This window comes from Stenella coeruleoalba (genome assembly GCF_951394435.1).
Source record: "Stenella coeruleoalba genome assembly, chromosome: 14".
Taxonomy (NCBI): Eukaryota; Metazoa; Chordata; class Mammalia; order Artiodactyla; family Delphinidae; genus Stenella; species Stenella coeruleoalba.
Window position 1 is genome coordinate 34,827,505 of NC_137160.1, and position 72,089 is coordinate 34,899,593.

Genomic DNA, 72,089 nt, shown 5'->3' on the forward strand with positions numbered 1-72,089 from the left:
GCTTCCTGCCTAGGTCCCCTTATGTGGGTCTGATTTACACACCTTCAATTAGTGAAACACACCCCACACCCCATTCAGTCCTGGGGATGCTGCACAATGTAGCAGGACAACAGAAGCAGGACTCTGGACCCGGAATAGAATTTAGTGACCTCAAAGTTGTCTCCCAGTTGAACTGATCACCTGATGGTTTTATAATTATGTACCACTCAATTACGGACCTTAGTCCTTCAGCCCTTTGAAATGTTTCCCAGATAATACAACTGGAAACTAAGAGAGACAATATAATACAGATCATAACGTTCATGTCCAGATGTCCAGGTTTGGATTCTGGCTCTGTCCCTATGTGGCATAAGGCAAGTAACTTAAACTCTGTACTTCGTTGTCCTTATCTGAAAAATGGTGATCATCATTTACCTATCACATAGAGTTGTTGGGACTTCTAAGTAGTTTTTTAAAAGCTCGGCTCCACACAGCCTATGGATAACCAAAACCTATCCTAAAATTGTATTGCATTTTCAAAACCATAACCTCCAGGACACTGTTTCTGTATTAGCTGTTCTCATCCTACAATATATTAAGCTCATTGCTAAATTCGAATTTGCCAGCACTGTATTCCTTGATGGAGTATGTGTTTGCAGTATAATGAAGAAAGGAGAGAGGAGGAATAGTTTGTGTCACGATGCAAATAACTTCAAATTAAATCATATGAGACATCTTTATTTGTGAAATGTTATTTGTCTGTCTCACCATCAGGAACTTCCTCCTCTTTCTATACTCTCCTTCTTAGACTTTTCTCTAAAAAATTCAGGATCATTGTATTATTTATTTGTATGTCTCTCTCTGGAATCAAGGTCTTATCAACATATTTTCTTTCAAAAATATAGTTTCTTTCCTAAGAAAATCCTAGTGCTAGCTGGTAAACTAAAATAGTTTCCTCTCCATTCCATATGTGTGATTATACACATTTCAAAGCAAAGCCAAAGACATTATTTCATTTTGCTCTCCCAGTGATGAATGTATGAAGGATATGATATGAACAAGGAAATAGAAGCCTAACATATCATTGACTTTCCCAGGGTCATACAACTAGTTTGTGATAAAAACCAGATCAAACCTGCAGTGTCTTTATTTCTCCTATTCAAAGTGGTCTCCCTGACATGTCTGGTCTTTGAAACTCAAATGCTATCTACAAACACAACTGATCTACTCATTTAAATCAAATCAGCTAGATGTTCTACTAACCAATTGCCTTCAGTAAACAAAACAGCCAAATTAACACCCAAAACTATTAATTGATTGAATTTGTTGATTCACTAAACACACCTGGCAATTTCATCTAAAGGGTCAGATGAGCAGAGTGTGTGTTAATGTTTATTTACTGAAGAACACTCTTATTCACTACCCCATTGAGTTATATATTTTTAAAATATGCTTCAGGCTCAGAAACAAATTGTTGGATGTTCACAGAAATCTTATTGCAAAATGAACGAATTTGTCATCAAACAAGAAACACATAATCAGACTGGCTGAATGTTCCCTAATTAGATCTCAGCCTTGGGTTGACACTGACACATGTGTTGAGCCACATTTTCAGCAAAATGAAGTATCATTATATGGGTGGTCATGGCTCTTGCTATTCTGCTATTATAAATTTACCACATTTTTTGACGTGTATTTCATGTTTCTTTTCTTTAATTTCAGCCCGAGTAAATGAGATGGAATTGTAAGTCATTCACAGAAAGTTTTAACATATAAAAACATCGAACTGCATTTCAGTGATGCAATGTCATTACATTAAAAAACAAACAAAAAAATCTAACTAATACCAAGAAAAATAAGACTGAAATTCTAAAATTGAAACAAAAGGCTCACATTAAATTGCCTCGCTTAGCTAAGCAGTTGATCATTTTGATTATTTTTAATACCCAAATATTTAAAGGTAATTCTCAATCTTGTGTTAGGTGTCATAGAGTTCAATGGATTCACCAGGTATAGAGGAGCCTCAATGGGTTTCAGGAAAATAAATATCTCAAGTCTCCAGGAGTGGGTATCCACATATATAGGACAAGAGTAAGTCAAGATGAAGGGACAATTAGACAATCTAGCAAGATCAGAAGTTCTAGAATTAACATACAATAAAGTGAGATGGAAGATGAGGGTGTGAGCAGTGGGCATAGGGAAGAAAGAGAGGAACAAATGGGAATGAAAGCAACAAGTCCTGAATCAGTGGACCTTGGGAAATGAACTTGTGCTAAACCCTGATTGGCTGAGAGTACCCACATCTGTGGCAACCTGCATCAAAGGATAACCACCTGGCTGATCAGGGACTCACAAACTGTCATGGATGGATAGTGTTAAATAGCTCCAATACCCTCTTACTCTTTGTTTCCAATAAAAGAAGACAATCCTAGCAAAGTCTTATATTCACCTGTATCCCTCTAAAATTTGGGCCAGCCCATTGCTATTATTCCATATTAACCATTAAAAAAAGTATATATATATATAAGATTACATCAAATTTGACTTGTATGTAAAACCCAACTTGTAAGTGAAACCCGAAGTTTCACTTCTTTGTCAATTTAAAGACCAAATGGTAGTTAGAGCATGTACTAAAAGGGGCAGATTCTGTGTATTTTTATAGTTTTTCAATGAAATTGAGTCAATAAATAGAGGTTATTAAGGGATGTGTTTATGTTGAGGAAACACTAAAGGTCACAGAAGAACTAGATCAACACTAGGGAAAAAAACAAGCAAGGACATATTAGGGAAAATATTATTTAAAAGATATATATTGCATCCAAATGCGAAATTTCATTCCACATTAGCGTAGTCAGTTTTGTGGATTGCCCATGTTACTATTGTACTCCATGGATGTAGATCATGTAGATACACATTTGTCCTGAAGGCACATTGCCTCACACAGGTCATACTGACATTTTTCCTTTGCAAGTCAGAATAAGAGAGGTGATAGACTGTAAAATAGATACTAGAGAAATCCAGATTATGGCTTGCAGTGTGGAGTCCTGAGTCATCTTCAGAATAGAATTTCCTGAGTTCTACATCCACCTGACAATTGGCTTCAGGGTAATAATTAAGAGGTTATTAAATTTTGTGTATCAATTACTAGTTCACAGAGAAGGAAAGTCAACAGCTACTCAGGAGCCACAATACAAGCCTCTTAAACCCACCAGGCTTACAGGTTGCAAAGGAGATCGCTAAATAGGGCAAACTACCTCCTGAATATAAAGTAGCCCTTGGCTAAATACATAAATGAGCAAAGGAAAAACTACAGTCTTATTCTATGTAATAGCAATTCTGCTGCAAATTACTCAGTTTATTTAAGGATTGAGTTAATAATAATGAACACAGTTGGGGCTACATATCTTTAATTCCTTCAGAGTAACTGCAGAGAGGAGGAAGAATATTCCCACTGCAGTTCTACTTGGTTGAGAGTAGAGGACCCTATCAAGAAGGCTGTTGACCCCTGAGAAATAAGAATTTCACTTTTAAGGTCATTGTTCATTTTCTTTGGTTAACCAACTCTTTGGAAGAGTGATGTTAAATAGAGATCATTCAGAACCATAGAAGCAAGCAAGGAAGACTCTGAGATGCCCTTGGTTCACGGAGGTTCCTGACTTCCCTACGTGCTTAAGGGCAATATGTCTCATATTCCAAACCTCTCAAAATCTTAGCAGACACAGATATATATCACTAAGTTCTCTTAAGTATTGTAGTACACATTTTCTCCTGACGTAAATTGGTGTTCCTTCTCATTTTGTGGTCCTTGAAGTGAAGCTTAGGTAATTGCTGCATGACAGCTGACAATCAACCAACACATTCAGTTTAACTAGAACCTATTCTGGGTTAGATGACATGTCACCCTGTGCAAGATGGCATCTCTGTGTCTTTGGGTAGGTACCCTGCATTCCTCTCAGAGCTCTTGACTCCTCATTTATGATATGAAATTGCCCATCAGTGGCTTTCAAATTCTGTTCTTCAGAGTTTTGAGGATTCTCTAGAGAAATGGGCAAATAAGGTAAAAAGAATAGGTTAGTATGGGCAGTTTACTCACATATGGTATGTTCTAACTGTAGGCTTCTATGTTTGAACCCAAAGACTGCAGTTTTAAAATACTGGGAAACCACTCAAATGATCTTTAAGGTCTCTCCTAGCTGGAGTTACTGGGCTGTAGGAACAGAGGATTTGTGCAACACAATCTCTGCTCTCAGATACTTCTCAGATGCAATTGGTTAAAACAAAAACTACTACACCACAAGAAATAGGAGAAGAGCACCATCCTTTTAAGAACAAGAAGTCAGTCTTTGAGATCAAGTGTCAAAGTTTCTAGGAGCTCAAGAGATGGAGTAAGGAGAGAAGACTTTAACAAAGATGGAGAGGAAGGACTAGCCCAGACAAAGGAGGCATGAGATTGTGTCACAGTGCAAACAGGAAAGAAGACACAGAATATCAGAGAGAGGAATGGAAATGGCCCATGTAGAAGCTGCATAGCCTGCTCAGAAATGGAAGTGAGAAGAAACGTTGCCCAACAATTTTCCAGCCAAACACTATGGATATTAAGATGAAAAAAATGAGGAAGACTCCTCAGGGCTTAGAGGAGAATCTTGAGGAAATTAGTCTGGCTGAGTTTATGAGACAGGGCAAAGGCAGGATAGAGGGAACTCAGCTGGGAGAACACGTGGCAATCTGGCTGGAGTTTGGTGTGTAGAAAACAAAATAACAAAACACTGTTTCACTGAAATGGCATAATTTTCACTGAAACCCACAGTATTATCATTTAAGCTTCTTTGGTTTCTTGTTTACTTTGGAGTAAGTGTTTTTCTCCACCCTTCTACTCAAAGCAATGGGTTATATATTATGGATTGTAATAAGTCCATAATACACAAGCTCTTGGGAATCTGGTGACCAATGGGTAACAAGTTTGGTTTAATTTGGTTTAAGATCTAACTTTTCCATCATGCTGTAATTCTAATTTTGTTTTCTGTCATAGGCAAATCATGTATTACCTTGTTTCTACTTCCTGATATTGAATTGTTTGAAAGTATGAACAAAAGGAATATGATTGGAACCCATATGGCTTTGTAAATGTTAATCAATCATTTGTGCCAGTCAATTCATGTGCCAGAATAATGAACAAGTCCATCTCTTTGTAAATGTGGTTCCTGTCCTGGAAACACTGTGTTGGCTCTTTGAGATGCCAGAGTATTGTTTGTCAGGATTCTATGAGGCTGGCTTCCATGAATGTGTCTGACATTGAAATTACAGTGCCTTCCAGAGATGGGGCAGCCTGGGAATGGCAAGGCTGTGAAGACAATCCCCTCACCCTGATGAACTTAATAGCTTAGAACAGCGGTCCCCAACCTTTTTGGCATCAGGGACCGGTTTTGCGGAAGACACTTTTTCCACAGACTGGGGGTGGGTGGGGGTGGACATGGTTTTGGGATGATTCAAGCACATTATATTTATTGTGCACTTTATTTCTATTATCATTACATTGTAATATATAATGAAATAATTATACAACTCACCATAATGCAGAATCAGTGGGAGACCTGAACTTTTTTTCACTTGCCACTCGCTGATAGGGTTTTGATATGAGTCTGCAAGCAGTTGATTTATTATGGTCTCTGTGCAGTCAAACCTCTCTGCTAATGATAATCTGTATTTGCAGCCGCTCCCCAGCACTATCATCACTGCCTCTGTTCCACTTCATATCATCAGGCATTAGATTCTCATAAGGAGCATGCAACCTAGATCACTCGCATGCGCAGTTCACAGTAGGGTTCATACCCCTGTGAGAATTTAATGCCACCACTGATCTGACAGGAGGCAGAGCTCAGGCGGTAATGTGAGTGATGGGGAGCAGCTGTAAATACAGATGAAACTTCGCTTGCTTGCCTGCTGCTCACCTCCTGCTGTGCTGCCCAGTGTCTAACAGGCCATGGACTGGTACCAGTGAGTGGCCTGGGGGTTGAGTACACCGGGCTTAGAATCATGTATTAGATTCTCAAGAGAAATGAAGTTCATGGAATAGACCATTCTACAAATTAGACTTCTCAGTAAGATAAAATAATTTTCCAAGTTTCTAAATTACCTGCATGTACATATATAAACACTACTCTAAAGCTGCATATTATTGCCACTAGCTACAGTGGATAGTTAAATATAAATAAAAATTAAATAAAATCTATAAATTTATTTTCTCAGCTGAAATAAGCATATTTCCTGTGCACAGGAGCCACATGTGACTAACTTCTACTAGTGTTGGACACCATAGATATAGAATGTTTCTAATTTTCACAAAATTCTACTGGGAAACACTGTTCTAGAAGAAAAAACAAATGAATTTAGCATTCTTAATGACTACCTAGTACTTACATCAAGCACATACCAGTATAAATAATAAGCAGTTGGTACATGTTCTGTCTAAACAAGGGACAGAAATCTAGCATTATTCACCAAACACAAACCATTTAAAAAATCATACACTTACCTCCATGGGACTATAGAATAAACAATATAATTCCCCAGATGAAATAAACCACTGTATATAACAGGGTCAAGGAACTGCCCATTCTTCAGCTCCATTCACAGAGCTAGAATTAGTGAATCCTCTCAGGGGGTGCATCTCATGGTACGATTCCAAGTTCACGTGCACCACAACATGACCAGAGTGTTTAATAATAAAATAATAAAATAAAAGTGGGGCTTTGGAAGTCTGCATTTAATAAACTTTCCGAGGTATTCTTTCTGACATTACAATTTGAGAATGTCTGCTGTGGAGTCAGAGAGAAATAACTTCTTGGTGTTCCTTATTCATTTCTCAAAAGAAGACAGTCAGACTTCCTGGGTTAGAATCTTGGCTTAGCCACTTACAACTGTGTTGCCTTGGGCAGGTTGCTTTCCCAGAAACTTCCCAGTAGATGTCTCCTCCAATATCACTGGCCAGGTTTGGCTGTGTCATATGCCCTTGAGTGAACTCAGAGCAGGCTCGCAGAATAAATTATCATGATTGCTCATAATAAGCTTTCATCCCAGGATAGTAGAAAGTGCCATGGTCATCCAAAACTTAAACAAAGTTTGAGAACTTTACAGAGGAAGGAGATGGAGTATGTGGCACAGAACCATCTCTGATGCTCACACATGGGTTATTATTTCTACTCCTAGGTGATAGATAAATATAGTGAACTACAGAACTGTTTAAAATATTCAAGTCTTCATAGCTTGTTGGTTAAGGATTTGTAACTAGAGGCACTGTCTGCTCAGTTAAGGATGCCTTTCTCCTAAAGTTATACATAGATGGCTTCTATTAGCTTGCTTTTCTCCTTCTGTCACAATGTTTTCCCTTTTATATGTCTTTCTCTTTTCCTTTTGTATTTTATGTCAGGATGTCCCCTCTGAACATCCTCCAGCTGGCCCCACCAACATACCTCCTTGCTACCAAACTTAGAAATACACCAAAATTTCCTTTCCTCCCCCCTTTTTAGCAGCAAATATTGTGGGATTTTTCATTTATCCACCTGATCTTGGTTATTAGCCATACAAAAGGATGCAAAAGGATCATTCTACAATGCATATATGTGTGTGTGTGTGTGTGTGTGTGTGTGTATATATATATATATATATTGCCAACAAGATAAAATGGATAGAGAACCAAGGCTTCCTTAATCAGGCTTAGGAGAGATACGAAAATATGAGAAAATCTGACATCTTTTTGTCCTCAAAAGGGAAACTGATTGCAGAATTTTGAAGATGTGGTAGGAGCACCAAATATGAAAACACATCTCCACAAAAGTAAAGGAAGCCAATACCCCAGGAGTTAGAAAACCTCAGTCCATTACAGTTTTTGCAACTGTCTGGCTGCATTTTGAAACCTCATATTTATGAGATTTTGCTCAGCATTCCAGCTGTCCCAGGCGATGTCCTAAAAGGAAGATGATAGTTTCAGGTGAGGAATGAGGAGTAGATGCAAATGGTCAATTAAGACATGGGGCCCTGGTATCATCACCATGAATTTGATTCCTTAATTATTAAGGAATGAGGGTAGAGAAATTAAGGGAATGTAACGAGCATTTTCAAATAGGCTGTGTTTTTGCAAAGTGCCCAAGAGGAAGCACCTGTTCTGGTTACACTCATTATGGCAAGAATGTTTTGATGTTTCTGTATGTTTGGCTTTTCCTATGTCAATTTATTTCTAGGAGGCAATTTTATCCTTGATCATTTAATTCTGGTAACAAGGATCACATTTATCCTCAAAGTGGCAATGTGTACACCAGAAGGAACACTTGCCTGACCATATAGCATTATAGGTAGTCTACAATAAAAGTGACACCTATGCCATTTGAGGTTAGTTCCCTGAAATTTCTTAGCTTTTATTTCTGTAACTGTAAGGTAGAGATGATATCAAGGCTAGTTATATATCTCAACTCACTCCCAGGAATATGGCAGATTAGCTGAAATGAATAGAACCTTGTATAATGAGATGGAAATTATAGTTTTTGGAACTCTATGTGAGTCAACTGGTGTAAAAAGTTGCAAACAGCACTGTAGCAAAAATTGCCAGTATCTTGAGCTCCAAACTTACTCTTATATTCTGTCCAGGCATCTCACAGATGTTCATTGTTACATGAAATACAATAGGTAGCAGGACTACTCTGCAGAATCCACCTTCCAGACAGGGGAAAAGATGAGTTAAAATGCTAATGCCTTCTCTCTGTACAAAACTCTACTTATGAAAATATGTAAAGACACTGATGTGCACCTTGAGACCATGGAAACAGGAGGCTGGAGCTAGATTTGAAGACAGGGGAGGGAAGATAACAATGGAATTGCCAGTTTAGGTAGCCAACTGTGCATTATGGGGAAATATGGGACATAGATTAGTCCTGAAATTTTAAAATGGATCTAGCAGAAAGAGGAAGGTACAGTCTAAGTAAGGAAGATTACCAAAGGACAGAAGCATGACATGAGCAAAAGCCATGAGAAAGCAGGGTACAACAAGAAAGAGAATTTTGTAGAGGTAGAGATTTGTGTTTGCTTGTAGCAGAGTAATCTCAGAAATGCATTACGGTGTCCAAATTTTTATCAACTGAAATGACACAGAATGCAAAAAATAAAAATAAAAAATGGGCTTTTTCCTTGAAGTTGTTAAAGATGTTTGTGATTTGCTCAGTAAAATTACATATTTGTTTGTTTTTTCATTACTCTGATGAGGCATTTTTATACTTAATTTCAGTTTTACTGTGAAAAATACTATATTTATTAAACTCCTTTAGTTTATTGTAACAGTTTTGAAAATGGAGACAAAAGAAAAGAAACAATGACCTATCTCCCCCTAACATATATTACCATACCTTTCAATACCCTGTGGACTCTATAGAACAGGAGATAGCAAACTGTAGTCCATGGGTCGCATGCAGCCTGCTGCAATTTTTTTTTGTAAACAAAGTTTTATTGGAACACAACCATATCCATACATTTACATAATTCCCAAGGCTGATTTTGTACTACAACAACAGAAATGAGTTAAGAATTGAGATAGCACACACGATCTGCAAAAACTATGATGTTTACTATCTGACTCTTTACAGAAAAAAGTTTTCCCATCCTGCTGTTGATGTCAGCACATGTCACTACTATTTAGAAAGACAATTTGGCAACTAACCATGAATTCATCAATTTTAAGATAGATAAAAGCAGGAAGGGACTGTTCTCTAGAATTTGATCTTTCTTCCTCCTTTTTTAATTTTTTTTTTTTTTTTAGAAGCCACTACTCTTTCCTAGCATCTTGTTCCTGATATTAAACAAGAGCAAAGAAACACAGGTAGATAATAGATGACAGTCCTACCACGAATTGTTCAAATAAAAAAATGTTTGGACACAATCCGATTGCAAAATGTCTTACACTGCTAAACTTTACCTTGTTAAATAATGCAAACTTGGTTATAAATTTCAAAATCTGGCTACATTACTATGAATTTTCAATGTCTTCAGTAATTTTATTTTTCTCATGATGTCCACCAGTGTGACTTAGGTAATAATTTTATGTTCCTTATGTGAACAAGGTTCTGTATCTTGGGGTGAGACAATCTTTCAAAATGAGTTTCCAGCCAACCACTTCTTTGGTTCTCAGAAAAATCTTAAGCTCTCTAGGGGTTAAATGAATGTGTAATTGTATAATTAGGCTATTGCAGCTCCTATTTCTCTAGTAATATTGTCTGGCTGTGCCACAGGACAAGGTCACTGAACAGCCATAGACTAAAAATGGAAATAGTTTGATTGGAGCAGCTGACAAGAATGACCTGCTGTGGACCTTTGTGTGGGTACGAGGCCTTGTGAGATCACCTCCTAAATTAGATTCCCCGGTAGTTGCACTCAACCTTTTTCTAACGCAGTTTTTTCTCCTCTTCCTCACTTTTAGGCAGAAGAGGAAGCCACCCAGGTAATTGGATTTGAAAAACAAAAGAAAGCTGCCTGCCCGGCCCAGGAGAAAATGCATCTCAGAGTCTGCTCCAGAAACAAAACTCCACTATTCATTCATTGTCTCTTAGCACTCACTAAGGAGCCAGTGCCCGGTTGGGAACTTAGGGAATTCAGTGATAGGTGACCAGGCTTGGGACACCCAATACCCCCAGTTTTCTCCTAAATTACTTTTTTTATCTATACAGAGTTATAGTTTTTCCACATGTAAAACTGAAGCATGAATAATAATTATCTTGAAAAATGTTTCAAGGATCAAATTACATAATGTATATGAATGGTTCATTATAAATTATGAAGTTATAATTAAGGCATTGTTTCTCTAATCATTCCATTTCAAATCCCACCTGCCTTACGGAGGCGGACATCATTCTCACTCTGGTGGTATAATTTTATGAGATCATTTTCCTCTTGACAGCTAAGGGCAGGCAGTGAGATATGGTCCTCTAAAGGTGGAAAAGTAGGAGACAAAACTGGGGGGTGGGGGGAGTGGGGGAGTGGATTTACATATGGGAATATTTTCTAAGTGATACCTCTGTATTTTGAGATAAAGTATAAAGAAGAGAACATAGGCATAGAATGTTGAGCCCACAATCACTGTATACAAACTTCATCTAGTTCAAAATGTTATCAAAGGGAAGTCCTGATTCTAACTACTGTTTTTTGTTGTAGCCAAGCAAAGGAGATTGAATCTAATTTGTTACAAATGTTTTACCAAACAGAAGATTTCAGTTAAAAAAATTAATTTCCTAGGGAATGAATGAGCCCCAGGAATATAACTCTGCCTTTGCATAAATTGAAAAGAAAAAGGAATAGAAGGGCAGACTTGCCAAATGCTTATAAATCAAATGTGCCCCCAAATAAACTGTATTCCTAATAAAGACATGCAAATAGCCCAGGAAAGACATGTGCAAATCATTCAGCATGTAAATCACAGTAAGTGGGTGCTAATAAATTTCAGCTTGGCTGAAATGGCAAAATTTCAGAGGAATTAGTGGAAGGTAGGGACATTTAGAAAGCAGATGGAATACCGTTAATCATTTGATCAAGTACAACTGGACCCGTTAAATTATTTTAACACATTTTCTGTCATTTCTGCATTATCAGGGAATCATTCCCATATGAGGTCCATTTTCTAGGTCTCAATTAAACTTTATTTTACATGAATTCCTTCCATATGAGAAAACTTCCCACTCTTTCATTGGCATCTCTAGTTTGAGATTAAGTCAGTTGTTCTTCAGGTGCCTGTACCTAGAACTTCCTTCCAGTTTTTTCCCTAAACTTATTGATTCTCAAGGGTACCATTCTAAGCATGGAAAACATTCCATTCCTTCACACCTCCCTCCTCATTTAATCTTCCCTGTTCCCTCCTCAGCTATAAGTGCATTCATTATTTAACTGAGTGATTGTATGATGCAACTCTGGGTCATGGATGTCCTGAAAAGACAAAACTGTCATTTCGTTAGGTTTGTTTTCACTCACTTTAGTATTGTTTCTGTTCCTGGTGCCTATCTAAATGTCTGTTGATTTCTTCATTCTTTAAGGTTCTAGGGAATAATAATATATGACATGCTCATTGGTATTTGACATGAAGAGCTGAGGAAAAGAGAGCTGTATTCCAAAAGGTTTTAATAGTGATTGATTTATATTAGCTTTGAGTCACACTTGAGTTTCTCTTTTAAACATGCTGCTCATAGTTGGAACACATTTCTGGTATTTGAATTGTTACCTGAGGGAAAAGGTGGCTTTGCAACCATCTCTGGTCACCAGAGTCATCCACTAATGAGTTCTATCAGCTCAGGTCCAGGCAGACTGAACTGCTTCATCTGCTATTAAACTGAAGCTGGAAGCAATGATTTGAAAAATAGAGAAGTTTCTTTGTCAATGGTTCCTAAAAGTTTGAGGCTCATTTACGTACAATCACCCCCTCTTTATAGGAATGTACAGTGCCCATCATATCTCTGCAAAGGGCAGTGGTTTTGTAAATGTTTGTTTGCATTTTACATACCACCTAAACTGCCCAAATGTATGCAACTCACTTTATTCTGACAGGGGAGAAGGACATCTGAGATATGTTTTACTCCTACTGTGGAAAAGTCTCTATTTGGGGAGAATCAAGTAGATTAGGCAGGCTTGATGGGAAACCTCCTCTGTAGCCTCCACTAACTCCTGTGTGGACCTATAAAAACACATTGGATGCCCCAATGAGGTCAGCACCCCTCCAGCCACTGAGACTAAGGGTTTCACAGGAAACTGATTCCAGCTCCTATGTCCAAAAGTCTACCCTTTTCAAATAACACACACTTAGGTAAATAATGGCTCATCTAATGATCTGCAGTCATTCACATACATGGTACACGTGCAATCAAATCAGTCACATGTACTTAATGCCTGTGCCGCTACACACAAGGGTGTGGAAATGAGAAGAAATCAACAATGTCTAGAAAAACCTCTGAGCTCTGTCTGGGTCAGGAGGGATAGCTTTGGGCAGATCAAAGAGAAGAACAAAAGGCCTTACCTGCTGGATGGAGCATTTGAGCCAAAGGCTAAGGTAGAAAAAATACAAAGTGAGTGAGGAAAATAATTAATGAAGTTAACATAATGGACAACTGAGCAATGGCATTGCAGTTTGGAGAGATAGGGAGGAATCTTGTTATAGAGGCTCAAAGGACCATTCGTTCATAAGTAATGGGAAGCTATAGGCATTTTGGATAGAGTGGGACTAAGGTGCACTGTTTCTGTGATCAGGTGTTGGTAGAATACTGACAAATCAAGAAATTTGGTGAAATGAACAATAGAACCTCTACCCTGCTTAGACTTGAGTGTACATCTCCTGCTGATATGGACTTACTTTACCTGAGTCACAGCCCTCCCAATGTGACTTGAGACTTTTCTCTCTGAGAGAAACTTTGAAAGATTTTCATAAAGATGAAGTAGAATCTTAGGCAGAGAACTTAGACTTCCAGAAGAGTTAGTCTCCAGGCATCCATTCCCAGGTCCAGGCCTGGCAATCAGAGTAATATGTGCTGAAGAGCCTTATATTTGTAAGGATTTTCCTGAAACCAACAATATTTTGAAAATAGTAGCTGATTTTTCTGCAAGCATTAAAAAGCCACATACACTATTACAGAGAGTCAAAGCCTGCACAACAGAAGAGGATCAGGAGAAGCTGATGCAAATTACAAGTCTGCATTCACTGAATGCCTTCCTGCTACCAATTAAAACTGTGGATGTGCAGGGTGACTGTCGTTCTTATAGTTATGTGTGTGGAATCTCCAGTAAGGATGAGCCTGACTGGGAATCTCTTATTTTCCTGGCTAGACTTATACCTCACATGTTTCACAACATTAACAGAGTTGTCTATATATTTGGCTCACCAGTTAAAGAACCTCCTACAGATGTTACTCCCACTTTCTTGACAACAGGGGTGCTCAGTACTTTACGCCAAGCTGATTTTGAGGCCCATAACATTCTCAGGGAGTCTGGGTACGCTGGGAAAATCAGCCAGATGCCGGTGATTTTGACACCTTTACATTTTGATTGGAACCCACTTCAGAAGCAGCCTTCATGCCAGAGATCTGTGGTTATTCAAACCTTTATTACTAGTGATTTCATGACTGGAATATCTGCAACCCCTGGCAATGAGATCCCTGTAGAGGTGGTGTTAAAGATGGTCACTGAGATTAAGAAGATTCCTGGTATTTCTTGAATTATGTATGACTTAACATCAAAGCCCCCAGGAACTACTGAGTGGGAATAATAAACTTCTTGTTCTACTAAAAAAAATTAAAAAAAAAAGAGAGAGAAACCAGTCTCTCTGTAAAGTGTACCCCTTTTGCCTTTTTATCCAGGTCTTCCCTTAAATTTCTCATTTGTTATTTATGTAAAGATTAATTAATTGATTGCTAGTTGGCATCATGAAAATGAAATACTGAGAGAAGTTTCAATGAGAAGAGAGGGATGTACAGACATAAAAAATGCATAGTATGCAATGTAACAGTCAAGTACAAAATTGGTATATAAAAAATATATTCTGTAAGAGTTAGGAACTATGTGAACATATGAGTTGCAAAGCTATTGGTTGGTGGGGTCAGAGAGGGTAGCTCTAATGTGATGGGTTAGCTGGCAGATCTTTAAATGAATGCCAATTTATAGTAGAGACAAAGGAGCAAAGAAGACCAGCTTTGCCTTCCTCCCCCTTTCTGGCTGGGCTCATTTCTACTCAGGCAGATAAATCTCCTGTGTATTCAGACCCATCTATTTGCTTCAGTCAGCCAGAGTCACCTCCACCTTGAAGGTTTTTCGGATCACTCCATTTGAAGATTGTTTCTCTCTTCCCTAAACGTTTCTAGAACAATTGTATTCTTTGGCAAATAATGACATGCTTAGTGCCCTTCCGTCATCAAGTGTTATTTAAATATTTATTCCTATTTTATTTTATCCATATGTATCATCTGTCTCCCAAATTAAACTGCAAGCTTCTTGAGGGCAAAGACAATGACTCACTTGTCTTCATTCCCTGAAACACTAAGGCACCAGACACAGAGTTGTCACATGAAATGCTGAGAATTCAATTTGCTGATCTCTGAGCATGAAGGAGAATATGAAACTAGTTTTTGACATGAAGTCCAAAACTCCAGCATTTAATCTATATCCTGGCTGATATAATTCTGTTCTCATTGGCTGACCCTCTAGTCCTAGGAAAAGGTGTATTTTTTCAGCTTGGGCAGCTCAGGTGGCCATGAGTGAAGGAGCCAGACCATCAACCATGCATTGGACAGAAACACTGAATCATTTCACCTAGTGTGAGCTGGAGATGTAGACAAGAAATCTGCAGTCCTATGGGAGAGCTAGTCCGCCATTACCAACCTCCTTGAAGAGACTAATGTTCTTCTGGAATAATTTAGAATTCAAAGCAATATGGTCTATGTGTTGGCAGAAGAAACTTTAGCTTCTAGGAAGAAGACACTTAAAAAAAATGGCTTTGGTTTCTACATTAAATCAACTCATACCAGCAGTTATTTACTGAGCACTTATTATGTAAGGGATGTTATGTAGCAAAAAGAAAATGTTAATACCCAGTCCTTTCTTAGAAATTACTTGAGAGGGGCTGACATACATCATAATTAAAAGTGCACTCTAGTTGAGCTGTGGACAATTTTATGATACAGACATTATCATTATGGAACTTGGGAACTGGGAGAATAACTGCAGTAGTGTTTCTAATATAATCACCCCTGTTTCTTGTTAAAAATGCAGATTTTTGGGGTACACCTCACCTGTAGTAGAGTGGGATGTCTGGACCAGGTGCCCAGTTACCTGCTCTTTTTATATACCAAAGTTTAAGAATCATTGTCCTATTGACCAAGGTAAGGTTTAAGGAAAATGTCAAAGAAGATGTAGGAGAAATGATTCTTAAGGTAGAATTGTGGCTCCTTCGGTCTGTTTTCTATCTTATTCCCTGGCCACTGATCAATCACAAGCAAGGGCTGGGGATGGACTAAGAGAAGATTATCCTGGTATTATTCTCAGAATAGTTTTAATTTGATGTATTAATTCCTCTTTAATGTTAATTGTAGCAGTCTATAGAAAGTATTTTACCAGAGAGAATTCTGTTTGATATGAAACATTTCCATAGCAGTAGGCACAATGATCTTATCTCTAAGCACAGCTGCTCTAAAGTTAGAAAGAGGAAAATCAGGTACCTATAGAATCAACTTGCACACCTTTGCCTAAAGTTTTCAAACTTCTGACTTCATATTTCTAGACTGAAATGTGTAAAAAGATCATCTTCTAAAACCATAAACGGCAACATACACACACACTCACACACACAGAGTGGTCCTTGAACACTAACATCAGTGCCAACTCTTGGTGCCCACTTAAGAAAATGGTTTTCATAGGTGTGACTCATGCATGAGCAGACACCCATGCACATGCTTTGGTTTCCTTTTAATGGTCATAAACTTTAGTCTAATTTCTTCGGTGAGTGAGATGCTAATCAAGCAGTTGAAGACAGAGAGCCTAGTGAAAATAATCAAATGTGAATATGTCCAGAGGGACTCTCGACTTTGAAGAGGGAAAGAAGAAATTGTCACGTTGATTCCACTGGAAACAGCCTTCCTGTTACTAAGCGGCCCCTGGGGATTTGCTACCTGATTTGCTCTTCGTCAGGTTGGCATCTCAGTGACAAGGCAATTGTAATTAGAATGAGTAAAATGAGAGATGTGCCAACTCTTTGCTTATAATTCAGACGGTGACATTAAAGAAACATTGCGGTTTTATTATTATTTTTAAATTTTTTAGGGAGTTATAAACAGCTAGTAGGTCTTTGCCTACTGGGATGCCTTCCGTAAAACTCGGAACTGTCTTGCTAAGGAAAGAAAATATGATGTGCTTGTTGTACTCCAGATGGTTATATCTTACCTTTTGGGATTTTAGACTGTCTTTGGAAATTGTCTTATTTTTTCATGCTTGTTCTTGCAATGAACAGGCAATAAATATTAGGGGTAAAGAGGAGACATAAAAGAAAATTCCTGCTATCCTATTGCTTCTAAGCTCATTGCTGCTGGGAAAGAGTTAGATGAAGATAATTTGGGCTTCAACAATAAAAACTGTAGCCATTTTAACATAATGAGGAATATGCCAAGCTAGGGGGTAGGGGATGGTGGTAGACCCTGACTGATTCTTGAACTGGATCTTGACTTAGCATAGAAATTGTACAAAATGCCCCCCAAAATCTGAAGGCACATTTTGATTTCTTGTCTCCTTCTATTGAAGACTGGAGAGTTACTTGAAAACCTGAAGGAATTCCAGAAGGATATTTATCAATTAGAATTGTGGGGACACTTGAAATGTTAAAATTTCAAAAGCCATTAAGCTGAAATGTTTAGCTCCTCTGTTTTTGCATCTAATCTGGACTTTTCATAGAGACGTTGAAGAATTTCTCATTCATTTTCTTCTCTCATATTTGGAGATAAAATGTACTATTTTGTCCACTGCAAAATAAGTTTCCCATTTATCATAATTGTGCTGTGACTTTCCCTTTTCTCCTAGTTGGTCAATGCTATGCTCTTGTACAACTCTGTGCTGCTGCATGTGTGTGCATTCCCTTCTCTCTTCTTTGCCGAATTTTAACCATCCTTAAAGAGCAACTCACACCACATCCATTCCCATTTTATGCATGAGTCTAGTGCATACCTAAAAAAGAATGTTAACTAGGTGGTTGGAGGCATAAGGCTAGAATTCAGGAGAAAAAATGGGGTAGAAAAACAAGTTGATATTTGAAATAATGAGCCTGGTTAAGATCACCAGACTGAAATAGGTTCTTAATCAAACCCCATCATTCCTGTGATTCCTCTCTTATCTACAGTCAGGGTTCTCGATAGTTTTAGGCTAGTCACCACTTTTGACAGACATAAAATCATACGATACACCAGTTGCTTGGTTTAAATAATACCAGATAATTTGATTTTTTCTCTAATGGAGTCAACCAATATTATGACTGAAGGAGCAGGCAACTGAGTTATATGAACCCATGCTGTGTGGTGAGTTTTTGTCAAGACTTCCCTGTTGAAGAGAATACTTACTAAACAACAACTTTTCTTCCTGGCCCCCAACACGGATTACTATTTGTAGATATGTTCAATCACTGTATTGAAAGGTGTCTTCATGTTACAACATTTTATCTCAGGCAGTAAGTCAATCTTTTGTCATACAGACTCAAAGTCATTTGCTTGCCAAGATATAATAACACAGGTTTCATCCATGATAGTATTTTTTCAGACAATTAAGATTACTTCTTTATACAAAGCAAAAAAAAAAAAAAAGCAATCCACATTATTTATGATAAAATTTGGGAGAGAACATTTTTTAGTAAGAATCTGCCTTTTTAAATAGGTGACTATGAGGATAGTTTCATGCTTTCTTGCTGTCTCAGTCATCTTCATGAACAAAAATCATGGTTCTAGGTGGGCCAAGCCTGTATACCTCTCCTTCTGGTAGTGGCCCTGTAGTTTGAATTCCATGGCACTTCTATTTCATCTTAGTAGTTCTACCACCTTCCTCTGCTGTTTGTTATCACTAGTAACTTTTCACCTTTATCAGCATATCTTCTCTGTTTCTAATCTGCTACCTTATTTTATACAGAATTGTCCAAGTAAGGGCCTGAGGAGACTATGTCATTTCCCTTCTGCAAAATTAAAAGCATAGAAACTGTTTTCCTTCCTGCTAAGAACCTTTGCTGGGAAAAAAAATAAAATCCCTTCTTACAGCCTTTTTTCTTCAGGAATGGAAATGCAGAAGAGCTGAAGTTGTTTCAAGTAACTTACTGCCAAATGAGCCATTGATTTAACTGATACAAACATAAGCCTTTCTACTTTTCAAAGGACTTTTGTATATGTTATCATGTCATATCTAAAACAAACCAGATGCAAAAAAATGCATTCTGAAAAAAAGTTTCAACTCATAAGAGCATCAGTTAAGAAGATCTTCTATATTTTCATATTTTCATGGAAAGTAAACTTTCACTTTTGCATAAGATAGTTTCTTACATCTACGGGTTATCTTTGAGATAAATTTCCCAATAATATTTTTTAAGCATTGCAGTGTTTATATGGCATGGGTCTATCTCCCTCATCCTAAACAGTGTTTCACCAAAATACGTCTTATTTGTCTATTAAGTGGAATAGTAATACCTATAAAACATGCTGCAGTGAGTGCTAGTAGCCCTCTGAAGTCAAATAGTTTCAGCCCTATCAGCCAGCTGGGCAACTTAGGGCACCTAATTTCTTCTTTAAGCCTTAGTTTCCTAATCTTTCAGAAACAATTATGATGTAACCTCATAGAATTGAAATGAATGTTCCATGAGCTACTATCGATGAAGCACAAGGTTAATGCCAGGTCCATTAAAGTGTGCATTACTAATTATTTAAATACTTTTATTTTCTAATGAAGGAATTTGGATTCCAGATGAGTTAAGTAACCCCTATCTGTTTCTTACCTTTCTTAGAAATGGTTGCTCTGCATGGATTTTTCCTTTAATTCCCTTAATTCTCACATTCTCGAATACATGCTAATATTCTCATTTTAAGGATGGTAATTGAGGCTCAGAAAGTGTGTGCAACTTACCTCAAAACACATAGATCTTAAGCTGCAGATTTATTATTCAAAGTTAATACTTTATGTACCATTCAAAGTTGACTATGCTCCACCTACCACCACATGAAGAGTCTTTCACTTCATACTGCCCAAGAATCTCATTTTCAGGACTATGGAGAGGAAAAACACAAAGAGAATGTGCTAGAACGATGGATAATGGGCAGGAAAACTTTGCCTCTTCCCCTTTCTGAGGAGACAGGCTTCAAAATGAGTAGTATGGTTTTCAGGTATGAACAGAAAATACAGACTTCAATATTTAGCCATGGGCAGGAGAAATCTGTCATATTTCTTCAACTATCAGACAAAAATATAGAACTGTCTGCTTCTTACATCAAGTGTACCTTCTACAACCCAACTAGATTCTTATCATCTAACAGAATTAGAAAAAGTAGGGATATAGACAATTCTATAAGGACAAATAGAGATTATTATGTAAAAAATGTTAAAGGTCATTTTTGCAATGTATATTTACAAATATAAGTACAAAGTATGACTCTGAACATACCATGTCACTCTCTTCATCATAGTGACTAGGAAGATGCCTGTCTGGATGATGAGCCCCACTTTTATGTATTTCACAGAAATGCATTAAGAGGGCAGAGGTAAAGCACACAGCCATGAAGTAGAAAGGAATCCAAACCTTATTCACAGTAAAATAGATATCATTTACAAATATGCTTTGCATTTAACTAAGAAAATGGGAAATGGAGAAGGCAATGTCAGATCACATTTTGAAAGACAAGGGTGATGGGACATTGCAATGTGTTTCAATAAGACTCCAGGTACTTTGGTTTTGAAAATTGCAGAGCAATATGTGCAACTGAATTGGAAGGGTTTCATCTTCCCTGATGTATTTTCATTGAACCCCAGTCACACGCATCAGACTTTAATATTCTAGCCTGCGACTGCTGTCACTTCTTGGCAGGTGTAGTTGCCAACCCCATTCACAGAGGAGGGAAAATGTGCAGACAAAATCACTGAGCAGATTGTGTATCAGAAACTGTATCATCAGGCCCTGGATCTCACACTCTTCCTGGACAATACTAAATGGTAGATCCCAAGAAAAATCAGGAAATAATCAAAACAGAAAACAATACCTCCAACTATTTATATTCTATTTAAATATTGCTTTGCTTAATTATGGACTTTCTCAACAGTATTTCTGAATAACTGTAATTGTTTCCCCCCTAAGCTATCAACATGTAAACTTACAGATGGCACTAACCTCTCCAACGCCTTTTTCATTGCTCTGAACTTCTGGTGCCTCTGGAGGAGTCTGGCTTATGGCTTTGTTTTGCCACTAATGAGTCTCCTCTCCTTTCTTCTTTTCAGTAAAAGTTGTTTTTTCACTCATCCCCTTATTCCCACTTCATGCTATGGTGTGATAGTTTTGAATAGTAGTTACCATGTCCTGTGATTCCTACTTCTTACCCCAGTATGATCATTATTTGCTAAATCCAGATGACTCTCTAGAGATATCAGGATAACATGGGGAAAAACACCTCCACATGCACCTTGCATATACCTGTCACTGATTTCCCATCACAGATCTAGTACTGAAAAAGTGGGAACATTATTTACTCAATTAAATATTTAGCACCTAGTGCATCCTCTGCCTTGCCTGATACTCTGCAGGATATGAAACTGTTAAAGAAATGGAATTTATCTGTTGAGGAGATAAGACCACACACATGAAAGATCAAACACACCAACATATGGGTTGAATTGCAATATGACAGAGATATAAATAGTAAAGCTAGTTTCTGCTGGCCAAATTAAGGTTAGTAAATTTTGGACTATCAGTTCAGAGGAGGGAGGTTTAACATTTAGCTGAGGCAGATAGGAATAATTTAACGATGAGTTAAATTGGAAGTTGATATTATGTTTAAAATCTCATGTGCAGTTAATGCCTCTGAGGCTTCAATAAGCTGAACTCAAATCACTTTTCAGCCCTTTGTGACTTTTGTTGCATTTACAGTTATTTTCATTTGTTCTCTCACTTTCATTTCTATGAGTAACATTCATTTTTAACTATATTCTTAAAAAATGCAAAATGCATTTCAAACACAAAGGATTAGTAAAATAATGCTATATCATTTTATAGATTCAATGTTTCAAAAACAAGGAATTACTATATTCTTGGTGCTACAACCTCTTACATTCCCTCTCAACTTTGCAAAGGAGAGATGTGAATTCATGTGATCAGTGACTGGAGGTTAGCTATCTCTACATATAAAAGAAAGGTCATGTGTGGGGAAGAAATTGGATGAAAATAGTAGCATCTCAATCACCAAGTCAGGAAAATCAGTTAAAAGATCTCAATACCCAATACAAGTTTAGCCTCCATTTTTCAATTCATTCAAAACAAGTCTTGTCTGTGGCATACATTCCTAACTTCATAACAAAGGCGCACAAAATTAAAGCAAACATTATACATATTTATTCACAATAAACAAGTCATCTGTGATGATGGAGGCAATTAAAGAAAGTAGGACCTGCTATCTTCTATAGAAATCCAGTAGACCTGCTTCACCTTAAATGATATCATCGGTTAGTTGCACTTCAGTTTCATTTGGGAAATTCTGAATTCATAGGTCTGAAGTCTCTTGCACTTTCTTCATTCATGGAACAAATTACATTATAAAACTAGACCTTTTTCAGTTCCTGCCAGGATGGTGGTGGCCAGAAACCAAAAAAGAAAATAAAACCTGCATCCTCTGTGTGCCCAGCAGGCCACAGGGATCTAAGGGTATATTAGTGACTCTATCACTTCCATCCATCATTCTCCGCACACCATGGCATGCACACCAGCCAAGAGACTTTAAAATAAGAAATAAAACTCAATGAACTCACATTCAATTAATATTAGTCATATTATTAATCCTTGTTGGTGCAGGGCTTATCAAGAGATAATTGACCTTGTCAGTGTTTCAAGCCTGCTGCATTGCTGTAAGACCTCTCATTTCCTTCATGCTTAATTAGAATGCAATAAAACCAGAAAAGAGGTTTTCTTTTTCCTTCTTAAATGTAGAATGTCCATTTTTCTCCTCCATCCCCCTATCCAAAAAAGGGAATGAGAAAATGTGGATATCATAGGTGTATAATCTTCTCAATTAACAAACTGAAAGCACTGTCATTGCTCCCCAGGGCATGACAAATGCACCTGTCGGCAGAGCCAGACGACTGATGTCCCTTACGTGCCCAGACGCTTCTTTCTTTTTTCTGTGTGTTCAAAGAAAACGTGATTTTAATTGGACTGTGAAAGAGACACAGGTGGAAAGGAAGGGGTTTTGTCGATTTACTTTCACGTAAAGGGTGATGTTTCCTGACACTGATCTACTTAGTATCAGACTTGGTATCATTTCTCTTTTTCAAATTTTCTAAAAGTCAATTGTCCTTTATTCTTCCTGAATTCTGGTGCCTCTTTACTTTTGCTGCTATTTCATATTTAACATTCAAGCCTTGAATTTCTACTTTTTACATGTCCTCATTCCAGAATTTGTTAGATGATCACCCATTCAGCATGGGGTAAATTAATTTCATGTTTCAAGACCAGGGGTTGGCAAAAATGATCCCTAAGGACATTTTCAAATGAGGAACTCTATGATTAATTTTGAGGATGATGATGGTAAATCTTTTGGAGTAGATGAGCAGTAACTCTCCTTGTTCAATATAGGGATCACAAACATAAAACGTCTTCAAACAGTAGCCTAGCAATCTGGAGATGTTTCTAGTGCCTACTCCTATGCCTAGCTCTGGGTTATGCTTTGAGGCATTTCAACCAAAACAACTTACATTCTGAGAGACATGGTATCTTCAGTAAAAAAGTACACACACACATACACAGACACACGACATTGGAATACATAAGTAAGCTGGCTCTTCATGGAGTATAATTTCAACAATAGAAAACAACCTCTTTAAGTTTTGTTTGATTATGTATTTTATTTTTCAATTCCCTGGTCACACAGAGACTTTCAGTAAAACCTAAAAATAGGTGTTGGGGGAAGTCAGAATAGTCTTAATTCTTCAGCATATGCGTATCTCATATTTACTATCTACAGCTATATAACTGCATAATCCACTTCCTCTGTGTATTAACTGAAAACAAAGACAGATTATTGAATAATAACAATTATAATTATTATACATCTTTTACTTTGTGTCTTATACACATAGGAATTTCTTCACTGTTATGGCTGGTGTCCAAGTAGAGTATGCCATTTTACACAACAGGTATTTAGTGAATATCCCCTTTGTGGCCAATCCCATGTTTTGTTTTGTTTTGTTTTTTTTTTTGGAGGGGGGGGATCCAGTCAACTGTGATTCTTTTGGATTAAACAAGCTTAAACTTGATGTCTTGGATTAGAGAGCATGATGAAAGGTGGATACGAGAAATACTTCATCTGTCACAATTGAGTGTTAGGAAGTAATCAGGTTAATGTCAGGGGCTGAGAAAAATGAATGAATTTAACACAGTTCTCTGATAAATGCAAAGGAAATTATGTAATATTTAGGCTGAATGCTCTCAAATCAGCCTACTCTACCCCAGCCAGGCTAGCCAAGCCCCATGGATTTGAAAGGCTTTTTTTGAGAAATGATGAGGTAAGCTCTCATAAGTGATGTATGTTTTCTGGAAGAGTAATTGTTTCTAAATATTCTTTCATTCACTCAAAAATATTTATTGAATGCTCCCTATGTTCCAGATAATTTTTCAGTCGTGGGGTTACATTATGAATAAAACAAAACTGTACCCTCCTACAACTTAACTTGTAGTGAAGAGAGAAGAAAATAATAAAAGAGATAAATAATTACATATCAAATCCTCAGGCCACTGTTACTTCCTAGGAGTGGACTAGGGCCTTGCACATAAGAGCCGTAACTTTCTAACATCACCTTTTGGTGAGAAAGAAAAAAAAATCAAGCCTATGATCCTCTAATTTACAAATTCACAAAGAGGATATAGAGGGAGAATTGCATAAGTAATCCAAGGTACAAAATAAAATAATCAAATATCTGAATGCACCAATAAGGTGATAAGTGCTAACAACAGTAGGAAAGGGGAAAGAACATTAAAATCGGGATGATTGGGACAGATTCCTTGGGAAAGATATGAATTGCAATGGAACAAAGTCACACTGAATCTGCCTATATAACATAACCAAGTCCATGACATTTTCAGATTTTTGAAATCCTGTTGTCGTAATAGCATAGATATAATTCAGAGATAATTGGAGTCAAGAAAAATTTTCTAGTTCTCTTTATATTACTTAATCAGCCCTAATTCTGAGAATTGCAAACAGGTACTACTGCAGGCCCTCATGTTTGCACACTTGAGATTGGTTCCGCTCCACAGGTTGTTGTTCTGTAAGGTCTATCATACTGAACACCAAGGCCTTCCTGGTTTTGCTAACAACTTGCTTTCCCTACCTGCAACTCATAAAGAGCTACTGTATCAGTGCTACTAAATTCAGTTATTTTTATCACCTCATTATCATTGATTACTATGACAAAATTTATTGAGTGCAAGCAATGTGCTACATACTATTAGAGGTAGCATCAGATGACCATGGGTTTAACAGAACTACACACACTTTCATGAAAGAGTCTCAGGTCATGGATAACTTGGTGCCATCAACATACCCTCCAGGAAGGAAATCTGTATGATCATTCCAAATGTATATGGTCATTCCAGAAAGTATATGGCCATTTCAAGGATTTACCTAAGTGATTGCAATAAGAATGTCACAGATTCCTGGGGGATCCAGGGAAAGTCAGTCTTAGATCTTCATTGATTCTCTAAGATGATCAGATGTGGAAAAGAGAGAAGAAAATTTTTCATGGAATTTGATATAGGTCATTAAATACATTTTGTTTCAAAAAGATTTTATTTTTCTGATCATAAAAATAAATGCTTGTTGGAAAAATTTGGAAAATAGAAATCATGTATAATTATGTTACCAAAATAAAAACTAATACTTGCTTGCATTTACCTTTAAAGAATATAAACATATATATACATGAATACATAAATATAAATCAAGACCAGATAGCCCTATGTTAATAATTTTATTTCTATTTATTTTTTGCCTACTATTGTATTGTGAGTTTTTCAATATCATTAATTATTCTTTGAAAATATGATTTTAATAAGAGTATGACCTTGTAACAAAATGTAAAGTATCCCCTTCTATTAGATATTGAAGCTGTTCCAAAATTGTGTGCTAGTATATATAAATCTCAGACAAGTATTCTCATCTTTTCTTTATATTATCTTGGATTGAATTCCTAAAAGTGAAATAATACAAAGGCAAGTTTCTGCTATATGGCAATCTATGTTTTGACCCTCTAGTGAGATATGAGGGTGACTCACTAGGACTAAGTCATAGAATTTAAAAGTTACAAAGGACTTTAGAATTCCAATGCCACACTTTTCATTTTACAGACTTGACCAATGAGAGTTAAGAGACTTACTGAGGTCACACCAAGCAAAGGCCCATAAAGTCATCCACTATGTCTTATAATTAGTAGTTCTCCCTCTTGCCTGGGTTTAAACCTGGCTCCAATAATTTATTCCTGTGTGACTTGGGAAAATTGACTTACTCATTTCTGTCTGTTTTCTTATCATTAATTCCAAAGTTATTTTGAGAACTAATAAGAAATTTAAGGTTTTAAGCATATAAATATTCTAGGAAGTGAAGTGTTAATAGTGAGTGAATTGGTAATGTGATATGATAATAAAGTATTAGTTATTATTATTTAGAATGTGAGACAGAGGAGTGTCTTTCCATCATGATGTCTGGAAAGTCAGGCTGAAGCACTAGACTCTCCACCTTTAATTACCCTTACACTTTTGCAGATGGTCTCTCTAGATAACTGTAATTTATTTTCCGTCCTGGCCTTTTTAACCAGCCAGAAATGGCCCTTCCATAAAAAATGCATGGAAGAGTCCCTGATTTTATATTACTTTACATATAAAATATTTAGTTGTTATTAATGTAGACCATGACTTCCCTTATGCCAACTAATATTCTATCTGTAGGGACCACAGGAACTAGGATTTACTACCTAGAGAGGACTGTTCTCTGGGGATGTATGTGGGAAGGACAAGAGTGACACACCCTGGGACAACTTTCATGACCAATAACTGCCTTTCCTCTACTCTCTTTCACATTTTGCTGTCGTCGATCTTTACAGGGTTTCATTCTGTGCACTGGCTGCTGCATAAACATTATTATTATGATTATTATTATCATTACTTTGTTTTGTTTTGTTTTACTTTATTTTCTCAGTATCTCTCAAAAACACATATCCCCCAAATTGTGACCATGTTATTTGCTGAAATTTAGGTACTCTATATGCTCATAAAAAGTCGTAAAATCTGTCTCACATCTTTCCTCCAAAGTAAATCTAAATTTTCAGAATGCAAATCCATATGAGTCATGTAGATATTGACTCCTTTCTATCCCCCAGTACACACACACATTTCAGGTTAGGTCACTGGCTCAGTTAACATATATGATTACCCTGGTATCAAGATTTGAGACAGATCTGAAATTCTCAGTGCTCCCAGAATATGATGTGCCTTCCTAGAATCCCTCCTCTGTGCTGCCTCATATGAACATTCCTCCCAGCAATGCCCCATGGTTCAGGCCTTTACTGATTTTTAACCTCATAAACATTCTTGCCCTGGTCCTATATCCGTTTGTCTCATAGTTCTTCTTTTAGTCAGGATAAAATTGATTAGCTAATTAGTAATAAGATATTAATGTCTAATAATATATTTTCATTTTAATAAGAAACATTAATGCCTTAACTAAAGAGGATGTCTAATGATAGACATTCTATAATTTTGGCGTACTGGTAAAAGAAATGTATTCAAACAGAGAATCGTCTGAATGCTCTCAAATTATGACCGTACCTGACTAAGCATGTGTTACAAAGTCATAAGAAAAAAAATTGTTCCAAGATGTCTTAGAGACATCTGACTCTATGCAATACATGCTTAATAAGGGAGCACTTTTTTTTTTAAACAAGATAGTGGGGGTAGGAGTTTATTAATTAGTTTATTTATTTTTGCTGTGTTGGGTCTTCGTTTCTGTGTGAGGGCTTTCTCTAGTTGTGGCAAGAGGGGGCCACTCTTCATCGCGGTGCTCAAACCTCTCACTATCGTGGCCTCTCTTGTTGAGGAGCACAGGCTCTAGACGCGCAGGCTCAGTAGTTGTGGCTAACGGGCCTAGCTGCTCTGCGGCATGCGGAATCCTCCCAGACCAGAGCTCGAACCCATGTCCCCTGCATTAGCAGGCAGATTTTCAACCACTGCACCACCAGGGAAGCCCAGGGAGCACTTTTTATTTGACGTACTTTTCTGGCCACAAGTCCATCAAGTAGAGATACCAGCTCATGTCATTACTCATGGTAGAAAAGTATGACCTCTCACCATCTCAAAATACAAAGATTCAGATATTTGAAATCAAGTTTGCAAAAACTACCTACCTGTGATTCATAGTACTACAGCCCTTTTGTGGACAGTCTGAGATTTTAGAGCATTTTTTTTTAATTAAAAAACAAATTCCCAAGGACTTTAATAATACCTGGAGGAAATCTGGGGAGAGGGAGTTATGAACCAAACTTTTTGAGTACAGTAAAATAATACTTTATTCTTTTACTTGCCTTCTACTAGCACTGAGATCCAAGTGTTCTTGAATACAAACAATGGTTCAAAATCTTGAAAAATACAAATTACATTTCATTGTGGTGCTGTGAAATGGGATTCTCTAGATTCTCTTCATATTCCCTTGTTTTACTTAGCTTGTTCCATCTTAAGATAGAAATATAATAAGATGGTAATCATCTACTGAATAGTGAATGGTAGATAACCAGATAGAGGAAAAGGCAGCAAAGCAGGTAAGGGATCTGTATAGAAGTGTGATTTCACACTGAACATTGGAATTGTATTGCTGTGCTGTCAGAGTGTATTCAGTTCAAACACTATCTTCAGGAATTATACAACTGTAAATAAAAGCAAATTGGAGTGATTTAATCATTTAAAGCTTATTTTCACATAATTCCTTTCTTTATGACATATAGACAGCTAAAGGATATATCAAAGCTCACCGTGGAATCATCCCTAAACATGGCAACTCATGTTGATCCACAACCACTTTGATACTCTGGAGTATTTCATGCTTGCATCACTAAAAGAAATGAGTTATGGCATAGTTTCTACACTTCTGCAGGGCCTAGAACAGTTCTGGAAATAGTCACTGTTCAGCCATTTCCTCACTTATATTTCAATCCCCTGATACTTTTAACTACAGATTGTTCTTCTTTGGGTTATCAAGAACTCAATATGATTGGGGCACTGGGAAGTTAGTGTTTTGACCTAAAAGAAATCAAGTGTGTATCAGAAACATGATTAATCAGTTCATTTATCTGCTTTCTCTTTGTTTGTTTCTTTTCCCATCACTTGTTAAGTCTTTTTAGCCAAGCAATCAAATACTCCAATGCTTTTCCTCTCAAAAGACAAGAAAAGTAGGTTATGGGCTCCTAAACAAGGTGAAATGGGGAAGCATATACTCCAAGTAATCAGAAATATAGTCTCCCTAGGACACGTGATTAAAGGGATGCTATAATAAGCCTTATTCCCAAATAATGCTGGCCCCACTCAAGTCATAATGCTGAAAACTTTCTACTTTTTATTATTTGTAATTTAAAAAATATCCTATGATTTTGTTGTCAAAGAGGGGTCATATATCAAGAAATATACTAGTAATAATTCATCATATCATCTTTAAAATAGAATAACACTCTGTGGGTAAAAGGAAAACTACTTTGGAAGAAATAAAAATGGACAAGAAAACTTTAATTAAGGAGAGAAACAAGGCCAGGGAGAACAGGAGTTCTGTGAGTTATCCATTCTGATAATATCACTGTCGAATATTATGTTTGGTACACCATAAATATTAAATAAATAATTGTTCGATAAGTAAATAAATAAATTACACGTAAAAGCATCAAAGAATTAGATGCCCAGGGATTGGCACATTCAAGAAGGAAAATAAGTTATTGAAGAAGAAATGGAGTCTGTATCCTCCAAATATTAGCAGATTTATAATTTTACCTGGAGCTAGAATTTATTTAAATAACGCTTAAAATACAGGAATTCTTGTATATCTGCAAACTTAATTTTCCCAGATTCACATTTTGTTCTATTACTGTGAGTTAATAAAAAGTAACTCTATCTGAAGTTCCTAATACCAAATTTTTTATGAAGTGTTTCAAAATGCATTCCTTTGTATTGTTATGCTAAACAGGCAATTGCATATTTTGTTTTCCAAAGGCCATGGCCAGTTTCATTATATTCCAGGAAACAGCCCACAAAAAGGAAACCATTTGGCTATGAAAGTATAAAAATATAACCAAATTTGCTGGAGAACATGGAATTTTTTTTAAAAATGGAATTTTAAGTATGTAACTCAAATTGAAACATTTTTGTGTTATTTTCCTTTGATGCATAAATGTATTTAATGCAGCAGAAATCAGTATGCGTGTTTTCTTTGTTCCTTTTAAATCTTGTCTAGTTCTGATTACCGGATGTGCACTGATGCCCCAGGGTATGCTTGCATCCTCTGTAGGGTAATCATGAGGTGTAGAACTGCAGGACACAGCTCTCAAAGCAACCTTGGTTGACTGGGGCCTCATTTTTCATGGAGATCCTCCCCTCCAAATGTATTAGCTATAACAATACCTGAAGAAACATTTCAGCTGTAGTCTGATTTTTTTTTTAATTATTTGGAATTTTAGAAAATTATTTTATTATATTACTAGGGAAATTAAGTTCTAGATTTCACTAGATAAAGTCAGTAGAGGACATGTCTTCTGCAATTAGTATGTTTGGTTGATTTTACTCCAACTTGTTTTATTTGAAATTCTTCTCAACTTTTAATTTAATTCCCATAACGTTCCTCTTGGTTTAATTCAATAGTTCTTAACCTGGGGTGATTTTGCCTTTATCCCCTTAAGGGCATTTGGCAATATCCAGAGACATTTTTCATTGGCATATGTTGGGGAAAAATGAAACTGGCATCTAGTGGGTAGAGACCAGGGATGGTTAAAATCCTACACTGAACAATATACAGGACAGCATCTCCCCACCTCAACAAAGACTTATCCAGCCCCAAATGTCAATAATGCCATGGTTTAGAAATGCTAGTTTACCCTAGTTGTCCAGGTATTCCCAGTTTCAGGCAGACTATTTTTTTTTTAAATCTCTGTTCTATTCTTTTTTTTTTTTTTTTTTGCGGTACGCGGGCCTCTCACTGTTGTGTCCTCTCCCGTTGTGGAGCACAGGCTCCGGATGTGCAGGCTCAGCGGCCATGGCTCACAGGCCCAGCCACTCCGCGGCATGTGGGATCCTCCCGGATCGGGGCACGAACCTGTGTCCCCTGCATCGGCAGGCGAACTCTCAACCACTGCACCACCAGGGAAGCCCAATATCCGTTCTATTCTTCATTTATCTTCTCATTCAATCATGAAGCAAATGTTGTTTGAATAACTCTTAGGAGCTAAGTACTAAACCAGGAGATAAAATATTTTTGTGTGCATGTGTTTGTGAGAGAAAGAGAGAGAAGAGGAGGTAGGGTGGAATGGCTATTTACTTCATGGAGCTTCTGGGCCAGTGTACTGACCATAATATATGTCTTTAGCCTACCATTCTAATACTTTACTACTGCCTTTCATGCACCCTCTGTGTTCTATTATGTGCCTACTAACCTTCCCTATCTTTCCCAACCACTACATAAGCCCTATTCCCGTGGGACCTTGCATCGCCTACATGTCAGCCCCACCAATCCAAACCCTTTATATAAAAACCTGTCATGCTCTTGATTAATACTTATTTTGAACAATTCTAGAATTTATGCTTTCCAGCATGCATTTCTTACCTTTCTGCTATTCTTTTATGCATGTAAATGTTATCTCACCAATTAGATTGTAAGCTTCTGCAAATGGTAGCCAAGCTTAGTGACTTTTTGTAAGCCTTAGATTAACTGGCAGTTTGTTCTGAATAAATCAGAGTGTTTATTAATTTTATAAAAATAATTAAAGCTGTAATTTGTTGTGGACTTACTAAGTCTAAACTGTTTTATATACACTGTTCTGTTGAATCATTACGACAGTATCGTGAGACACTACTCATGCCTATCCCATTTAACAGATGGGGAAATTGAAACATGAAGGTACGTAATTTCTTCAATATGACTTTGATTCTACAGGGATGTGAACTCAGCTTGGTCTAACCACAAAGCCCAAGTTATAAATGTGATGCTACTTTTAATAACAGCAAAATCAAAGACAGCTGTTATGATAGACTGATAATTACTTCCAATGATATCAGGACCTAATCTCTGCAACCTCTAAGTGTTACCTTTTTTGGAAAAAAAACTTTGCATATGTGATTAAATGAAAGATCTTGAGATCAAGAGATCATGCTGGTTTATCTGGGTGTACCCTAAATGCAACCACGAGTGTCCTCATAAGAGAGAGGCACAAGAGAGATTTGACACAGAGACAGAAGGGGAGAAGACAATGTGACTACTTTACCTAGTACCCAGGCACAAGCATGGAAATCCAGTAACCACCAAAGGCTGGAAGAGGCAAGGAAAAGATTCTCTCCTAGAAATGCCAGTGACTCTGCTGACACCTTGATTTTGTACAATGATACTGATTTCAGGCTTCTGGCCTCTAGAATAGTAAGAGAAAAAAAAAAAAAAAAACTTCTGTTTTAAGCCACGAACATTTTGGTTATTTGTTACAGCAGCCACTGGAAACAAAGACATCTGTCATCTATTATCTGCCCACTTTTGTCAGTCTAACAAGATCATAAGAATACACCAGTCTAAAGCCCAAGATGCAAGTTCTCATGAGATCTAGGAAAGTTAGTAAAATCCATGGATTTTTGATGTTGTACTTATTGTTACATTCTTGTAACTTCAAAAGTTAGAAAAGCCTCTAAATACTTGGATTTTCTTTTCATCCATTAATATTTATTTTTTCCCCATCTTTTGAATTAATTCAATGCCCATAAAGTAGGAGGTTTTATGTCCCTTCTACATTTCACCCTTAAAGCAGGATTTATTTTTAATGTGCCTTAAATTTTTTAAGATTTTGTAACACCCTCTTTAATTCTATTATATTTATTTGTCATACAAGCACTATTCAAAGTTTCAGTAACTTATAAAAAATTAACGTATTTATTGGGCACAAACCATAAGCAAGAGATTGTTCAACCTCCCTTTTTAGTCCAAGCACATATGGGCTTTACCCCTAAGAATCTCATAATTTTGGGGGGAAACACAGTATAAGCATACTTATCCTTATTCTCAGGGATAAATATTTTAGTTACAATTCAAGTCTCCTATAGAACATACTATGTGATTAATTAACAAATGATTTATACAGGCCAAAAAGTGGAATCACTTTCAGAGGAAGATCACCTAAGTACACTGTAGCTCTTCGGAGCCTTTCCACAACTAGAATTCTGAATGATCTGTCTTCAAATAGCAACATCCCTAAATGCTGCATAATTATGACCTTATGACCATTTTAATGCATGCTTCTGTCTACCAGTTCTGAGAAGCGTTAGGTTTCTATGAAGGCTTTCACTCTGAAGTTACATGTTGCCTGGCAGAAACCCAGCCAGAGCTCAGCCCTTTTTAAAATAATTGCCTCTCCAAGTCCAATTCAGGACCCTGGACACAATTTTATTTTCATATCCCTTATACCCAATATGTATAGTCACATACATTAAAGAAGACTCTCAAAAATTGAAAATTTAATGTAATTAAATGATGGCAACATATCTTGTCAGTAATAGCACAGAACAATTTGGTAACCCATTTGTGTTCCATATAGAATTAAAAGTAGTAAATCCTCCTCACAAGAGCTGCGTATTAGTGATAAAAGAGGATTAATTAAGAATTATTTAACCATGCTCATAATGGAAGCCATGCAGTGGTACAGCTTAAGAGCAAAAGGTTTTAACAGACCAGTTAGCGTCTTAAGAAAAAAAATTCTCCTCTGGAGCAAAAAGAATGAAGAAGTAGCTACACTTCAGTGAGATCTTCAGGAAACCAGCTAGAATTTCAATAGCATTTTTATGAATAGGAATTGGTGGTCTCTCACACTGGTGTTTACCCCATCGCTTAGGCATGAAAGCCACTTTTCTGAGGTAGCCATGTGAAGGAGAAAGAGAGATGGCAGAAACCAGGCAGAGCACAAAGGAGCAACAGGAAACCGTTTAACTAGAGAATAAAAACACTCAATTGACTGGCTAAAAGAGAGAGGAGTGTCAGGAGAGTAGAAAGGTCAAGGAATACATGGCTATGTGGTAAAATAGATGATTTCCACCCACCTCAGATATGCGTTGCTCCTTCATCTCTTTGGGATTTTGTTGTTGCCATAATTGTAACCTATGCTGTTTCAACCTGCCTGCCCTAGGTTGTAGATCTAGGCAATTCCTTGCCTATTTGGTCCCATGTGATGTGATATGAATTTTTACAGCTCTTACATAAGTTTAAACAAATTTATATATTGTCTTCAATACTAAACTGCTATATTTTTTTAAGGTTAGGCATCATTCATTAATTTATTCACTCATTCATTCATTTAAAATTATATCTTGAAAGATGACCTTGTCAGAATTATACTAAAAAGCTTAATAAGACACTCAGAGATCATACAGTCTGCTAGAGGAGAGGGGGAAAAAAGACTGATGATTTTAACACAATAGTCAGGTAGAGTTGAGAGATTTTGTTATTGTTTAATTATACCTAGCTTTATGTATTAGTACTTAATTAAAACTTCTCAGTTTACTGCTTGCTTATTTAATGAGATGCAAGCCTTTTTACATCAATAGAAGGGCTGAAAAATTGGAATATAAAATAGAGTGGATTTCATGGTAAAATGAAAATGAGCAAAATAATTAAGAGACTTGAATATGGAATATTTATTTATATATAAATGAGATATAATTGACACACCATAAGATGTACATATTTAAAGAGTACAATTTATTTAGTTTCAAGATATGTACACACCAGTGAAAACACCATGATCAATATCGTGAACACAACGATAATCTCCCAAAGATTAATTTCCCCCCTTTGTACTGCCTCCTAATTATCTCCAGGCAACCATGAATCTGCTTTCTGTCACTATAGATCAGTTTGCATTTACTATATCTTTATATTTATGAGTGAAGTTATATAGTGTACATTCAAAATAGCATATCTATTTTTATATTTACCCATGTGGTGTGGATCAATACTACCTCATATTTTATTGCTGAATAATATTACATTATATCTATATAATTTCTTTATCCATTTACTTATTTGGATTGTTCCCAGATTTTGTCTATTACAAACAGAGTCACTATGAACATCCCTATATAAGTCTTAGTATAGGATTTCTGTCCCCTGTGTGGAGGTATAAATATTCAGGAATGAGTAGAATGTTTGGATATTATGGTAGGTGTGAGTTTAGCTTTTCCAAAAAAAAATGGCCTGTTTTCCAAAGTAGTCATTCTATAACATTACCAACACTTTGCATTTTTGGTATTTTTAATTGTAGATATCTTAATAGGTGTGCAGTGGTATCATTAGATTTCCCTAATGACTAACGATATTTAGCATATTTTCACATATGGGAAAAAATATTTGCAAATGAAGCAACTGACAAAGGATTAATCTCCAAAATTTACAAGCAACTCATGCAGCTCAATATCAAAAAAACAAACAACCCAATCCAAAAATGGGCAGAAGACCTAAATAGACATTTCTCCAAAGAAGATATTCAGTTTGCCAACAAACACATGAAAGGATGCTCAACATCACTAATCATTAGAGAAATGAAAATCAAAACTACAATGAGGTATCACCTCACACCAGTCAGAATGTCCATCAACAAAAATTCTACAAACAATAAGTGCTGGATAGGGTGTGGAGAAAAAGGAACACGTTTGCACTGTTGGTGGGAATGTAAATGGTTACAGCCACTATGGAGAACAGTATGGAGGTTCCTTAAACTAAAAATAGAACTACTATATGACCCAGCAATCCCACTACTGGGCTTATACCCCGAGAAAACCATAATTCAAAAAGAGTCATGTACCACAATGTTCATTGCAGCTCTATTTACAATAGCCAGGACATGGAAGCAACTTAAATGCCCATCTACAGATGAATGGATAAAGAAGATGTGGCACATATATGGAATGGAATATTACTCAGCCATAAAAAGCAATGAGTTATTTGTAATGAGGTAGATGGACTTAGAGTCTGTCACACAGAATGAAGTAAGTCAGAAAGAGAAAAACAAATACCGTATGCTAACACATATATATAGAATCTAAAAACAAACAAACAAACAAACAACAACAGAAAGGTCTGAAGAACCTAGGGACAGGACAGGAATAAAAATGCAGACATAGAGAATGGACTTGAGGACATGAGGAGTGGGAAGGGTAAGCTGGGACGAAGTGAGAGAGTGGCATGGACATATATACACTACCAAACATGAAATACATAGCTAGTCGAAAGCAGCCACATAGCACTGGGAGATCAGCTCGGTGCTTTGTGACCACCTAGAGGGCTGGGATGGGGAGTGTGTGAAGGAGATGCAAGAGGGAGGAGATATGGGGATATATGTACATCTATAGCTGATTCACTTTGATATAAAGCAGAAACTAACACACCATTGTAAAGCAATTATACTCCAATAAAGACGTTAAAAAGAAAAAAAAAATCATAAGCTTTATACCCATGTGTTTTGTAGACAGAGTAAGGCTATTGAGGAAAAATATTATGCCTTTTACTTCTTTTGTAGAACAGCTATGGGCTCCTGTTGAAGTGAATTCAATTCAATTTCTGAATGGAGTATATACCTGTGCAGAGTTATAAACCCAGATTATTATTTATATTCTTCCCCTAAATAACTGTGTGATCTTGGGTAACTCATTTTCAGACCTTTTTGCAAAATGAACTCATTAAATCAGATTATCTTCAAGGTCTCTTTTTAGCTTTGCAATGGTACAGCTTTCACTGTAAATATTAGGTAGTAACATAGAAGTAGAATCATATGGTATCTTCTTTATATTGAACTCCTCTCTTTCCCTGAAATCATCAAAGAATATTCATCAATCTAGTCTAAGCTGAAAACCCATAGTTTTGATCTTGCATATTTAGAAGTTTATTATGGATAAATAGCCCCAAACTAGTAAGCTTATTTGAAACACTGGAAACTACTAGTAGCTAAACCTCTCGGGTTTGTAAAATTGGGTGGTAAATTGTATGACAAGGGGTTTTCTCCTGATATTTCCTGTGTTTGCTGTTTCTGGCAGGTTGGAATTAGAGTGAGAAAAGCCAGTTTTGTGATACCTTGTTACTGCTGCTCCCAAGTGGAGTTCAGGAGTGTAGACACAGTGACAAAGGTGATGAAAACATAATAACAACAAAAGAAGAATTTAATCAGATTTTATCAGCTCTCTAAAAGCTTTCAGGTCTACCTCCACTGGTGCCTTTATTTGTATATTGCATTTGTAAAATGGGCTCTCTCCTTGGGGAAGAGGAAGAAGTTATGTAATTACCAGTTGAAAATGACTAGATATGTACCAGTGAAGCTAAATATGATCTTTTATTCTAAGTAGAGGTAAAATACACACTAAAGAGGAATACCATCAACTTCTTTTCACCAATATCCTATATATCAAAACTATCTATAACTTTTTATCCTTCAGCCATGCTCATTTTTTTTTCATGTTTATTTATTTATTTTCTTATTAGTCATCAATGTATGCATGTCATCAATGTATGCATTGTATGCATGTCAATCCCAATCTCCCAATTCATCACACCAGCACCACCACCCACTGCCACTTTCCCCCCTTGGTGTCCATACATTTGTTCTCTACATCTGTGTCTCAATTTCTGCTCTGCAAACCAGTTCATCTGTACCATTTTCTAGGTTCCACATATATGCGTTAATACACGATATTTGTTTTTCTCTTTCAGACTTACTTCACTCTGTGTGATAGTCTCTAGATGCATACACGTCTCTACAAATGACCCAATTTTGTTCCTTTGTATGGTTGAGTAATATTCCATTGTATATACGTACCACTTCTTTATCCATTCATCTGTCGATGGGCATTTAGGTTGCTTCCATGACCGCAGCCATGCACATTAATGTCAATTATGTCTAAATTCTCCCAATTTAGTCTTTTCTAGCTTCCCTCGGCTAAACCCACTTGTAGTTCAATTCAAGGTTCATCCTCCTACCATGACCAAGTAAAACAAAATTTGTTCCCTTCCCAGAGCTGCAGTCCTGTAGCCCAGTGATACATATATTAGATGTATTTATTAGACACACACACACACACACACACACACACACACACACACACACACACACACACATATATATATATATATATATGTCTTCAGCTTGACTAAAGCCAAAGATAGATTTTTGCATGGCTCCTTATTCCTATGCTCTAAAACTTTTTTTTTTTTTTTCTAAAATTGATGCCTACCTCTCAATCTTATTGCCCACTCTTTTGGCCATGGGAAGGTTTTCTCAACATTACTTGTCTTCAGTTGCTGTTCTAAATATCACTGGCACTAGTTCCCTGCCTCTGTGTTCTGTTTACCTGGGAAACTTTCCCTGCCACTTGCATCTGTATCTCACCTGAAGAATGGCATAACTGTCATATTCAAACTCCATTGCTTTCCTATCCTATCCTCTCCTGGGTGATAGTTTTGTTTTCTTTTCCCCAGGATCTAATTAATATTTCTTTTCTTCAATGTCTTTTCCATGTTGATTTTTGTGTCCCATTGTGCTTTGAGCTCAAAAAAAAATTATGATTTTTAACATCTCCATCTATTATGCCCCTGTTATAGTTCAGCTCTGCTGGGAAACCATTTCCAGGGTTATATTCAGTTCAATCATTGCATTTGTGCAAGCATCAGAACGTAACTTAGCACAGTTTAGTACATATTTCATCCTTTGGTTCATATATTTATGTCTTCCAATGAAAATCACAAACCCTTGAAGGCTGGGGTTATGTTTTTCATCTTTTTAATCATCCACTATGTCTAGCATGCCATTAGTACTTGGTAAAAAGTCCCAGTGTGGCTTTTAGATATGAAATATTTAAATTATTTAATGTAAGTTATAGATTGTATTTAGAATATATAATTCTGTATATTTATCCTTAGTTCAGTTCAACAAATATTTATTGAGCAACTCACACAGTGTCTTTACAAAGTAAACCTTCAAGAAACATTTAGTCATAGAATAATGTCCCCAGTATGTGACTTACCTGCAAAGTGAATGGAGCCTTAGCATAAGAGGAGGAAATAAATAACTTATTTTTTATGAGAACTCTTAGGATTTACTCTTTTAACAACTTTCATATATAATATTCTGCATTGTTAATATTAGTGACGTTATACATTACACCCCTAGTACTTATATATCTTATAAGTTTGCACCTTTTGACCACCTTCATCTAATTCCCCCACTGTCTACCTCCAGTAACCACAAATCTGATCTCTTTTTCTATGAGTTTGTTTGTTTCCATTATTTTAAGTATAATTCACCTAAAATTCTATTTTAGTTACAGGTGCACAACATAGTGATTTGATATTTTGATACATTGTAAAATGATCACCATCATTAGTCTAGTTACCATCCATCTCCATGTAAAGATATTACACTATTATTTACTATATTCTTTATGCTGTACATTTCATCCCCTTGACTTACTTATTTTGTACCTAGAAGTCTACTCCTCTCAATCTCCCTCACCTATTTCTTTTCTCCTACCATTCCTCTCTCCTCTGGCAATCACCTGCTGGTTATCTGAATCTGTGACTCTTATGTTTGTTCACTTGTTTTGTTTTACAGATTCCACTTATATGTGAAATTATAGGATAATTGTCTACCACTCTCTGACTTATTTTACTTAGCATAATACCTTCTAATTCCATTGTATATATGTTTACCACATCTTCTTTATCCATTCATCTATTGATGAATACTTAGGTTGTTACTATATCTTGGTGTTTATAAATAACGCTGCAATGAATATAAGTATGCATATATCTCTTGAGATTAGTTTTTTTTTTTTTTTTATTTTCCTCAGAAAGGGGAATTTCTGCATTGTATGGTAATTTTCTTCTTAATTTTATTAGGAACCTCCCTAGTGTTTTCCATAAGCTGAACCAAATTACATTCCTACCAAAGTGTACTAGGGTATCCCTTTTCTCCACATCTGAGCCAAAACCTGTTATTTTTTGTCTTTTTTCATAATAGTCATTCTAACAGGTGTGAGGTGGTATCTCATTGTAGTTTTGATTTGCATTTCCATGATTAGTGTTGTTGAGCATCTTTTCATGTGCCTGCTGACCATCTGTCTTTTATGAAAAAAAAATATCTATTCATGTCCTCTGCTCATTTTTTAATTGGGTTGTTTTTGTTTTGCTTGTTTGTGTTTTTAATGTTGAGTTGTATGAGTTATTTGTATATTTGGCATATTAATCCCTTATTGGATATACCATTTGCAAATATCTTCACTCATTCAATAGGCAGCCTTTTCAATTGGTTGATAGTTTCCTTTGCTGCAGAATTTTTTTTTTTAATTTGATGTATGACCATTTGCTTATTTCTGCTTTTGTTTCCCTTGCCTGAGAAGACATAGCCAAAAAATTACTGATAAGACTGATATCAAAGAATGTACTTCGTTTTCTTCTAGGAGTTTTATGTTTTCAGATCTTATGTTTAAGTCTTTAATCCATTTTGACTTTATTTTTGTATATGGTGTGAAAAATTAGTCCAATTTGATTCTTTTGCTTGTAGCTGTTCATTTTTCCCAACAACATTTATTGAAGAGGCTGTCTTTTCCCCATTCTTTCCTACTCTGTCATAGATTAACTGACCATTTAAATATGGTTTCATTTCTGAGCTCTCTGTTTCATTGATCTATGGGCCTACTTTTGTGACCATACCGTACTGTTTTGTTGACTGTAGCTTTGTAGTGATAGTTTGAAATCAGGGATCTCCAGTTTTGTTCTTCTGTCTCAAGAATGTTTGGCTATTCAGAGTCTTTTGTGTTTCTCTACAAAGTTTAGAATATTTGTTCTAGTTCTGTGAAAAATGCCATTGGTATTTTGATAGAAATTTAATTGAATCTGTAGATTACCTTGGGTAGTATGATCATTTTAATAATATTAATCCTTCCAATCCATGAGCATTGTATATCTTTCAATTTTTCTGTGTACCCTCTTCAATTTCCTTTATCAATGTCTCATAGTTTTCTGAATACAAGTTTTTTACCTCTTTGATTAGATTTATTCCTAGTTATTTTACTCTTTTTGATATTATTGTAAATGGGATTGTTTTTTTTAAAATTGTTTCTGATAGTTTATTGTTAGCATATAGAAATTAAACAGACTTCTGTATACAATTTTGTATCCAGCAACTTTACTGAATTCATTTATTAGGTTTAACATTTTTGTTAACATCTTTAGGATTTTCTATATATAGTATTATGTCATCTGCAAACACTGACAGTTTTATTCATCCTTTCCAATTTATGTTCCTTTTATTTCTTTTTCTTGTCTGATTGCTATGGCTGGGAATTCCAATACTATGTTGAATAAAAGTGGTGAGAGTGGACATCCTTGTCTTGTTCTTGATCTTAGAGGAAATGCTTTCAGCTTTTTAGCATTGAACATGATGTTGGTTATAGGTTTGTCATGACATTTATTTGTTGAGGCATGTTCTTTCTATACTAATTTTTTGAGAGTTTTTATCATAAATAAATTCTGAATTTTATCAAAGGGTTTTTCTGCATCTGTTGAAGATGATCAAAGATTTTTATTCTTCAACTTTTTGATTTGCAGATACTGAACTATTTTTGCATCCCTGAAATTAATCATACTTGATTATGGTGTATGATCATTTTAATGTATCGTTGAATTAGATTTGCTAATATTTTCTTGAGGATTTTGTGTCTATGTTCATCAAATATATTGGTCTGTAAATTTCTCTTTTGGGGGTGTCTTTGTCTGGTTTTGGTATCCGGGTAATAATGGACTTTTAGAATGGGTTCAGAAACATTTCTTCCACTTCAGCTTTTACTATCTTTGAGAAAGATAGTAGTTGATGCTTCTTTAAATCTTTGGTAGAATTCACCAGTGAAGCCATCTGGTCCTGGATTTTTGTTTGTTGGGAGTTTTTGTTTGTATTTTTGGTTCATTTTATTTGTTTGTTTTATTTATATTACTGATTTAGTTTCACTACAGGTAATGAAATTGTTAACATTTTGTATTTCTTCCTGATTCAGTCTTGGTACTCCAGGAATTTATCCATTTCTTCTGTTATCCATTTTAATGGCATATAATTTTTCATAGTAATCTCTTATGATCCTTTGTATTTCTGTGATGTCCATTGTAATTGTTCTTTTTTATTTACATATTATTTATTTGAGCTTCTCTCTCTTTTTTTTTTTTTTTTAATGAGTCTGGTTCAGGTATATATATATATATAAAATTTATCTTTTCAAGGAATCAGTTCTTAGTTTCTTTGACTTTTCTATTAGTTTTTAGTCTCTATTTCATTTATTTCTGCGCTGAACTTTATTATTTATTTCCTTCTACTAACTTTGGGTTTTGTTTGTTCTTTTTTCAGTTACTTTATTTATAAAGTGTTTATAAAACACTTCGAGTTTTATTAGGTAAGAATTTGAGATTATATCAGTGAAATTTAATTGATATAATGTGGTCTTAGGAACTGAAGACAGGTGAGCACAAGATAAGTACAGCCTCAGTTTTCAACTTTTAGAGAGGAAGAGTTGGTGTCCAACAGAGGACTCTCCATTTTGTGGGTAAAGACAGATAACTACTTGTGGATTAAAACTAAACCAGATAATTATGTTCTCCTGTGTCAGACATGGAATATGCAGTATTTCTTACTTTGCATACCTTCTCAGGAACTTTGAACTGAATTTCTCTATAGTGTCGCCTCTTTCCTGTGTACTTAAGAGCTCCTCTGTGCTATTTGGTATGTATTTAGTAGACAGATTGTTTTGCTACTGTAATAAATATTGTCAGGTTGGTATTATTATCTCCATTATGTAGATGAGGAAACTAGCTCTCAAATGAATTCACTGACTTATTCAAGGGGCCCAACTCTTAGATGTCATAGACTTACAGAAAATGGAAGTTTAAAAAAAAGTTAAGAGATAACGTCTTTGATTTGGAGCGGGGAACTTCAAGATGATGGAGGAGTAAACGTGGAGATCACCTTCCTCCCTTACAAGTACATCAAAAATACAACTACATGTGGAACAACTCCTATGGAACCCCTACTGAATGCTGGCAAAAGACCTCAGCTTCCCAAAAGGAAAGAAAATCCCCATATAACTGGGTAGGGAAAAATAAAAAAGAAAAAACAGAGACAAAAGAATAGGGATGGGACCTGCACCTCTGGGAAGGAGTTGTGAAGGAGGAAAAGTTTCCACACACTAGGAGGCCCCTTCATGTGGAGAGAGGGGGTGGGGAGGGGGGAATCTTCAGAGCAACAGGGGTGCAGAGGGCAAAGCAGAGAGATTTCCACACAGAGGGTCAGTGCTGACCAGCACTCACCAGCCTGAGAGGCTTGTCTGCTCACCTGCCAGGGTGGGTGGGGCTGAGAACTGAGGCTCAGACTTAGGAGTTCAGATCCCAGGGACAGGACTGGGGTTGGCTGCATGAACACAGCCTGAAGTGGACAAGTGTGCCACAGGTAGCCAGGAGGGAGTCCAGGAAAAAGTCTGGAACTGCCTAAGAGGCAAGAGACCATAGTTTCAGGGTGCATGAGGAGAGGGTATTCAGAGTACTGCCTAAACAAGCTCCAGAGATGGGTTCAAGGCTCAGCTATCAGCTTGGACACCAAAGATGGGCATGAAATGCTAAGGCTGCTGCTGCAGCCACCAAGAACCCTGTGTACAAGCATAGGTCACAATCCACACCTCCCCTCCCAGGAGCCTGTGCAGCTCACCACTGCCAGGATCCCATGATCCAGGGACAACTTCCCTGGGAGAACACACAGCTGACCTCAGGCTGTTGCAATGTCATGTCAGCCTCTGCTGTCACAGGCTCGCCCTGTATTCCATACCCCTCTGTCCCCTCGGCCTGAGTGAGACAGTGCCCCCTAATCAGCTGCTACGTTAACCCAGTACTGTCTGGGTAGGGAACACATGCCCTCAGGTGATATACAAACAGAGGTGGGGCCAAATCCAAAGCTGAACCACAGGAGATGTGTGAACAAAGAAGAGAAAGATAAATTTCTCCCAGCAGCCTCAGGAGCAATGGATTAAATCTCCACAATCAACTTGATGTATGCTGCATCTCTGGAATACCTGAAGAGACAATGAATCATCCCAAAAGTGAGGGGGTGGACTTTGGGAGCAACACTAGACTTGGGGATTGCTTCCTGTATCTAATTTGTTTCTAGTTTTATGTTTGTATTAATTTAGTATTTAGAACTTATTATCATTGGTAGATTTGTTTATTGATTTGGTTGCTCTCTACCTTTTTTTTAAATATATGTATATATATATATATATTTTTCCTTTATCTTTTTGTGAGTGTGAAGTGTATGCTTCTTTGGTTGACTTTGTCTGCATAGCTGGGTTTTACCATTTCCCTTGGGTTCTGTCTGTCTGTTTTTATTTTTCCAGTATAGTTTTTAGTGCTCATTTTCATTGGAGGATTTGTTTTTTGGTTTGGTTGCTCTCTTCTTTCTTTTTTATTACTACCTTTTTATTTTTTTAAATTTTTAATATTTTTAAATTTTTATATTAATAGCTTTATTATATTTTATTATTTTCACCTTTCTTTATTTCTTCTTTCTTTCATTCTCTTTTTCCTCCATTTTCTTCTGAGCCATGTGGCTGACAAGGTCTTGGTGCTCCAGCCAGTGTCAGGCCTGAGCTTCTGAGGTGGGAGAACCAAGTTCAGGACATTGATCCACCAGAGACCTCCCGGCCCCATGTAATATCAAATGGCAGAAGCTCTCCCAGAGATCTCCATCTCAATGCTAAGACCCAGCTCCACTCAACGACCAGGAAGATACAGTGCTGGATACCTTATGCCAAACAACTAGCAAGACAAGAACACAACCCCACCCATTAGCAGTGAGGCTGCCTAAAATCATAATACGTTCACAGATATCCAAAAACACACCACCAGATGCCGTCCTGCCCACCAGAAAGACATGATCCAGCCTCATACACTAGAACACAGGCACCAGTCCTCTCCACAAGGAAGCCTAAACAACTCACTGAACCAAACTTACTCACTGGGGACAGACACCAAAAACAATGGGAAATAAGAACCTGCAGCCTGTGAAAAGGAGACCCCAAACCCAGTAAGTTAAGCCAAATGAGAAGACAGAAAAATACACAGAAGATGAAGAAGCAAAGTAAAAACCCACCAAACCAAATAAATGAAGAGAAATACACAGTCTACTTGAAAAAGAATTCATAGGAATGATAGCAAAGATGATCCAAAATCTTGGAAATAGAATGGAGAAAATATAAGAAACATTTAACAAGGACCTAGAAGAACTAAAGAGCAAACAAACAATGATGAACAACACAAGAAATGAAACTAAAAATTCTCTAGAAGAAATCAATAGCAGAATAACTGAGGCAGAAGGACAGGTAAGTGACCTGGAAGATAAAATAGTGGAAATAACTACCACAGAGCAGAATAAAGAAAAAAGAATACAAAGAATTGAGTACAGTCTTAGAGACCTCTGGGACAACATTAAAAGCACCAACATTTGAATTATAGGAGTCTTAGGAGAAGAAGAGAGAAAAAAAAAAAAAAAAAGACTGAAAACATATTTGAAGAGATTATAGTTGAAAACTTCCCTAATATGGGAAAGGAAATCGTCAAGTCCAGGAAGTGCAGAGAGTCCCATAGAGGATAAATCCAAGGAGAAACATGCCAAGACACATAGTAAGCAAACTATCAAAAATTAAATACAAAGAAAAAATATTAAAATCAGCAAGGGAAAAGCAAGAATTAACATACAAGGAAATTCCCATAAGGTTAAAAACTGGTCTTTCAGAAACTGCAAGCCAGAAGGGAGAGGCAGGACATATTTAAAGTGATGAAAGGGAAAAACCTACAACCAAGATACCTCTACCCAGCAAGGATCTCATTCAGATTTGATGGAGAAATTAAAATATTTACAGGGAAGCAAAATCTAAGAGAATTCAGCACCACTAAACCAGCTTTAAAACAAATGCTAAACGAAATTCTCTAGGCAGGAAACACAAGAGAATGAATACACCTACAATAATGAACCCAAAACAATTAAGAAAATGGTAATAGGAACATATATATAGGTAACTCCCTTAAATGTAACTGGATTAAATGCTCCAACCAAAAGACACAGACTGGCTGAATGGAAACAAAAATAAGCCACGTATATATGCTGTCTACAAGAGACACAATTTAGACCTAGGGACTATACAGAATGAAAGTAAAGGGATGGAAAACGTATTCCATGCAAACGGAAATCAAAAGAAAGCTGGAGTAGCAACTCTCATATCAGACAAAATAGACTTTAAAATAATGACAATTACAAGCGACAAAGTAGGACACTACATAATGATCAAGGGATCAATTCAAGAAGAAGATATAACAATTGAAAATATTCATACACCCAACATAGGAGCACCTCAATACATAAGGGAAACGCTAACAACCATACAAGGGAAAGTCAACAGGAACACAATAATAGTAGGGGAATTTAACACCCCACTTTCACCAATGGACATATCATCAAAATGAAAATAAATAAGGAAACACAAGCTTTACATGACACATTAAACAAGATGGACTTAATTGTTATTTATAGGACATTCCATCCAAAAACAACAGAATACACTTTCTTCTCAAGTGCTCATGGAACATTCTCCAGGATAGATCATATCTTGGGCTATAAGTAAAGCCTTGGTAAATTTAAGAAAATTGAAATCATATCAAATATCTTTTCTGTCCACAACACTATGAGACTAGATATAAATTACAGGAAAAATACTGTAAGAAATACAAAAACATGGAAGCTAAACAATGCCAGCACATGGAGGCTAAACAATACACTACTAAATAACCAAGAGATCACTGAAGAAATCAAAACATACCTAGAAACAATTGACAATGTAGACATGATGATCCCAAATGATCATGGATCATTTTGATGACCTATGGGATGCAGAAAAAGCAGTTCTAAGAGGGAATTTTATAGCAATACAATCCTACCTCAAGAAACAAGAAACTTCTAAAGTAAACAACCTAACCATACACCTAAAGCAATTAGAGAAAAAAGAACAGAAATACCACAAAGTTAGCCAAAAGAAATAAATCATAAAGGTCAGACCAGAAAAAAAATGAAAAAGAAGTGAAGGAAATGATAGTAAAGATCAATAAAAGTAAAAGCTGGTTCTTTGAGAAGATAAACAAAATTGATAAATCATTAGCCAGACTCAGCAAGAAAAAAAGAGAGAAGGTTCAAATCAACAGCAGTAGAAATAAAAACGGAGAAGTAACAACTGACACTGCAGAAATACAAAGGACCGTGAGAGATTACTACAAGCAACTATATGCCAATAAAATGGACAACCTGGAAGAAATGGATGAATTCTTAGAAAAGTACAAACTTCTGACACTGAACCAGGAAGAAATAGAAAATATAAACAAACAAATCACAAGCACTGAAATTGAAACTGTGATTAAAAATCTTCCAACAAGCAAAAGCACAGGACCAGATGGCTTAACAGGTGAATTCTGTAAAACATATACAGAAGAGCTAACACTTATCCTTCTAAAACTCTTCCAAAATATAGCACAGGGAGAAACACTCCCAAACTCATTCTACAAGGCCAGAATCACCCTGACACCAAAACCAGACAAGGATGTCACAAAAAATAAAACTACAGGTCAATAACACTGATGAACATAGATGCAAAAATCCTCAACAAAATACTAGCAAGCAGAATCTAACAGCACATTAAAAGGATCATACACCATGATCAAGTGGAGTTTATCCCAGGAATGCAAGGATTCTTCACTATACACAAATCAATCAATGTGATATATCATATTAACAAATTGAAGGATAAAACCAATAATCATGTCGATAGATGCAGAAAAAGCTTTTGACAAAATTCAACACCGATTTATGATAAAAACCTCCAGAAAGTAGGCACAGAGGGAAATTACTTCAACATAATAAAGGCCATATAGGACAAACCCACAGGCAACATCATTCTCAATGGTGAAAAACTGAAACCACTTCCACTAAGATCAGGATCAATACAAGGTTTCCCACTCTTACCACTATTATTCAACATAGTGTCAGAAGTTTTAGCCACAGCAATCAGAGAAGAAAAAGAGATAAAAGGAATACAAATCAGAAAATAAGTGAAACTGTGACTGTTTGCAGATGACATGATATTATACATAGAGAATGCTAAAGATGCTACCAGAAAACCACTACACCTAATCAACGAATTTGGTAAGGTAGCAGGAAATAAAATTAATGCACAGAAATCTCTTGCATTCCTATACACTAATGGTGAAACATCTGAAAGAGAAATAAAAGAAACACTTCCATTTACCATTGCAACAAAAAGAATAAAATACCTAGGAATAAACCAACCTAAGGAGACAAATGACCTGTATGCAGAAAACTATAAGACACTGATGAAAGAAATTAAAGATGATACAAACAGATGGAGAGATACACCATGTTCTTGGATTGGAAGAATCAATATTGTGAAAATGACTATACTACACAAAGCAATCTACACATTCAATGCAATCCCTATCAAAATACCAATGGCAGGGCTTCCCTGGTGGCACAGTGGTTGAGAGTCCACCTGACGATGCCGGGGACGCGGGTTCGTGTCCCAGACTGGGAAGATCCCACATGCTGCAGAGTGGCTGGTCCCATAGCCATGGCCACTGAACCTGCACGTCCGGAGCCTGTGCACCGCAACGGGAGAGGCCACAACAGTGAGAAGCCTGCGTACCACACACACACACACACACAAAAACATTTTTCACAGAACTAGAACAAAAAATTTCACAATTTTTAGGGAAACACAAAAGACCCCGAATAGCCAAAGCAATATTGAGAAAGAAAAATGGATCTGGAGAAATCAGTCTCCCTGACTTCAGACTATACTGCAAATCTACAGTAATCAAGACAGTATGGTACTGGCACAGAAACAGAAATATAGATCAGTGGAACAGGATAGAAAGCCCAGAGATAAACAGATACACATATGGTCACCTTATTTTTGATAAAGGAGGCAAGAATATACAGTGCAGAAAAAGAGCCTCTTCAATAAGTGGTGCTGGGAAAATTGGACAGCTACATGTAAAAGAATGAAATTTGAACTTCCTAACACCATACAGAAAAATAAACTCCAAATGGATTAAAGACCTAATTGTAAGGTCAGACACTATAAAACTCTATAGCGAAACACAGGCAGAACGCTCTATGATATAAATCACAGCAAGATCCTTTTTTGACCCACCTCCTAGAGAAATGGAAATAAAAACAAAAATAAACAAATGGGACCTAATGAAACTTAAAAGCTTTTGTACAGCAAAGGAAACCATAAACACGATGACAAGACAACCTTTGGAATGGGAGAAATTATTTGCAAATGAAGAAACTGACAAAGGATTAATCTCCAAAATACGCAAGCAGCTCATGCAGCTCAATATCAATATCAAGAAAACAAACAATCCAATCCAAAAATGGGCAGAAGTCCTAAATAGACATTTCTCCTAAGTAGATATACAGATTGCCAACAAACACATGAAAGGATGGTCAAGATCACCAGTCATTAGAGAAATGCAAATCAAAACTACAATGAGGTATCCCCTCACACCAATCAGGATGCCATCATCAAAAAGTCTGCAAACAATGCTGGAGAGGGTGTGGAGAAAAGGGAACTATCTTACACTGTTGGTGGGAATGTAAATTGATACAACCACTGTGGAGATCTGTATGGAGGTTCCTTAACAAACTTAAAATAGAACTACCATATGACACAGAAATGCCACTACTGGGCATATACCCTGTAAAAAACATAATTCAAAAAAGAGTCATGTACTACAATGTTCATTGCAACTCTATTTACAGTAGCCAGGCCATGGAACATGCTATGTTTCTGTCGACAGATGAATGGATAAAGAAGATGTGGCACATATATACAATGGAATATCACTCAGCCATAAAAAGAAACAAAATTATTTGTAGTGAGGTGGATGGACCTAGAGACCGTCTTACAGAGTGTAGTGAGTCAGAAAGAGAAAAACAAATACTGTATGCTAATACATATATATGGATTCTAAAAAAAAACTGGTTCTGATGAACCTAGGGGCCGGACAGGTAGAAGGACACAGATGTAGATAATGGACTTGAGGACACAGGGAGTGGGAAGCGTAAATGAGATGAAGTGAAAGTGTGGCATAGAAATATATATACTACCAAATGTAAAAATAGATAGCTAGTGGGAAACAGCCGCACAGAATAGGGAGATCAGTTTGGTGCTTTGTGACTACCTATAGGGGTGGGATAGGGAGGATGGGAGGGAGACGCAAGAGGGAGGCGAGATGGGGATATATGTATATGTATAGCTGATTCACTTTGTTATCTAGCAGAAATAACACACCATTTTAAAGCCATTATACTCCAGTAAAGATGTAAGAAAAGAAAAAAAAAGAAATAACCTCTTTATTTTACAGAATTTGACTCATAATTCATAGATCTGTTATATACATCTGAGTATTGAACATAGTGTCATTTTTTAAATTGTATTTATAACAACAATGAAAGAAATGATAAATTTTAAATTACTCATAATCACAGCAATCTAATTTTGCTATGTTTTCGTTCTTCTTCTTACCTTTTGACTCCTGGTTCCTATAATCAATACATTTAAATCTTTTACAATATTGTAAATATTCTTCTATATTTTGTTTTTGTTACTTACCAAAGAATTAGAGCCATTTGTTTACAATGTGGAACAATTTAGTTGATACTTATTGATAGCCTATAATATTCTAGTCTCCAGAAGACAGTGATAAAAGGCACAGTTCTTGTCCACAAAGCGTTTATGTTTCTAAGTAATACTCATAATATAGTAAGAAGTGTGGTATCCTGGAATGATTCTCAGTGTTGCTGCATAACCCAGAATAGTGCATAAATAGAGCTAGATCTTTATACTTGGGCTGCACAAGAAGAAGCAGTTCAAAAGAAAGATTGAGGAGGTATGGTCACAGAGGTAGAAAATAATAAAGGGAGTATAATACCTTTTAATATTTCATATGATTTCATCAATTTGAAGTAATATGTGCTTACCACTTTTTTATTGGACATTTACTTATAACCAATTTTAGCAGTTATAACTAATGTTGCAATGAATGCTTTTGTGCATTTACATTATATCTTATTTTGAATCATCCTGTTAGAATGTATTTTCAGGTGCAGAATTATTGGAAAAGATATGGATGTGTATATATGCGTATACATACACTTTGTATATACTAATATGTCTATATAGTATATACTCATTCCCCACTCCCAGCTTTTGTTATATAAACTTGAACTGCTTTTGAAAAAGCTTATACCAATTTACAGTGTCAGGAGTAATACATGAGTGTACCAGTTTCTAGTTTTTTGTGATCTTATACTTCCTTAAATTTTGCTAATCTAGAGATTTCCCTGGTGGTCCAGGGGTTAAGACTCTGCATTTCCATGTCAGGGGGAGTGGGTTCGATCCCTGGTCAGGGAAGTTCCACATGCCAGGCAATGCAGCAAAAAAGAAAGAAAGAAAAATTACTAATCCAATAGTTACAGAGAAGTCAAAGTAACTTCTGGAAGGTGAAATATTTGATGAAAAAAATGGATGAGGGAAGGAACACAACACATTTGGGGCATAGTGATGAGTATGATATAGCAGAAACGTTCAAAATGTAGCACTTTAATCATACAAATCATAAAATTTTAGAGCATAATTTTGTACTTTGAAACAAGAAGTAAGTTATGTTGAAGCATACTATTTGAATCAAGAAGTAATACCAATGTTCTTTAATGGGGTTTCAGATTTATGTATTAGGTCTTGACAAGATCCAGCCTTCAGGAAAAATCACCACTGGTGCATTTTATTTCCACAGATATTTATGAACATTATACAACAACCTTCTTCTGACCCAAGTTCCTGCTCCTATACATTCATTTCTCTCTGGGTAACATGGACAGTGTTTTCAGATGAGACTTGGACCTAATGGGAGAACTCGGAATGAGACTTTTTTCCTAGAGTGTGTCCCACAAAGTTCTTAGTCACTTAGAAGTGTCAGGCAGAAGGGACTGACAGACAGCTCTGTCAACCTGAACAGAGAGTTTTAGATCAAGCCCAAGGAACATTACTGTCAAAAATTACAACCTCATTGTTGACATAAATGTTGACAACACCATTTTCACTGATAGGGGTACCAGAGCACATTAAGATTCACAAAGGACTGTCCAACTAGCAATGATTTAGATGAAATGCTCCCAAATAAGTAAAGGGAGAGGAAGGGGAAAAGCAAAATATAAAGACTGCAGGTTACAAAATTTTATTAAGACAGCATCACATTATGGCAGGAAACACTTCTCCTTCCTCATAATGAGAGCTTGTCTGCAAGTTCATGTAAAGAGAAACATGATAATGGAAATTCAGGCTCTCCTCTAAGTCTGGCCTACCTTCTGATTCAGCCATGTGATATACAGAGTACAGTGAAATACTTTGAAAGAATGATAGTGGATAAGCCAGATGCCCAATCATTCCTGGGTACAAGCAGAGTGTTTCAGAAATCAAGACCATGTAGGAAAACAAATGACATTTTGTTAAAGAGAGGCATATGGAGATAGAGACACAATTCCTTTTTAACATATATAGAAATAGAATTAATTTACCAAAACTCATCTCAACTTTCCCCCAGTAACTTTCCTTAACCCCAGTAACTAATCTCTCTAATATTGTTGACACTTAGAGATATTTTATTAAGCAGTATTTTATGTCTCAATTTTTTTTCAAAACAGCCAATATATAATTTTTTGACCTCATTTAAATTTTAAGTGCTTTTTTACTATTTTTTACTTACAACACTTAGCAGAGTTTTGGGTATGTAGGTTGTGGGAGATATACTGAAATATCTGAATTAAAATGAACTGAGTTACTTTGTGGAAACATGTATGTATGACTCATCCTACTTCATTTTTGTGCAAATTTATTTCCTATTCTATTTACTTTCAGAAAAAAAATTACCTCATATAAATATTCATACAAAACAAATTTTTTGAGAAATTATTTAGTGATTTATAAATTATGTCTCTAAGCCCCTTGGATAAATTGTCTAAAGTGTAAGGTGAAGTTAAACAAATGCAAATCAAAGTTTGTTTGTTTGTTTTTTTAATCTCAAGGGCCTACTTTTGCTTCTAAATGTCATAGTAAATATTGCAAATGAATTTCTGGAGAAGACCACTGTGTTTTATCCTCATTGTCATCACCTTATTGTGATTTATTTCAGTAACATATATTTGTTGTTATAACTCATTTGATATTAAATTTTTGATTAAAGGGAATGTATTTTGTGCATTATTGTTTTCTTCAACATCTGAGTATGGTAGTTGGAGTGTGAGAAGTATTTAATACATAATTTTGTAATCAATACGTAAATGAATCCATAAGTCAATGTTGCTTCCATAAATCCTTTCAGAAGCAGGCATCAAAACAGTAAAATAAAATCGGAAAAGAAATGTGGGATGTAAGAATAGGAAGCTGATGGAGACTGATCCAAAATAAATTTTATTTAGGAGGAAATAAAATTTTCTGAACTGTAATTATCACAAAATCAACTCTCAATTAAGTACAAATATTTCTATATAGTTTCCAGAGAGAAGCCAGGGGGCATGATGACTTTCCATTCAATGACAACTGGAAATAGTATTGAGGAGTGAAAATTTCCTTTTAGTCTATTTCTCAAACTTTGACTTAATAAATATTCACCTTCTAAATAAAAAGAGTAGTTTAATTGACATGCTTTTGCAAATGAATGTTAATTCTGCCTAGAATACTGTGTTTTTTGATTATCTTACCCCAGGTAAGAATGTCTTTGACCTTCCTCCTGGAATTTGACTTCTTGGAAACTTTATTACTCTTTCCAAAGGAACAGTTGAGTAATGTTATAAATTCTATGCCATTTATTACATGTAGTTTCTTTTATGAAAATAGTGGGTTTTTTTCTTATTTTCCTAAAACATAAAATGCAACTACTGGAAAAAAATAATGAGATGCAGGAAAATACAGTGAAATAAAAGCAAACAGAATCCTACTAACCAAGAAATTGGCAGTCAACATTTTGCCACATTTTGTTACTTAACCATCCTAAGTTGATACTGCTTTAGTGATAATATTATTCTTTATATTTGGCCCTACTAAGCATGTTCAACACAATTATGATCCAGTGATCTGATTATATGATTCCACTTTGAGAGCACTAGGAGAAAGGAGAGAGGTTTGGGAAATGTAGGGTATGTAGAATGTAGATCTGAGTTAATAATGAATGTAGAACAAAACTAAGTACTGTGTGATGGTAATAATAATAACAACAACAATGACTTACATGTACATGTGTCAGGCCCCCCTCTGAATGATTTACATTGATCCTCATAAAATCCTCTATGTTACATACTATGACCAAACCCATGTTACAGTTGAAAACAACTGAATCAGAGGAATTAAGAAAATTTGTCCAAAGTCACAGATAGTAATAAAAGGAAACCAAGGATTCTGGCTGTATATACAAATATTTTCTCCCAGAAACAAATACTGTTTATGATAACATGATTCAAGTATTTTTGCTGATTATTGCATCCTGCTTTGTCTCAACTCAGTGAACTAAGAAAAAATTACAAGAAATGAAAAAGTTAGGAGGGCCTAGAGTGATCATAATAAAGTAATGAACTTGGTGCACATCAATGCAAATTTGGTGTGGCAGATCAAATTTTGGAAATTCTGAAAATTTAGGATTTAATTTCTGAGGCTACATTCTTTGATTAGAGGTGATAACTTACACAAGATCTCCATAGTCTGTGGACCATAACTAACCACTATTATAAATTCACTTTTAAAAAATTAAATTGGGCTTCCCTGGTGGTGCAGTGGTTGAGAGTCCGCCTGCCAATGCAGGGTACATGGGTTCGTGGCCCGGTCCGGGAAGATCCCACATGCCATGGAGCGGCTGGACCCATGAGCCATGGCTGCTGAGCCTGCACATCCGGAGCCTGTGTTCCACAACGGGAGAGGCCACAAGAGTGAGAGGCCTGAATACCGCAAAAAAAAAAAAAAAAAATGAAATGAAATAGTACCATTTTTCATGTAACTTAGACATGACTATGGTGATTTCACTAGGAGGTCTGCCATCTTGAGAGTGAGAGCTATTGAGTTCTTCTGATAATGCAAAGGCACATGTACAGGCAGTGGTCTGAAATGGTTGAGATGATCTGGTTCTCATGACTTACAATTCTAGACTTTAAAAGAGGCACTATCCAGCAGGAGCTCTCTAACACTCAGTCCTGGTCCCACGAGGTATAGAAAAGAATCTACCTCCCAGCCCCACTTCTGCTCTCCCCTATTCATGTCCCATTTCCACAAACAAGTCACTTGTGTGTCTTGTTCTAACCCCTTTCAATCACTGATCATTTGCGAGGGGAAAGAAACTCTTCTACTCAGTGACACACTGGTGAACATGTTTACCTAAGGTGACAATGGATGCCCTGGTAACCCCAAGAAGAAGAAGATGAATTCGTTTGTGCAAAATGGTACTTTTGTCTTAGCAATTCAGACTCCTGGGGGCAGCTGTCATATTGTATTGATTCTCTGGGCACGGAAGTTCCCCTAAGCTGTAGAGAGTGTTAAAGGTGGCACTTGATGAGATGGAAGTTTGGCCACTGCATGTGTAAACTTTAATTGGTGCATCAGGTGCTCATAAAGAGTGTGCACAGAGGGTGTGGGAGTGAACTGCTTCAGAGAATAGAGCAGCAGGAAGGCCAGACTCAGGAACCTGAATAAAAACCCCTTAAACTCTCCTTCTCAGAAGTTTGTTCCATCTTGGCTGTATTAAAACATAATTCTGTTCTGGGCATTCCAGTATGAACAGTCAGCCATCACCATCTGAAATTCTTTACTTTTATGCATGTTTTATTTTTTATTGGTATTCTTGATTATATCATTAACAATAATATAACATTTCATTATTATCATCCTGTCATTATCATTTGTTTCTAGAAACTCAATATAATAAATCCTAAAGGAGAGAAAAATATCATGATTAGGATACAGCACAACTAAGGGAATAGTTTTCAACATTTTTATGAGAAGAAAAATGTACTGAGAGGGATAAGAGGGGAGAGGGAGTGCAAAGACTTTGTTACTATTGTATTTGTCAATTCATCAAATGGATTTGGATCCAGTTCTTATAAAAAAAAGAAATTTCTCATTCTATAATACTTTGACTTCTATTGATGTAAATATATATATTTTTAAGTGAACAGACATCAGCTAAATAATTGGTGATTTCCTATTGGTGTACTCTCTTTTAACATCAAATGTCATCCATAAACTTGCAGGGCCACTTTTGACATTATTTTACCAACAACTTAGAATATTTTTAAGAATTTTGCTTTAAAGAATGTATCCTGAACCTGAACTATCAGTATTGTGACCCATGAAAGAATTGCGTCTATTCTTTTTTTCATGCCCTGTCTTCTTCCTTTTCTCTTTTCCCAACAGCATAAAATATCCAAAGCTAACACAAAATAAAATTAGAAAAGGGATAAATTCTTAATGCATTGTTCTATTTTCCTAAGCTTCCACCCACATGTTTATTTAACACATTGCAGATAATCTTGTTTAACAATTACCACAAGCACAGAAGTGTCTATGCTGAGCTCAAATCTAAAATAAAAGAATAGAAAGAATTTGAAAAAGAATAGATATATGTATAACTGAATCACTCTGCTGTACACCTGAAACTAATACAACATTGTTAATCAACTATGTTCCAATATAAAATTAAAAAAAATTAAAAAGACAGTACAAAAAAATGTTACAATGAGTACATGATGTGCCCACTGTTACATAGCTGATGAGTAGCAGAGGAAAGTTTTGTAGCCATTGTAGACCCAGAGCTTATAATTCTAGGTCAGCTATTATTTGAACTACCCATTACCATGTGTCTTCATATTTCATACTGATGTTCTTTATCATTCCTACCCTATGTTGAAAATGTTCTAGCTCTAGGCAATTATATGTAGTTCTGTATATTCCTTTTTTTAATGAAAAGTTTTCATATTCAGTAATATAATATTTATAGAAAAGTGCTCTAAATGTCATATTCATCAAAGAATTTTCACATTGGGGGTGTAATTTGAATAAGTCTTATTACTAACATAATTGAGCAACTTTGGCCTTTTAAAAATTTTTTTAATATATTTTGTGAAATGTATGTTTAATTATTTTGCTTGTTTTCTCTTGGTGCATTTATTTTATTAATGTGTAGGAGTATATCATTTACTCAGATATGAGTCCTTTGTGGTTAGCGTGTTCCCAACAATCTTTCTCCATTTTGTGTTTTGTCTTTTTGTTCTCTAATGGTGTTCTTTTGATGGATACATTCTCTTTTGATTTAGTTCCATATATCAATCATGTTTTGGGGTGGGTGGGGTTAGAATTTTGTGTGTCCTGTTGAAAAAGTGTTTTCCTATATCAGAGCCTTGGAGATTTAGAGATTTTCTCCTATATTATCTTCTAAGAGGTGTATTGTTTTGTGTTCTCATCTAAATATAACAATCTGGAATTGATTGTTGTATATGGTGAAAAGTAAATATCATGACAATTTTTTCATGTGAATATCTAATTATTCCAGCACCATTTGATGGAACTATTATATTTTCCTGTTGTCCTAAAGTGCCATCTTTCTTTAAACCAGGTGTTTGTGTGTCTGTTTCTGTTCTGTTGTATAACTGTGTCTGTTTGTGAGCTCTCTATTTTATTCCATTTTATTCATCTATTGTTGTACCAGTATCATTCAGTCTTACTTACCTTAGTTTTATAATAATTCTAGATATTTTGTAGAACACTTTTCCTTACTTTGTTATTCTTCCTCAAGCATGTCTCCATAATTCTCGCTCCTTTGCATTTCCATATAAGTTTTAGAACTGTATATAACAAATAACTATATAACTAACTGTATAAAATAGAGGCACACAGAGAAAAAAACTACTAAGATTTTGGCTGGGATTTAAATTATTTGAGAATTTTAAGACCTACTTTATGTCCCTGATAAAAGTGTATATTCTGTAATTGTCCAGTGCAGTGTTGTACAGGTTGAGTATACTAATTGTGTTCTTCAAAACTTCTATCTTCTATTTATATTTTCTGTAGTTACTCTGAGTAATTGCATGAAGTTATTTCTAATGCTGGTTCTATAATATTTGCTTCTTTATTTTTGAGACTATATGAATAGTTCCATACAAATTTGCAATGCAAAGTTATAGAAAAAAAATTTGAGGTATAGGATTATGGGTTTTTAAAATTATTTTTTAAAGAAAATTTTGTTCGTGTCTGCCAGGTATCTGGGAGCAACAGGACGCTGGAATCACATTAATGCAGTTTCATGAGTTGAGAGAGTTAGAAAGTGCAATTAGGTGTTGCTGTTTAGGAAAAATAAAACAAGACAAATAAACAAACATTCAAAAAACTCATCACCACTACAGTAACACAGCCTAAGTATGTTCATATTATTCATAAGTAGAGTGATTTGTTTTTCTTTTTTTAATAGATCTTTATTGGAATATAATTGCTTCACAATACTGTGTCAGTTTCTGTTGTACAACAAAGTGAATCAGCCATATGCATACATATGTACCCGTATCCCCTCCCTCTTGAGCCTCCTTCCCATCCTTCCCATCCCACCCCTCTAGGTCATCGCAAAGCACCGAACTTATTTCCCTGTGCTATGCTGCTTCTTCCCACTAGCTAACTATTTTACATTCAGTAGTGTATATATATCAATGTTACTCTCATTTTGCCTCATCTTCCCCCTCCCACCCCATGTCCTCAAGCCCATTCTCTATGTCTACATCTTTATTCCTGCCCTGCAACTAGGTTCATCAGTACCATTTTCTTTTTTTTTTTTAGAGTCCATATATATGCTTTAGCATATGGTATTTGTTTTTCTCTTTCTGACTTACTTCACTCTGTTTGACAGACTCTAGGTCCATCCACCTCATTACAAATAACTCAATTTCATTTCTTTTTATGCCTGAGTCATATTCCGTTGTATATATGTGCCACATCTTCTTTATCCATTCATCTGCCAATGGACATTTAGGTTGGCTTCATGTCCTGGCTAATGTAAATAGTGCTGCAATGAACATTTTGGTACATATCTCTTTTTGAATTATGGTTTTCTCAAGGTGTATACCCAGTAGTGGGATTCCTGGGTCATATGATAGTTCTATTTTTAATTTTTTAAGGAACCTCCATACTGATTTCCATAGTAGTTGTATCAATTTACATTGCCACCAACAGTGCAGGAGGGTTCCATTTTCACCACACCCTTTCCAGCATTTATTGTTTATAGATTTTTGGAAAATGGTCATTCTGACCAGTGTGAGGTGATACCTCATTGTAGTTTTGATTTGTATTTCTCTAATAATTAGTGATGTTGAGCATCTTTTCATGTGTCTCTTGGCCATCTGTATGTCTTCCTTGGTGAAATGTCTATCTAGGTCTTCTGCCCATTTTTTAACTGGAGTCTTTGTTTTTTTGATATTGAGTTCTGTGAGCTGTTTGCATATTTTGGAGATTAATCCTTTGTCAGTTGCTTCATTTGAAAATATTTTCTCCCATTCTGAGGGTTGTATTTTTGTCTTGTTTATGGTTTCTTTTGCTGTGCAAAACTTTTAAGTTTAATTAAGTCCCATTTGTTTAATTAAACTTGTTTGTTTTTATTTCTGTTACCCTAGGAGGTGGGTCAAGAAAGATCTTGCTTTGGTTTATGTCAAAGAGTGCTTTTCCTATGTTTTCCTCTAAGAGTTTTATAGTGTCTGGTCTTATATTTAAGTCTTTAATCCACTTTGAGTTTATTTTTTTGTATGGTGTTAGGTAGTGTTCTAATTTCATTATTTTACATGTAGCTGTCTGGTTTTCCCAGCACCACTTATTGAAGAGGTTTTCATTTCTCTATTGTATGTTCTTGCCTCCTTTGTCATAAAGCAGGCACCTATATGTGCTTGGGTTTATCTCTGGGCATTCTATCCTGTACTACTGATCTACATTTCTGTTTTTGTGCCAGTGCCATACTGTCCTGATTACTGTAGCTTTGTGGTATAATTTGAAGTCAGGAAGCCTGTTTCCTCCAATTCTATTTTTCTTTCTCAAGATTGCTTTGGCTATTCAAGGTCTTTTGTGGTTCCATAAGAATTGTAAATTTTTTTTTCTAATTCTGTGAATTAGAATTCTAATCTGAATTAGAATTCTGTGAATTTCCAAATTCTTGGAATGATACAATTTTCCCAGACTGATCCAGAAAAAAATAAAAAATATATAAACAGACCTATTACAAATAATGTAATTGAAACCATAATTAAAAATCTTCCAACAGACAAATGTTCAGGACCATATGGCTTAACAGGCAAATTCTATCAAACATTTAGAGAAGAGTTAACACTGATCCTTCTCAAACTCTTCCAAAAAATTGCAGAGAGAGAAAGACTCCCAAATTCATTCTATAAAGCCATCATCACCCTGATACCAAAACCAGAAAAAGATATCACAAAAAAAGAAAATTACAGACCAATATCACTGATGAACATAGGTGCAAAAATCCTGAACAAAATACCAGCAAACAGAATCCAACAGCACATTAAAAAGATCATACACCATGATTAAGTGGGATTTATCCCAGTGATGCAGGAATTCTTCAATATGTGCAAATCAATCAATGCGATACACCACATTAACAAATTAAGGAATAAAAGCCATATGGTCATCTCAATAGATGCAGAAAAATATTTTGACAAAATTCAGCACCTATTCATGATAAAAGCTCTCCAGAGAATGGGCACAGAGGGAACATACCTCAACATAATAAAGGCCATATATGACAAACCCACAGCAAGCATCATACTCAATGGTGAAAAACTGAAAGCATTTACACGAAGATCAGGAACAAGACAAGGATGTCCCCTCTCACCACTCTTATTCAACATATCTTCAGAAGTCTTAGCCATGGCAATCAGAGAAGAAAAAGAAATAAAAAGAATACAAACTGGGAAAAAAGAGGTAAAACTGTCACTGTTTTCAGATGATGATACTATACATAGAAAATCCTAAGAATGCCACCAGAAAACTACTAGAACTATTTTGTACATCAAATCATAAAAAAAATCATTGGTGATTGGCATTCAGATGCAAAGATATTTATAAATTTCTATCAATTAAGGGTCTGAAATGATAAATATTATTTCCTGGTCTATGCATCCTGAAAGAAAACCAATTATTTAACAAATTTTGGTTTAAATCACAGCATTTCTACTGTTTATTTTTTTACTTAAATATAATTAAGCAACACTTAGGAGATGTTTGTGGGAAAAAGAATGAGTAAAACAATAGAAAAACAGCCCTTTAAGGAAATATAAATCTATGAGGGGAAAAAAAAGAACTGAAAATAATAAAAAAATATACTCTTTTAATATTCTCAGATAGACTTCAGGGTATATGGCATCCATTAAAAAAAAAAAAGAACAGGATGTAATAAAAGAACAATGAAAAAACAATAAAAAGATCTTTGAAGTAAAAATATGATTGTTAATTTTAAAGCAAAGTGTAATAAAATGTAAGAGATAATGTTGAAAAAATATTCTCCAAAGTTTAAAAAAAGAAAAGAAATTCCAATATAATAGAAAACTTGAGGCAAAAAATAATTGCACTTCTATATGAACTACAGAAAGAAAGAAAACACAGAAAACTAAATAAAGAAAATTTTGAAGGAAAAATATAAGAGGGCTTCTTAGTATTCAAGTTGAAGTAAATCACAGTGGCTCAACACAATAAATAGAAAAATGATCATTACCTAAATATGTCATCATAAAAATTGGATATAAAAGATCCCACTTTCTTTTATTGAGTAAAAGGAATGATAACAATTCTGTCATGAAATTTTTATCAGCAAGATAGATCCCATAAAATGATGTAGTAATAATATCAAAGTACTGAGAGAAAATATTTTCAAATTATATTTCTTATAATTTTTACCAATTTCATGAGCAGAACAAAGGTATTGTGAAATAAGCAAGAATTCCGTGTACCGTTTCTCAACAGTTAACTCATTTATGACCTGCAGTGAGACCTGGAGTGTCCACCTACAAAGAGGTTGACATGAGATATCAGAAAAAAAGGATTTAAATTTAGAAAGAAGTGAAAGAAAATCCCAGGAAAACATCTCCATACCCGACTAAGACAAGAGGACAGAGGGTTCTAGGAAGAAGACCTCTGACAATAAGAGTAAATCCAATAAAATAAATGATGAAGAGTTTGTGGCAAAAATAAACCAAACAGTGCAATAATAAAGAGGAATTAGAACTTTCAAAAGAAAATTGTGTGTCAAAATAGAATATGCAGTCATGTTACAATAGTGATGCTGACATGAACATTAATGTAGCCATGCTCGTGTAAAATCAATTTATTGATTTTTAACTTATTGAATCACCCTCTAGACAGTGTTTCTCAGTCTTGGCTGCAAATTAAAATCTTTGTGGAGCTTTGATAGTAACAATACTAAACTCCTTCAGGTGTATTAAATCAGAACTCTGAGGATCAGACTTGGGCATTACTATTTTTCAACAGTCCAGGGTGACTCTGATGTGCAGTTGGGTTTGAGAAATGTGACTATAAACCAAACATAAAATAATTATAGTTACAGAAAGCAAAGGAAATGTCATCAGTATAGTGACAGGTGTAGCAAAGTAGAAAGGATGAATTGGTAAAGGGAAGCTTGAGGTGAAAATGTCCTCAGCTTTAAAAGTGGGACATTGAAAGGTACTACCCATTGTTCTTAAACCAAAAAATAATATTCCATACACTTACAATGACTAACAATTGAGGACAATAAAAATTGGAGGATGAAGGAGGGATGTGAGTATATAAATGAACTAATCCTCATCATTCACAACTGAATTCATAGGTAATGTCTAAACTTCATACATCAAGAGATAGTGGCTGGAGTGTATACCTTAGAGAAATAGAGAAAGCTTTCAGGAGAAATCATTAAACATTTTAAAGGTGGCTCCTTCTGGAAGTAACTTATTTGGTCAGCAGGTATGGGGCAAAGACCTGTAGTTTTCCCTCACAGAGCAATGTAATTCTTCATATTTAAATCATCCTACTGTAATTTTTAGATGCATATGCTTGAAATGTTGGAAATAAAGTATACTAGAAGAGAATGCGAAGAGGATTTCTGAAGTGCTGATAATGTTCTGTATCTTAGGAATTGGTTATCTGGGTGTGCTCATTTGTGACAAAAAAACTTTGATATAACATTTGTAATATGTGTAATTTTAAATATGTTTAGTTAACTTTAATAAACATTGCCCAATGCAGCCAAAAATAAATAATAATTAATTATATTAATAAATTAATAAAAATTAAAATAAATAAACATTGAAAAACAAAAAAGTAAAATAAAAAGTTCTCAGAAGATTGTGTTAGATGTCTGCTTAATTAAGCTAGAAAGCTATTTTCAACTCAGTGTTTAATGGGTGATAATGACTTCAGCTGTGAAAATTAGTTACACATGAAATAGTTTTAAAACCAAAAAATATATACATAAACTGATGAAGTATTATTTTTAAGAGTATTGTACACAGCTAGTAAATGCAGGTCAGAGAGAAGAGATGTCAGTGTATGCTGGGGAGGACCCACTGGAGGAGAGAAGAATTTATCACAATGTTGAAATCCCTGTAACTGAAGAATACTGGTGATGGCATTCCTATGCGCAAAAAGAAAGACGGATGTTTGAGTAAACATCGCATGAGAGTTTATGTGTTGTAAGTGGAGCCACACAATGGAGAAGAGAGCACAGGGTTAGAAAGTCAAGCAGGATAAGATTGTGTTGTGTGCTGATTGTGATGGGAATGACTTTGAAGCTGGTACACTTGAGTTTATTAGTTAAGCAGCGATGAACTACTGACAAGTGGAAGGTAGGATGATGGTTTGAGGCAACGGGCATTTTAGGACCATCAGATGGGAAGCTATATGTCATAGGAAATGAAGTAGGGAGGAAGGAGGCTTTCAATGATGCAGCCATATCCCTAGAAGCTTAAAGAATACTCATTTCAGAAAAAGTCCAGTTCATGAGCCAGTGGTCTCCAAATATGGATTCTATATTGGCGGCTGCATACATACCTATCTAAGGATTTGGATGATAGCTATACTTCATGATGTGGAGGGCAGCTACCATTTCTTTATTTGCAGATGGTATTACTGAAAGAACAAAGGCACTTCAGTTAGGTTTTTAAGTATTTGAATTGTAAAGAGACCTCAAAATCTCTGTAACTTTTGAGTAATAAAACATGAATTGGTCTTATATATGAAATATTAAAAATGGAAATACTTTAAAGTCACATTAAAAATATTTCAACAAGTCATAGCTCTAGAAATAGGAGCATAAAGAAGGTGTTTGGAAGGTGGAGAACAGTGAAAATAAACTGAATTTGCTGGAATGTCATTTCTCCATGATGAGCCTACAGTCAAAAGTGTTAAAATTTAAAATAAGAATAAAATTTAAATTCATTAGATAATAATTTTTATTGAGTAGTTATATTTTGCTAAAGAATATTAAAAAATACTACTTCCCCAAAACTTTGATAAAGATATAATCATTACCAGTTTACACATGAGGAAACTGAGGCTTGGAACATTTAACAAAGTTGCCCAAGCCTTCACAACTAATAAATGGTACAACTGGGAGTGTATTCCAGGAGCACCTAACTCTAAGGCCTGCAGTCTTAATAACTATACAAAAAGGTGCTTCATATTTAGGTAAATATGACATTGCATATGGGATAACGACACAACCATAAGTGGGAAGACATGTGGTTGTCCCTCAAGAAATGTGTGGTGTCTATTGAACACAAAGTGTAACCATATGTAATGATAACATACCACAATATGTATTACAAGATAAAGAAGATGCCAACAGAGGCCCACAGATGGCTGGACATACTTCCTAACAGAGGAAGAGAGGGATGCTCAATAGAAAAGTCCCACTGGAGCTCTTCTTTGAAGATATGCAATTTCAAAGGAGAGAAATTTGAAACAAAACAAGGAAGATTTTGCAGATTTACCAGAGTGTGTATGCTACCAGAATAAGCCTTGGAAGGGAGAGAAAGACAAGATCAAGGAATGTCTGCCAGGCTAGATGAGATTTGGGACTGTGTTCTGGAGACAATAGAGTGAGATGGGAAAGAGGATGGTGCTAAAGGAATGACTGAGTGATTGATACTGTGATGAACACTCATGCCTATTACCTTATATAATTCTTGCCCCAGTGGTGCAGTGATGCAAAATATATGTGCTTGATACAATTTTCTAGCTTAAACCAAGGCAGAGGGAATGAAGATGCCAGTCCCAAGTTCACATAGCACATTAAATGGGTCCAGTGAGTAGGGGAAACAAAAACACTCCATTCAACTTAGCTATAGCAGGGTACACCCCTGAAAATGTATGGAAATAGAAAACAGCAAACTGGGAGGAAGAATAATTGGGTTTAAAGCTCAGTTGCTCTTTATTTTTGTGACTTGGAGAAGAATATAATCCTTCTTACTATCAGTGTTTCTCTTTGTAATGATTTTATGATACCTCTCCATATATACCTCAAAAATTGTTTGGACCATCAAATGAAATGTTAAATGCATATGCATGCAAAAAAGTTTAAAACACAGAAGTGTGGGGTTTTGTAAACAAATTATACAAATTAATTTGTATGCTAAGAGTAGATGTGCGGGTATGTGAATGATATTGAATCTCTGGACCCATATTAATTTTATATATAAAAATTGTGGTGATTGTCATTTTCTTTTCTTGGGACAACCAAGAGCTCACCATTAGAGGCTTAGGTCAGCTTATTGGGAGACTGTTCTCCATGGGTTTCTCATGTTTCTGCATTACAAGGAGAGGGGCTGAGTACCTTTTTTACAGGCTATCTGTTTAACAGCCTTAGAAGATGGAGTGTGTCATTTCAGAGAAAAGAAAGGTTTGCTTATTGCCTTGGTAGATACAGTGTCTCCTTCTGGGGGCCAACTGCTCAATACAAGGAATTAACATCTCCCCTTGGGAACAAAAGATAGGCATATACCACTTGTTATAAAACATCTGGATTCCCTAAACTCAGAACTTCTCTACTGAAATGCCACCCACTGCATGTACAGGTGTCACCTGGTCCTCTTTGCAATGCCCTATGGGAACTGGGGCTCAGGGAACTAGTGCAAGAAAATGCTGGTATTCTGACTATTGCTATTGTCATGTTTAAGAAAATCCTTTGCCTTTGACCCAGGAATCTCATGTCTCCTGCCAACATACACATGAGAGTTGCAGTCAAAATTGTTAGTTTACAAGTAGGGTAAAGTCTCAGACCCTTCACAGTTCTTGATGTGGCTTAACCCTGTATAACCACACTCAAATAACTTCTGTGGACACATGTGGTCTCTCGTCATGGAGGCCAAGGTCACCTGATTTAATGCAAAAACTTGGTTATGAAAAAAATACATAGAAACAGGAATCAGAATTGTGAAAAATTATTTGCCTAGAAGATGAATTTGTAATAACACAACTCCTATACTCTTCCTGCTTTCCCATTATTGCCACTTTATTAATGTCACACTCCAAGACTAGAGTGTCCTCTTTCTTCCTCCCTGCTATGTAGAGACTAGCTAATTAAGGGGGGCAGTGACAATCCTAGCTGGGTCACTAAGATTTTCCAGACTGTTTCAACTATTTATATCTCCTAGCTGTCAACCTAATGGCCACTTTTCATTCCTCAACCTCCTTAGCGCTCTGTAGTGTATCATTTGTGCGTCCGCTCCCTTCTTCTGGTTTGCCCTCTTCCATGTCCCTCCCCCTGCTCTAGGCTTTATTCTCTGCTGAGCTCTTCCTCTGCATCAGTACTGCCTCCGTTTACACAATAACTCATCTTCTTCTGAATTTTTATCTGCTGATACTTTAAAGGGTTCTGTCTTTGATCTCCTCATTTCTTACTCTACCCATTCTCATCTATTCCCAAGACAGCATCAACAGCATTATCTATATCTATCTGCCTCTCCATTCTTATTCTGAGCTTTATATACAACTTCTAAAAGTGAAACGTGTATGGATTTTCAAGTTATAAAACCTTGTCATTCAAGCCATATATGTCTTGTTCAAGTAACTTAATCAAAGAAACTCGGTGTCATTATCTATATAATGGGTATAGTTACACTAATATTTTAGATAATTAGAAAAACTTGTATTTAAAGGTCTTTGTAAAAGTATCTAGCCCATATTAAGGACCCAGTAAAGAATGATGATTTCACCCTTCCTACCCATACCTTTCTTCTATAGTGGATAAATATTCTCTTCTCTCCCTTTGTATTTCCTGTCTTAACAAAGGTCACTATCATTTACCAAATAACACAGGATAGAAACCTCAGACTCACTTTTGCCTTCCCCTTTTTGCTTACTTCCTTCAATGAGTGGTTACCAGATTGTATTGATGTTACCTCAAAATATGTCTGATTATCAAGAATCACTGTCCATTTGCTTTTCTGCTGCTTTACTGCCAGCATTTCTCTACTTGTCACCCTTACCGCCACGTCACTAACCTCTTTCTATCTAATCCATTGTTCACACAACTGAAAGTTTTGACCTACATTGCCAAGTCTCTGTGCTTTTAGGATATGTTCCAATATCCAGAGCAAAACATACAGGTCTCAAAATCACACCTAAACTTCTTTATGACCTGGTCTCACACCAACACCCATAACCCTCATCCCGCATGTCTTTCCTCCAGCTATCTACAACTTCTTCCAGTCCTCCATGAAGGCCATTTCCTTTAACATTCAAAATCTCTCATGCTTTGGTATCCATAGCTGCTGATTCCTACATTTGTTAAGAATGCTTTTTTCTAGACCTGTCCTTCCCAAGCAAACTCTCATCATTCAAGTCTCATTTTAAGTAGCTTCTATCATTTTTAGAAGTTTTTCTTTTTTCCTTCTGCTTTAGATTTAGTCACTTCCTTTGTCCTGTCCCTACAGCCTCTTGCTGAGACTATCTTAATCTTTTTTGTACTTTCTTACTAATCCTAGAACCTCCTAGAAGAGGTGAAGATTTGAAAAAAAAAACATGTAATAATAATGATACCAATAAGAACAAAATGAATACTTCCTGTGTCCCAAACTCTATGCTGAATGATTAAAAATTTTATCTCATTTTTAGTTTAGATCTCTAAGTAACCTATAGTATAGTTAACTATTGTCATTCACATTCTGAAAATGAGAAAATTGAGCCTCAGGAGGTGGAAGTACCTTTCACAGTCACACTGCTAGTAAGTAGAATATCTATTCCTATTGTTATCTAATGCTGCAGTATGAATCACCCCAAAACGTAGTAGCTTAAACCACATTTTATTATATCTCACAAATTTGTATGTCAACTGGGGCCCAGCTTGGAGTTTCCTCTGTTAGTCTTTCTCAAGGTCTCTCATGCATTTACAGCAAAATGGCAGATGCTGTCAGATGGCTGGACATCTGGTACCTCAGAGCTCCTTTGGGTGGCTTCTTTTTTTATGGCATGTTTCACTTTCTAGGGCTTCTCTACTTGGTTTTTCTCTCCACCAGGACAGTCTGTAATTTATCCATAGTAGGGAGAATAACTTTTTTATTACCTTACTCAGAAGTCCCAGAAGGTCACTTTTTCCACATTCTATCAGTCAAAGCAGTTACAGACGCGGTTTAGATTCCAACATGAGAGAAGCTGCGTATACATACAGAGCAGGGTAGAGAGTTTGGTCATTTTTGAGACTCTCTATCTCATGACAGGGGCTGGGACACATTGATTCTTCTCCATTTGTAGCAGGAAGACTGAGAAAATGTTATTTTAATGGAATTACTTGGAATCCTTGAAGTGCTAAACATAGACTTAGGATTTCCTTCCCCCTTATCTGATTTTGTTTCTATAAAGACATCTAATAGATATGAAAAATATCTTATTTACCAGAAACCTGATGAAAATCATACTTATATTTCTGACAATAGAGTTAAAACACTGCAGAAGAAAGCTAATAGTTTCTGTAGAGCTGGACCAAAGAAGAGAAGCTGCCTGACAGAAGTTGTGCCATAGAAGAGGCAACAAATGCAACAATCACTGTGTTGTAGGGAAGGAACCAGGGGAAAAAATACCCTAACCTCACTCTCTTCTTGCCATTTAATCTCCTGTTAGCAAATTCTATTGGCGGAACCCCATTCATGCCAAGAGAACAAGGAAGTCTGATAGATATAGTCAATTGGGTCAACTTCCCAGGGCAAAGAACAGGGGAGAAAATGGAGGTGTCAAGGAAGATGGCAGTAAAGAATAACCAGCATCTTATTGCTGGTCTTACTCTTTTGTTGATGTCATTATTATTATTGTTTCCACTTATCCTCAGTTTATCTGAGGAACTAGAGTGAATTAAAACAAAATAGTTTCAGTTTATTTGAATTTCTAGGCAATTGAACTCTGGTTAATTGTGATTGCACTTCTTTTAATTGAGCACATAGTATTTAATATGCACTTAGAGAACAATTAAGATTTTCCTCCTTATTCCTCTGCTCCTCTATTCCCACCTTCTCCCCTCTTTTTATTTGCTCATCAGAGGATCTCATGATTCAGAAGAGCTTATTCAGAAGGAAACTTCCACAATTAAAAAAAAATCAGTTGAATATCCACACATGAATCCTAGGCAGAAAAATGAACAGAAAACCTTCTTAGCTTTTTATATACAAGGACCTTCAGCAGTGTGCCAAATATGGCTTTCTGGTGCTTGTCTAATCAAAGCATGCACTGGAAAGGAAAATGATATAAAACTTCTTTTTCTCCCACTGTGATTTTTATTCTGGGTCACCATATTTCTCTTACACACAATACTTTAAACATTTCTGTCAAATTAACTTCTGAAATTAGAACAGACACTGTCCTGGAACAACCTCCAGAGGTACAATTTTTCACATGTCAGTGTCTTTAATTTCAATTTCTAATTAATGAAATCCATTATGGTGATTCATGTTTCTTTACTGTTTTGGCCCATCAGATCCTCTTTTCTTGTTTTCTCTGCTCTATGGCATTCATTAAGAAAGACATAAACAAAATTGGAGATGGGTGGGAAGGTATTGAGTGGGATAAAATAGTATTTCCATGAAGAGTCCTCAAATCATTCTACTCTTTTCCAAAAAATTATGACTATACTGATGATGTCCATAATGCAGTCACCAATCTACCTTCTTCAATTAAAATATCACAGAAATCCTCCCACATCTGTATTATTTTGTTTAATATAAATCTCCACATACATAGTTTCACTTTAGAATTTCCTTTGTTGCTCTACCTAAGATTCCCCTCATCTGCCATATAGAATTAATTTTGTAAAACTATATAAATTGCCCATGTCTCTATAGGAAAATGATGCCCAGCATGAAGCAATCAACATGTTAAAATAGATCATCTCAGAGACATAAAGCAGTCCTGCATAAGTCAGCATAGCTTCCCATAAAATTCATGACTGACTCAGCACATGTGGGCAGCCATTAGTTCTCCAAAGCATCTTTCTATTTCCTTTATGACTTAACAGCCAGCTTTTAGGAAGTCCATAATCAGAGGAATCAAACTGGCTTCTTAGTAACTGAGATCACAAAAAGCGTTGATGGCTGCATTAGGAATAAATGAAACTTTGACATATAAACTCATAAAATTGGGCTACTTGATTCTCAGGCTTCCTTTCCTAAGTTTGATTTCTGAAACAAAAGGTGTAATTCTTGTGATTTTCATACGATTCTATCTTATTCTCTAGCAACCATAGTATCATGCATTATGTAAAGAACAAATATGTAATGTTGCCAGTATTTTGAATGCTTTTTCAAAAGTCAAATTATATTAATGGGATCTAATACCAGTAAGATGAAAAATCCTTTTGAAAATATAGTCTTTATTTAGGAAGCTTCACACTGTATGTTTATATACAAGAAAATAAGTTTATAATTATAAGGCAATGTAAATTAATGTATGAATATATCAACCTGTATCCTCTCATTACCTTTTCAACCTGTGAACCAGGAATAATCCAAATATCTCCTTTTCCATAAAGCTTCAGAATCTTTCAAAACCATTGGAATATTTAAATTTACATAACCAATCCCTGACTTAGCTACTTACTTATAAGAGATGAAATATGATACCATCGTGTTCTGATTTCATTTGCATAACATACATTTTATTTTCTCAGTTGTATTCTAAACTTGCTAAATCCACTGACTATTTTAAGAATTCCTTAAATAGTGTGTGCTCCATGGAACTGTGAGGGCACTCTCTCTCTATATATATTTTTTTAACTTTTTAAAAATTAATTTACTTTATTTTATTTATCTTTGGCTGCATTGGGTCATCGTTGCTCTGCGTGGGCTTTCTCTAGTTGCAGCAAGTGGGGGCTACTCTACGTTGCAGTGCATGGGCTTCTCATTGTGGTGGCTTCTCTTGTTGCAGAGCATGGGCTCTAGGCACAGGGGCTTCAGTAGTTGTGGCACATGGGCTTAGTTGCTCTGTGGAATGTGGTATCTTCCCGGACCAGGGATGGAATCCGTGTCCCTGTATTGGCGGGCAGATTCTTAAGCACTGCACCACCAGGGAAGTCCTCTGTATATATTTTTAAATATTTTCTTTCAGCTGAAAATTTTAAAACTATGAATAAAACAATTATTTGCTTATATTCACAAAACCAAAAATCACCTGATTAAATTTTCATGAAATAACTGTTACAGTATTATATTGATAAATATCATATTAATAAAGCTGTGAAATTTGAGGATAGGATGCTTTTTTATTATTAATATCACAATTGTTTATGGGTTTTTTTACATATAATATTTCCCTTGTAATTTATAATTATCAGAGTAATTAAATTAGTTTTGTA